Raw genomic sequence first — 72,089 nt, 5'->3', positions numbered from 1 at the left:
GTAACTTGCTTGTCCTCATCTTGCTTTGTCAACACACTACATACATCAACATTTTTCTAAGTGGTCCCTCATCAAGTTTTATCACCTTTGGGTCTCATTTGGTCTTACTTAGAGTCAAGGTCAACTTACCTCATCAAGAGAAACTATCATCTCTTTGGAAGCCACACCTACTCTACTACATACATACTTGGTCTTACACTTTGGACATTGCAAGTACACCTCAGATTCATTTACATTCCATCCAACTCTTGGTCTTCCATACTCTCTCTATTTTCATCTAGTCTCACACATCTTGGTCAAGACCTAGTTCATGGTTGAAACCTGTTCCCAAAAATCTAGGAGAGAAGCTAAAGAGGCTCAAGAGTCCACAAACATGAGTGGATATGAATACAACAACGATATCTTTTTCAATTCTAATCATACCACATTACCTGACATGGATGCCTATAGAAACATTCCAAATGTTGAGAACATGGACACTACAAACAACAATGATACACACAATGACATTATGAACAACATTTCAGTACATTCAGCAGAAGTGGAAGACTCCATTATGGATCCCTGTTTTAATCGATTGGTTGAGGAAATAATGAGGAGAGATAGACAATACTTCTTACAAGTGATGGCACAAAGTGGAGCCAAGATCCCTCATGATTTTGACATGTCTCAAATAATGGAAAATCAACCTTTGCAACAGCCTCAACTCAACATGGATCAAAGGAGGCCTAATAGTGGAGGCAATAGAGGACCAAATTTTGTGCCTGAATCACCATCATCTTTGTTTCAAAAACCTAAGGTCCTACATACACATGGTCAATCATACGATACTCACCTTTGCAGACCATTATGGAAGTCTTATGCAGAAAAATATACTCAATCACATACCAATGCTAAGGACCAACCATCAAAGCAATTGGATATCCAAAGGCATGATCAAAATTTGGACACAAGGAAACCCCACGTCAAATTTAGGGGCAACACATTAGAACAAACTCATGACATGCCTGTAGAGTATGGTATACAAGGACAAAATAGATATTCCATTTCTCATCATGACTCTATACCAAGTGGTCCTTATATGCAGCATCACTATAGCCCTCCTCCATATGAATGTGTATGATCAATACCATCCATATATGCAACATTCACCTCCTCCACCCAGTGGTTCAGGCATGGGATATGGTCCAAGAAGTCGGTCTCCACCTAAGAACAATTTGGAACAACAAATCAAGGACTTACAAAAGAAAATGGAGGACATAAATACACCAAAGCCAACTTACACAATGAGAGACATATGTCCCTATCCATTTGACAAGAGCATTCCAATGCCTCCATTTCCGACACATTTTGTGACGGCTAAGTTCGATAAGTACAGAGGAAAAGGGGATCCTAAGGCACATATAACACAGTTTTTTTACAGCTTGCATTGAGGTAGCAGCAGAAGAGACATATTTGATGAGAATATTCCAACAAAGCTTAGATGATCAAGCTATGGAATGGTTCTCCCATCTCCCACCTAGAATTAAGTCATGGGGTGACTTAGCAGAGGCATTTATCCAACATTTCTCATACAACATAGAGATAGACATATCAGTCACCACTTTGTGCAACACCAAGCAAAAGGATGGAGAATCTTTTTCATCATTTTTACAAAGATGGAGAAATCTAGCCAGCAGATGCTCTTGTGAAATTCCACAAAAACAAATGGTATAGATGTTCACCCAGAATGTCCATAGAGAAATTGGTTATGGCCTAAGAAAATCTTGCTTGTCCACTTTCAAGGATGTCATTGAAAAAGGCTTAGTAATAGAGAAGGTCCTAATTGAGCAAGGCATCATCAAAATATTCAAAGAAAACAAAGAGGACTATAAAGGAAAAGACAAGGCAAGATTTTGGAATAAAAACAAGAACACAGTCAATGATGGTGTTGTTGATGCCAATACAATACGACCCAAAATCGTTTTTTCGGGATCAAGCTCTACAAAAAATCAAGTGAATACTCAAACAACTTCCAAATCACGAAGGAAGTACACCCCATTGGGAGAATCACTAGAGTCAGTTTTCAAAAAGCTAGTGACAAACAAAATAATAACAATTTCAGATATGCCTCCATACAAGCCAAAGGTCAAACCAAATTGGTGGAATGACGATGAATACTGCGAATATCACAAAAGCAAAGGACATAAAACAAGAAATTGTCATCGACTGAAGAACATCATACAAGATCTCATTGATAGAGGTGACATTGAGATTGAGGGACACTCATCTAACCAAGAACATGAATGTTTAAAGAATCATTCCAAAAACATGACAAGGGAAAAGCTAAAGCTACAGATGAGCAGACCAACTATACCAGAGCATCCTATAACTATGATTCAATTGTCAATCACATTTCAATGGATAATTATGCCTCTACCATTATCATCAAGGACAAAACGTTTGAGAATTATACCCAAAGACCCAAGATTGTCCTAAAAGGCATTGGATCTTCTTTCGAACCTACCTCTGAATGTAATGTCACAACTCGTCGAGGTAAATTCACTTTTCAAGGTGCTCCAACTAAAAATACCGCTTCCTCATCAACCGAACGTGAGTACGATCTGGTAGAATAGTTAGGGAAGAAACCCGCGCTTATCTCCATCCTCGAGCTCTTACGCATATCCCCTGCACATAAAGCCATTCTTGACAAAACTTTGAGAGACACTTTTGTCCCTACTGATCTGAACGTGGACCAATTTCAAGCCATGGTGGGATACCTTTCCATTCCACACTCCCTTACATTCACATATGATGACGATGCCTCCACGAACCAACCACACAATGCACCTTTACACATTAAAGCCTTCCTACACAAACATCGAATAAAATGAGTCCTGATAGATGGAGGAGTTGATCTCAATATATGTACTTTGAACACTATTAAACAATTGGGATATTCTGAAAAGGCTATAAATACTACAAACAAAATTACCATCAAGACATATGATGACGAAGAGCGTTCATCCAAAGGCACAGTCACCTTGCCTCTCAAAGTTGGGCCAGTTACAAAAGATGTGGTTTGTTAAGTCCTAGACTTGGATCTCACATACAACATATTGCTAGGACGTCCATGGATTCATGAAATAAGCGCAGTCCCATCTACATATCATCGATGTATCAAATTTCCACACAATGGAGTTGAAGTGGTTGTCAAAGCTGATACAAATCCATTCATATATTGCAATAACTTGCAACATAGATCAAAAATAACAATACCAGTCAATCGAGAAGTTGTTCCATCTTCAACATATGTGGATCCAGAATAATTGAAAGCTTCTACATCAAAACAAACAAAGCTCAGAGAAAAGTTCAAGATTAAAGACCTGGGATGTGGTGAGTATATCTTTCATGTTGATTAACTCCCACTATCTCCTAAGACATTCAGTCGACAGGAACAACCTACAAATAATTTTCAATTCCAAGGAATTGGGTGTGAACCACTTGGTGCTGTGGCTGCTAAGTCTGAGTGCAAATCTCCTCCAGTGGTGCAAGTAACTCTTGGTATCAATAATCCTAGGAGTAGTTCTAGTGAAGAATCTATTGAGTGTATTGCCAACCCTCTTGAGAACTTACATAGCTTTACCATTTCATTCACTCATTCCATTTCCACTCTGCTCCCAGACTTGGATCAACAAGAATCACAAAAGCCCTTACTAATTGGGGATCAAAAATCAAGCTTTGAAAAGAAAAATCTAAAAGTCAAAAATAAAGAAAAGTCCTTTAGTCCAAATTAAAATCAAAAGCTAATGGACTCTGCAAAAATCAAGGTCAAGGATAAAAATCTTATGAAGAAAAAAGGGAAAGAGATGATCTCCCCTAATACCAAAATAACTGGGGGCAAAAGTTCTAAAATTTCAAGTCAAAAAGCATACTTGTTGATCCTAAGTCTCCATCATGCTATCCTACTTTCACTTCTTTTCACAATCATAAGCCTTCATAACTCATCCACTCGTTTCAAACATCCTTTCCCTTATGGGGATACATCATGGACCTTTAATGGAGCTTCCTTGAAGGACTTTGTTATCAGGGGTGCCCAAACTTCTTCAGGTGACACGCATACGGGCTTGTGTAGTCCACACACTGGTAATTCTATCTCAGTTCCTTTATCAAGGAAGACAGTCACTCGAGCTACACATCATTCAGTCAAGGAACAATGCAGCTATAATCATAAGATAAAGCCTCACACATTTGAGGTAGGTGACTTAGTTCTCAGAGAAAATCCTAAAAATCAGCAAGACAGAGAGAAGAAGGGCAAGTTCGAACCAAATTGGCTTGGTCCTTACATCATTATAGCAGCCTATGGATCTGGTGCATATCAACTTTTAACTCCAAATGGCAAACCTTTGGAGGATTCTATCAACAACATGCACCTTTGCAGGTTTTACACATAGCTCTTTAGAATATCCTAATAGCAAAAAAAAAAAAACCACAAACATAAAAAAATCATTACTTGGCGAAAACCTGGCAAACAGGCGCCTTATGACACAAAAAAAAATTAAAAAAATTAAAAAAATTGGAAAATAGAAAAACATTTCATCCAACGGTGAAAATCACTTCAGTGGCGCCCTGGGCAAGTACCATGGTGAAAACTGGGTCACCGACGCCATGTGTAGAGACATTGTTGTTCCCTCCTTCAGGATTCTCTTTCATCCTTTCACTTTGCACACACTCACAACCTATCCATCCATAATAAACTTACTCATTCCCATCATGGCTTGTTATTGGTCCACCTAAGATTGGTTAGCCATTCATAATAAACATTTCTTTTCACCCCTTTTCGTCCATAATAAATCAACTCTTATATGTGGCTAAGGCAAATCCTACGTCTAGTGATGGGCGTGGAACTAAGAGCATCACACATTATGAGAAGTATAGTTTCTTCCAGTTTTCTTCAGTCTATCCGCGCACAATCCACAATAAAGCAACACTTGCATCGCCAATCCGCAATAAAGTTCCGCCTTCTCCGCAATAAAGTATCAGTTTCATGGATTCAATCAGTTTCAAATGAGACACAACAGCAACAATGGGCTTCAACAAAATCAAATCTTTCAACATACTCAAACAACATTATGGTTCAATGTTATCTATCCTTTTTGTGAAAGTAAACATTGTGACCACAATCAAATAAGACTTATACAAGTGATAAGAGACACTAAACCTGAGGACTAGAGTGGATGTTGGTGTCGAGTCTTGGTTTTCTTTTGATTTTATCTTTTGGTGACATGTCTTTTAGCTTTTTCGGGATGTCTCTGACTAGAGATTTTATCTCCAGGATGTCTTTGACTAGAAAGGCGAGGATGGGGTATCGTCACCTATTTTTCTTTGCTGTTTGTGGATTGTCTCTTAGTAATGCTATGACTTGTCCAAGGATATGAGGAAACTGTGAGTCTAGTGTGAACTGGGGCATTCTTTGTTTGCGATTGTCTTATCTCCATGCAAACGAGTACAATGACCTTCTGGGTCAAACATATGCCTCAATTGTCATAACCTATTTTGCCACAATAAAGCTAAATGATGATAACGCACAAGAAGCTCATTCACTTTCATATCTTCTATCTTCCATCCCCCTTTCTTGATTGACTTTCATCATCCTTCCTGAGTCCGTGTAGCCTCCTATCACATGACTGAGTATAATGACACACTAAAAACATTTGCATTTCATGTAGTTGCACCTGCATTACCACATGCTAGCATATCATACATACATATAGATATCACAATTGCAATACATCCTGCACACAACACATGTTAGCACATTTTACATTTTCATCATGTAAATAGTTATTTGCATTATCATATTCATCTGCATTTCATACATTTACATTCACATATGCATAACTTATAAAACACAAAAGAACAAAAATATTGCATTTCATCAAGTACATAGACACATACATCATGAAACATATAAAAACATCACATAGGTACACATGCATATAGTTGTCGCAAGGATGAATCTCATATATATATATATATATAAGTGTCATGATACAATGATATCAAAATCATATGGCTACAATCACCCAAAGGTGTCATCATACAAAATAGTACAAAACTGATACATAGGGAGCCCTCTAAGGCTATGATGAACTCTCTCCCTTAGAGCCAGCTGGCCTCGACGGAGTCTGAGCCTTGGAAGGAACCACCCCAGGATCATCTCTCATGTCCCCTCTCTCTGGTGGTGGTGGAGGACCCATGACCCCACCGCTCAATGCCTGTTTCCTCCCCCATCCCACAGCCAATCCTCGTGTCGCCTTGTCCGGATAGAGGAACCCACTGATCACTCCTGCCAACACTGCTGGTAGGGCCAATCCGTTCTGTGCCATAGTGTCCCAAGTCACGTGTCCAGTCCTCATCTCTAGTCCTGGATCCTGAAACACTCGTCTTAGTGCATCCCTGTCTCCCTCTTGATCGTAAGGAACTAACTCCCCATTGATCGGTATCCGCAGTATCCTGTATACATTCTCTAAGGTGACTGTCATCTCGTCCATCGGCAAATGAAATGTGCAAGTCTCTGAGTGCCATCTCTCAGCTAATGCAGTCAGCAATCCCATGTTCGCTCAAAACTCAGACACATACAAAATATATCGCAAGACCATAGCCTGGACTGCTGCTCTCTCCTTGAGTGTCAGCTTTGCTCGCAAGCTATGAGTCGAAGGAAATCTCTCCCATGACTCCAACATCGGTAAGTCCTCCTGCAGTCAAGCAAATCAACTGTGTCAATCCTAGTAGTACTCCATGTTCATCACAAAGTGTTGCTCTTTTTTTTAGTACTCCCTATTCATCACAAAGTACTACTTTCTATCCTAGTGGCATTCTTTGTTCATCACAAAGTGCTACTCTTTTTTTACTACTCCATGTTCATCACAAAGTGTTGCTTTCTATCCTAGTAGCACTCCCTTTTCATCACAAAGTGTTGCTTTGATCCTATCCTTTAGGGCACCTACTTGAGTGTATCCTCTTGAGTAGCTTATCCAATTGACAACGTATGTTCTATCATAGAATTGTCAATTTTAGCCTTATCTAATTGACAACGTATGTTCTATCATAGAATTGTCAATTTCTTTGGTACTCCCTGTTCATCACAAAGTGCCTTGATCTATCCTATCCTAGGGCCTCTGCTTGAGTTTATCCTCTTGAGTAGTTTCCTAATTGGCAATGTATGTTCTATCATAGAATTGTCAATCCTAGCCCTATCTGCTATCCTAGTCTTTTCTAGAGGACCTGCTTGAGTGTATCCTCTCAGCAGCTTATCCAATCGACAACGTATGTTTATCACAAAACTGTCAATTCGACCTTGAAGACATAAACGCGCATTAATGACACAGACGCGCCTAGCCTACCCAGACGTGCCTTAATGTTTTCCTCCCGCTTGACATTTTTCTAGACATACCTAATGTACATTTATTACCCTACCTAGCATCCATTTATGACAACAATTAATGCAACAAAGTACAAGGAGGTTTTGTGGTACTCACCGACTCTCCTGCATCTGTTGGCCTCTGATATCGGCGAACGTGGTCGAATCCGTGCACCAATGCCATCGCTGCTGACTGCTCTCTGTTATCTCTGCACTTTGATCTCTTGGATGTGTGGATGACAATGAGGATGTGTTCCCTCGTAGTCTATCTTATAGACTACCCTAGCCCTAGTCTCCCGAGTCAGTCTTCTTTATCTCGTGACTCTGTCACTCTATCCTATCCGGTTAATCCATTCTAGCCTTTCTTTCTTATTGAGAGATTGTCTGCGATCTTTCCATACATTTTCATCCAATCTCTCGAGGGGGCATATCATTCCCATCTTGGGGCAACTTTGTATCAGTTCATTTTATCTTCTTTGAAACAACGCGACAAGCTGCATTGTCTCAAAAGAGGGGCAAAATGTAGACACCTAAAATTGTCATGTCTAATTAAATAAATATTTTTATTTATTTAATTATTTTAGCCTAATTCTTCTATTAATTAAATAAATCTTTATTTATTTAATTAATTCATTTATCCTCTTCTAGCCTTATTTCTGATTTAAATAAATACTTTTATTTATTTAATTGATCCCACTTCTTCTATTAATTAAATGAATCTTTATTTATTTAATTGATTCATTAACCTTTTCTATCCATGACACATGTCATTCATCTCTTAATTCCTACACTACCTACCCTCTCATTATTTTCTTATTTCTTCTGCCTACCCTCTAATCATAGCCGACCATTTATCTTTTACACCTCTCAATCTTATCCCTCCATTTTCTATAGTGTCTTCTATATAAGGAGATGTTTCCTTCATTATCAACCTGAATCAATCATTCTAATCAGCTAATCAAACCGACTACTCTAGCATTCGAACTTTCATATGCGATCAAGCCTACTTGCAACCACATTTCCGTTCTTTGTTGAGCTCTTGTGCACACATAAAATCTGAGAGCAATTATATCAAGCAAGATCAATGGAGATAGGAAGAATGGAGATCCAAACCCTATTGGACATGTGACGGTATAATCTTTGTGATTTTATTTGATTTGCATTGTCTTAGGTAATCTTCATATGTTATGGTGGATCTTTGTTGTTGTTAGGCTAGGGTTTTGTGGTTGAATTCTATTTAGTCTTTCAATGTTGTTGTTTCCACTTTTCACCATAAACAGTTACAACAAACTCAATTTGGCCAATGAAATGATTACAAAACTTTGGCAATGACCAATGGATAACAAGGGTATGTGCCTCATATTTTGTGCCATCACTGGTGAGTCAGGTACGTTGCATCTAGACATGCTGATGTGGAACTTCTTCGATTGGTAGAGGTAGTGACTGGGATGATGACTAGGATCTCACCTTTAACTTGCACTTTGTAGGCTTGATAGATCATCATGAAGGAATATTTCTTGATAGTCAACATTATCTAGCTTCAATGATGATGATGATGATGATCTTCTAACTTTGATTAACTCTTCTGAAATTGTCTTCTCGAATGCCTTGATCAAGGAAGTGCAAGGTATAAATCTTAGTTTTGAAGTATTGATGAACTTCTAATGTCACCATTGTCTCTCTCCTTCGGAATTCCTTCCCCTATGACTCCCTTCATGTTGTTGATGTTGTAGATCATGTCTTTGTGTAAGTGAATGCTTCTTGTGTGATCTACTTATTTATTTCTTCATCTACTGCAAAACAAACCATCAAGTATCAAATACACTTGATATAAAGGTTTAACAAGAGCATATAAAGACAATTCACCCTCATGAAGGGGCACTTGAAGTTGTTTTTCGCTCTTAGGGAGGAGCTCTTGAAGTTTATTCTGCCCCTTGATGTCCATGAAATCACCCTTAAATTGTCTTTGAACTCACTTTCATTCATTTATCTTCATTCTATGAGCTCGACTTTAAAGCTTTTATAACAAACTACTTTGGGAGAGGCCTCTTTAGGAATTTTGTTGTGAGAGTGGAGCACATGAAGTTTGCTCCTAAACCCCTGCTCATGAAGTTTGCCTTGACTTTGCTTCATATGAAGTGATATTTGAACTTATATCTTCCATCTTTTCAACTCAAAATGACTCTTTCCAATAATCAAATCTCTTCCAATGTAGTGGTCTTGTAGTCAATCTTGCAAATTCAGCCTCAATTAGGAACACGTGAAGTATAATTCACTCCATAACTTTTACACTTGAAATTTGCTCTTGAAGCTCAAAACATGAAGTTTGCTCCCCTCTGTCCATTCACAAAGTTCACTCTTGTATGCTAGAAGGTGAAGTTCACTCCCCTCCTTGAATCCATGAAGTTTGCATATGTTGTTGAGTTTTTGAAGTTCAATATAAAATTCGCTCATGCATGTTAATTCATGAAGTTGAGATCTTCTCATGTAGGTTTGAACATGAAGTTGAGATTCACTTATGTATGTTTGAAGATGAAGATTGCTCTAGATGGTGTGCACGTGAAGCTTGTTTCAATCACCTCGCTTATTAAGTTCACTCGTCTTTCTCAACTCATGAAGTTCGCTCCAAATCTTGAACTCTATGAAGTTTTCTCTTGAATGTTTGAACATGAACTAAGTGCTCTAAAATTTCCTTAACATGAAATTCGCTCCAAATCTCTCAAATATGAAGTTCGCTCCAATTTGTCAACTCATGAAGTTCGCTCCAAATCATGAACTCATGAAGTTCGCTCCAAATTGCCAAGTTATGAAGTTCGCTCCATTTTCCTAACTCATGAAGTTCATCTATGTTGTTGAGTTTGTGAAGTTCATTGCAAATTGAATCCATTCAAGTTAAGTGCTATCAAATATCCTTCGTTTCTCTTTCAATTTCACTCATGTAGGTTTGAAGGCATAGTTCGCTCATGTGTGCTCATTAATGAAGTTTGCTCCAAATCTTTCAAACATGAAGTTCGCTCGAAAAGTGCAAGTCATGAAGTTCGCTCCAAATGCTCAACTCATGAAGTTCGCTCCAAATTATGAAGTCATGAAGTTCATCTTTGTATGAAATTTGCTCTATTTCCTTGACTCACGAAGTTCGCTCCAATTTTCAAACTCATGAAGTTCACCTTTGTAGGTCAATTTGTGATGTTGAAATTCGTTCATGCAAGCTTAAATATGAAAGTTGCCTTAAGGGGCGTGCACATGAAATTTGTTGGAATGAAATTCCCTCCATTTCCTTGACACATGAAGTTCGCTCCAAATTTGCAAGTCATGAAGTTCGCTCCAAATGTGTAAGTCATGAAGTTCGCTCCAAAAGTGCAAGTCATGAAGTTCGCTCCAAATGTGCAAGTCATGAAGTGAATTTCAAACTAAAACAAACTTTTCTCTCAATCACTTCATTGCTACATCAATTCAATCCTTAGGGTTTTTAGGTCTCCTTTCACAAAAAAACATGTCAAATTTTCCTCATGAATGCAAAATTTGCTCCTATCATGGAGCTCAAAACCATGCTCACTATCTTCATTCAATCAATCCAAGGCTTTTCAAAGGAATTCGCTCCAAAGTGATGATAATGAAGTATGCTCTTGAGGTCATGCTCTAGAAGTGAAGGCCTTGACTCACCTTTGCTCTCTTTCAACATCGTGCAATGCTCATCATATAGTCTTAGGATGATTTTTCGCTCTATAGGAGAGGTATAAGAAGTTCACTCTACAAGGGATGCACATGAATTGAAGTTCACTCCTCAAGAAGAGTACTTGAAGTGACCCTCCAACTAGCAATCTTTCTTCACTCATGATTGACTCTCATGATATCTAAACTTTACAAACTTACTTACTTCACATTTCATAGAAGGCTATTCACTTGACTCTTGGCCCCCTGACCTTATATTCCTCTTTAAATGCAAAGGCTAATAGCTAAGGACATCAAACACTACCTAGAAAGCAAGAAAAAAGTGGGGGTCCCCATTTGCGATGGGGCGATGTGTGAATACCTCACAACACTAGACAACTACAAAAGTTCCTCCAGGTTCAAGCTTGATGTGGTTCCATGAAGGTTCAAGTTGTCCATAGTTTTCATGTATATTACTATTTGTATATTGTGTAATTTTCTTGTTGTCCATTATTTTCATGCATTTTACTGTTTGTACATGTTCAATAGTTCCACAGTTAACATGTATATAGGTATCGTGCTAGACTTTTTCATGTATTTTAGATTAGCAGATATAGATTTGACATTGTAATCTTATTATTTCTCTTCTCTAGAGACTCTCTTAAAAATTTTGCTTGTTTTTATTGTATTATAACTAATCCATGGGTGGCACTTGCCAAAGCCAATCATTCCATTTGTTTGAATGAGCGGGAAGTCTTTCTTTAACAATCATATTTTAAGAGGGCCAAGTGGTGTGTTAACACTGAACTACACCCACAGATTAAGCCTTCACAGGCATCTATCCACTTCTTTTATTTAAAGTTTGCGAAACCGATGAAAATGTGTACTAAATATCGGGAAAAAGTGGAGCATTTTTTAAGCCCCGAGTCACGTGGAGCGTACCTTAGATCTCCTTTACGTAGTAAAACTTTCAGCGGGGCCCGCCATAAAACCCCTCAATCTAATCTAATCAGGTCAAACATCGGTAACAGCCACGTCATCACCCAACGCAGATAAGCACTAATGTCAAGCGTTGGTCCGTCCGGATGGCGACAGGCAACCGGCGGAGAAACCCGTAAAAGCGTCCGTTGCCAGCCTGGTTCGGTAGAGAGGGACCCACCAGTACGCACCACGTGCACCAGCAGGTCAGCAAACCGTAGGGCCCACTGCCCACGTCATCAACACTCATTTTCCTCCTCCTGTTTTGCACCAAATCTAGCAACAACTCCCATTACGATCCTTTCTTATGCCGAAATAGATATGACCTTCAGATTTTAGGAATTTATGCTGTGGAAGTGCTCATTTTTTATCTTTTTAACCTCAGTAAACTGATGTAGTTATCAGTGCGTTGCGGGACAACAGAATCAACCGAGGGTAAATCGGTAGATCTAAAGTCACAGTAACATCATTTGGTCTGTAAATTTTTGTTTTTTTAAAACCCTCTGCACTTTCCGGTGCCGTAGTCCGGCAGGAGCGCCCGTGGGCCCGACTTTTCCGGTGAAGAATTTCTTCATTTCAGGCTTACAAATCAGAGCAAAGTCGCTTCTCTGCGCTGCTTAACCACGCAAAAGGAAAAAAATCTTTTGAGTACGTTGTTTGATTTTCATTTGCTTTGATTTTTTAGTTTGATTTGTTAGGATCTCTGAAACGTCTCTAAATTTGGCGGACTCCATGTCTTTGATTTGCAGAACAAAGCAAGAAAATGCAGGCTATAGCAGGAAGTAAGGCATTATTCGCTCCTCTGCAAGCGCGTAGGCGTGTTCAAGGATGCCGAGCCACGTTTAGCAGGTCGCTAAATTTGGAAGTGACGCAGAAGCCGGCTAAAGTTGGAGATTATGTGCTATCTTCTTCTTCTTCTTCTGTGACGGGACAACTGATGTCTGCGAACAGAATGGGCGCGGCCATTTTTACCGCAAAGCGCGGTTCTCGCTCAGTCCGGGCCAAAGCTTATGGTATGTGAAAAGATCGTGTTTTTTTTTCGTTTTTTTTGGCCCCGATCATTTAGATATTTTTGACAGAAAGTGTGTGGTTAGTTTGGGTAAAAGTTTGTGTGGTGATCGCTCAGATCTCATGTAAATTTCAAACACAGCTGGCGATCATGCTAACTATGCAGTGCATCTTGCCAAATTTGGAGGTTTAAGATGGCGTTGTATCTCTTCTAGTCTGTCGGCCATTTTAGTTTTACGTAAAATTTGGAGGTTTTTAGTTAAATATGCTAGAGCTTTTGTTTCTTTTCTACTTTGTGCTCCATTTTGGTAGGACGTAGATAAAGAGCGCGTTTCTTGTGTATTTCGGGTTCTCGTTTTAGTTATCTTTTTGGTGAAATCTGAAAACAGACTGGTGATTTTGGGTTTAGGATCGTGCCTTTGCTGTAAAATTTCTTCGAATTATGACTTTCATTACAGCATAAGTCAACGCATGCCTTGGAGCCACAACGCTCGAGAGTAGAACCTCTGGTGTGCACAATGTAAGATTTACATCGTGATCGGTGAACCACAATCACGTGGGCGCGATCTTTTACTTTTGCTTAAGAGCGTGACTCTTTGTTTTGGTTGGCTTAACCGCTTTTGATGGGAATAATGAAATCTCTGCATCATATATTTCAGTAAATTGTATATTCTCGCTGTCGATCAAAACTGGTCGTATGGAAGAGGCTAAGATTCCTATTCTTTCGTTTCAAATGGTTCCATGGATTATAAAATATAAGAAACTGTAAATTTAGATTCATAGGCTGAAATTACGAGCGACTTTGATTGGAAATAGGATTTTAGCTAGTGTTATAGACTGGGGGCTGAATTTTGCAGAACCTGGAGATATATTTTAGGAAGTTTTTATACCAAATGACGATTTGCTCAGGAGGAAACGATTACGCATCTTAGAAGGAACTTTTTGTTCCATTGCCACATGCTTGGAGTATGGATGCTGTAGTCAATGAAAGGGCAACTGGTTGTCCAAGTAGTTTGCTGTTTTAAGTAATGGTCCTTTATTTATTTACAAACAATCTTCTGTTACTTTGGCATTCATGATACTGTAGCAAGGTCCAAAAGATGTTTTGCACGGGATTGTTTATCTGCAAACATTTCCAAATTTTCTAAGCACCATCTGCTGAGAAAGTTTCTGATTGCCCTTTTCATGTGATCAAATAGGTTAGCTACTAGACCACAGTCAGAGGAAGCTAAAACAGTTCCGAGCTCTTTGAAGCTCACCAATTTAATTTAATATGATTAAATCATTAAGGGTTGTAATCTTTGCTGATGTGTACGATCCATATTGTATAAGCAATCTAAGATGTTTTCTTGGAAATCTGTATAATGCGGTTTTTATCCAGAAATTTCTTGTCTTCCACGGTTATGCACTGCAGAAGCTTAGGGTCTTTTATCTATGAAGGGTTGTAACCCTCACTGATGTTTAGGATCCATCTTGTATAAGCAATCTAAGATGCTTTCTTGGAAAGCTCTTATGCGGTTATCATTCAGAAATTTCTTGTCTTCCGCAGTCATGTACTGCACAAGCTTAGGGTTTTTAATTATATATGCAATAAGCAATCATCAAAGCACACAATGTGAATCTCAGTGTAGCAAATGAAGAATGCCAAGTATTTTCTGTATTTGCTGAATTGGCAAAATGGCATTGCCTAAGGAACACATATCTTGTGTTGATCCTATGGATTACTATATTAATTTCAGGAAAAACTCAACCGAAACAATATGTGATCCACAAACCAATATTATTGATTTCATATGGCAAATGGTGGAGATTAATATAGTTTGTTTTATTACCTTAAACAGAACGGTGTTTATATATTAGAAATCAAGTTTATATTGATACGTTGGTTCAGATTCAAAAACAACTATCCATTGTGCTAACTGCTAAGTGACCTTCTTTTACAGCATAGAACTTTCCAGAGACTTCAATATGATTGGAGTGAACCTGCATTGGTCCACATAGATGATTGCATCAATTTGTAGTCTAACAGTAAGATTGTGTACTGAGAACAACAATGACCCAGGCAGTTACGTTCCCATCTTAAATTTGTTTGTATGTTTATGGTTTGGTAGATGCAGCAAAGTAATATGATTTCCATGAATCCTTGACCTTGTAGCAGTAAGATGAGGTGGTTCTCAGCTAAAAGAGTAAATTCAGTAATGTGCAGAAGTTTGTAAAGTTTAATGAGAGGGTGGTCTCCTCCTATCTAATTATTGCGGCTTGTATACCTAGTTTGAAAGAGTTGTGTTCTACACAATTATCTTGTGTAGAGAAAGAACAATAAGCAAGTAAAGAAAAATTAACATAGTCAATGTCATAATGCAATTTCATATCAAAAATTACGAATGGGAAGTTATATGATTATATCACTCCTTAAATGCTGAAGGAAGGTTGAGGATACAAAAAATCCAAAAGGACCAAAACTGGAAACAGTATAAGCCAGAAAAGAAAAACTGAATATCATTAAAGACTAAAATCATAAGGTTTCACAGAATACATTGCAAAAGGAAAGGTGTGCCTCTACTAAAATGCTTTAGGAAGTTTGAGGATGTAAAAAAATGCAACAAAGACAATATCTCAAACACAGAATCTGTTTTCTTACAATGACAAGCACATATAACTAACTGCACTTGAAGTAAAATATGACTCAGAGATGATTTTCTTCACAAGAATCTCTTTTGAGCATTTCAGTTTTGAGACTCTTTATAGACTCAAAAATTTTGGACCGAGTGCCAGGAGTTAGATCAGGATCCTTGTTCCAGATGTGCCTACAATGTTCCCCTGTTGCCTTAACTTTTTGTGGGGGAAGATGAGGAAGATATTGAGAAGCCAAAGTGCAATAAATTATACAAGAATCCTTACCTAACTTATGGCATTTGGTCTGAAAATTCAGAGTCTTAAGAATCTCCTAATAGTAGTATTGAGTTTGAAAAAAAGTTATATTTGAGGATATGATCATGTCGTAGCCATTTTGTGTTTTTGGCGTGTAGTAATTATATTCAGTATGTGCTTTCTTCCAAGCCCATACTGAAATGCAAAAGCTCTTTCATTTTCTGGTATCACTAGGTGTATATGCAATTTTGGCTCTGATAGATGCTACCTCTGTTCAGGGTACTGGAATCATTTTGATTTATTATAGGCTTTTGCTTTTGGCTTGTGTTAATTGGAATTCAAGTTGATTTTCCAGTTATGTAAAATAATTGAATTCCAGTAGAGCTATATTTAATTAACAAAGTAGGTTGTTTGTAAACTCACAAACATTACCTGGCACAAGGTATCTGGGCTTTGTCAGGTAAATATGCCTTGCTAGCCCTGTTCTTCTCATGTTTTAGTTGAACATATGTTTATGCTAAGCTCAGAGGCATGGACACAGATCTTTATTAATTTCTCTAAAATCTGATTCCCGCTGAATTTTTTTTCTGTTACCCTGCTGGGCTAACAAGCAGTTAGCTTTATTTTCTCCTAGAAACAAAGTTCAGTATTGTCTTGCTGGTTTTTCCACAAAAACAGGGAAGGTGGTTACATAAAATGAGATGCATGAATCCCCTAAAAATGAAGAATATTTTCGGCTGCAACCCATGATGAGCTGTATGTAATGATATGATGATACTCTAGTTAGTCACCCTTTGAGAGAGCGAATAGACCTATACACTAATTTGAGGACACTTCATTACTGTTGCAAATGGCACTATAATCAATACACTTAATACTCGTATGCAACCAATAATACACCACATAAATTTTTAAAATGTGGTTATGCACAATAAGAGATGCATTGAGCCTTGCAGAGTACATGTCCCCACTCTAGAATATTTGCGCTTGAAGCTCTTTGGATTATGATTTTTTCTTGTAGGTGTCATGTTACTGAGACTCAGTTTGGCTTCGCTAAGATTCTTTAGTCTGAGCTGAGACCATGGCCACCGAGTGTACATGGCCTGGGGAACTGCACTCATCAGAGACTTGATGACACTTGGTGAGTCATTCAAGAGACCCATTTATTAAAGAAAACATCTTGCGTGAAGTTAGAAAATAATATGGCAATTGAGTTTGTGGTAATTTTTTGTTGTCCTGAGAAAAAAGGAAGTATAGTAATATAGGGATAATTCCATGGGAATGACATAATAACATGTTGACTTAAGCTACCATCTAGATTTTTTGAATCTGCAATGGAAGATGCCAAGAAATTGTAGAGTGTGTGGTCTGCACAAAAGAATAATTTTTATCTGTACAACATGTATTCCATTTCAAGAGTAAGTTTAACGGAGTACATGAAACACAACTTTTAACTTTTTAAGAATTGACACTCTGGAATGTAATAAAAATCATAGACACATAGCACTTGTCTAGTAACTCGGCTTTTGTGGCCTAAATTGGACCTTCTAAAGTTTTTAGTAGTTCTAACAATGTCTTCAAATACCTGATCTTTGAAGGTGCAGTATTCCTGTCAAAAATTCTCCAGATATTGATTAGTTTGCTGAGTTGGAGGTGTAGATGCTTTTCTATTGCCAGATTAGCAAATCTTTCAGCATGTTAAGCATGTGATTCTCAAGCCTGATCCTAAAATCTGATATATGTGCTGCTTTACTACAAAGCGATCCTAGGCATTTCTGTAAAAATTCCGGTGAGGCACTTTTGTAAAGATTTTAGTGTCCATGAGGTGCCACATGTTCAAATGACATGTAACAAATTGACATATATCTTGGTGCTGTGAGTTATGGCAGGGGATTATTCTTTAGTTTCATTTCCTCACTTATTCCATTAATTCATTGTGTTTGATATTTTTCTGGACTCTTTATTTTACACTTATCAGAGCTGCATTGATATATATCTAACCAGAACACAAAGCATAGAAGAAAGTTATAGATAAAATGAAATATTCTTGTCGAACATGACAATTTTTAATATAAACAACTATCATTGGGATTGTAATGATTGGATATTAGAAAATTGCTAATTTATGTTACCTACAATTATTCTCTCAGAGCTTGTGGGTGTGTCCTGTATTCTTCCATGAAATTAGCTGAAGTAAGCTTAGACAGGAAATTTGGTAGCATGTTATATGTAAGCATTTTTGCTTGTCTGGATCAAGGTCTATATACGGATCATTTTCTCAATTAGTTTCTCACTTTAAATGATTACATGTGATCATGCAGATGAGTAGTAAGTTTTAATATGCCTAGCAAGAAGATTAGGCCAGTGAGAAAGTAACTAGATTATGGTTATGGAATCATGTCCAATAAGCAATGCAAAGATCTTAGTGTGGATATCTATTTTAACTTTAGAATTAACTGACTTTCTTTTAATTGTTTCAAAGGTAAAAGAAAGAGAGAGAGTTTTTAAGGAGCCTGTAAAGGTAGCAGTATCATATCTAGTATCATAGCTACAAGGTTTCATTTCTTTGTGCATTGGCATACAATTCCTTTTTCTGCAGATGGAATTGTTTGATTATAATTGAGATCAAGCTTAGGTTATGAAGTTTTGTAAATATTTTACAAGTAATATTTACAATGTGATTCAAATCATGATTTATCCTTCTCAGAGTTCTTTAATTTCTCTCTTTCCACAAGCTTCAACATATGTAAGCAGGTGTGAGTAGAATTTCTTCTAGATTCCTTGGCAAAGTCTTGAATATCTCTTTCCACAAGTTTCAACATTTGTGAACAGGCAGGACAACCATAATTTTATTATGAACAAAGGGTTGGTAAGGTGCATTGGACAAATGAGTAAGCATGTTGAACGTTCTATTGTATTGAACATGATCAATTTTCAGCCTTGGATACAAATTGTGGCATTCAGTACTAGAGGACATGAAAAGATTATGTAGATCTTCTGAAGATAATTATCACAATTGGGTATTAGGAGGGAAGAGACCAAAAACATTTTTGCAAAATGTGCAGTGTAAGAAACTTACATAGCACATTGTGTAGCCAATTGTGAAAAAATAGATGTTTTGGGCTTCGCTTATCTTTGCCTAAACCTTATTCCTTGTCAAATTCTCTTATTGGCTCAACTTAGTATAACTTTGTATAACAGAATAATTGTCGGAACTAGATCTTGCACATTTTATGGCGTTTGGTCTGATAATATGTTCTTCAAGTTGTAAATTCTGCAATAAGAGTTAGTTTGTATAATTTAAAATTAAATTTGTCTGAATGCCCTTCCATATCTAATCTTTTTATAACATCTCAACACGGTGGTCCTTGACTCCTCAGTATTCCAGCAATTATGAACTTTCCTGTATCCTTAATCTACAAAATATGTTTAAGTGCAAGCATTTGCTACATTCCTTTATTCTCAATTGTTACCTTCTGATTCCACACGCCCTCCCAAAATTTGGCTGATTACTCTCATTTTATTTCTTGGAAAGGCATGATATATGATTTTGTGAATAGTGTAGTTCCTGTGGGCAGGTTCTGCACTTAAAATGTTGAGGCAGTTTTTTCAACATACCAAAAGTGACATTTAATGTGGAAATCTAGGTGGTGACTCTAGTTAACAAATAAGGTTGACATCTAAGTTGTATTCGAATTTGAAAAATAAAAACTAAAAAATCCATTGTAATTTCGCTTCTAGTATCGTTTTAAATTTCTCAGGTTAATAGTAATACAGCACTGAAAAGCAGGATTTAACATATGGTAATTAAAGTCATTCCTTGTGTTGTTTACTCTAAATGAGACATTGATGAAAACAGTTAATTCTTGAAAGAAATTGATGATATGTTTGCCTCACCTAGGGAATTAAGATTCAGCACTACATGCTCTCTATTGTTGAATATCTTTGTTTCAGATTGTGTATTTTGCTTATTGTCGATTTTGATTGATGATGTTTATTTATTTAGTATTTTCTTTGTAGGCATATAGAAATCTTTTTGGTGATCCCAAATAGTAAATTCTAATAATTAACATAATTCATTATGGAGCAATGCAGATGGAGATTTGGAGTCAACAGCTTCAGGAAAGGTTACGAGTTCATCTTCAGGAACTGTTTTACCATTTGTTGGTATTGCATGTTTGGGAGCCATTCTATTTGGTTACCATCTTGGGTATGTTGTGACTATGATGCAAAAATAAAAAATGCACAAGTTTATATATGCAGCTATATCTAAACTGGAATTATGAGAATATTTTTCAAATGCTTTAATTCTTTGGCATTGTGTGGAAGAAGTTGGATGTTTTATTAAAACAGAGCGATTAATTGTTCTAACACACTATTTACAAAAGATATATTATCCTGAAATTCAGGAAAAATATAAATGTCAGCTTTTCTGATGTTAGTTTCTTGTGGATTACAGTGTAGTTAATGGAGCACTTGAATATCTTGCAAAAGATCTTGGATTTGCCGAAAATACTGTTTTACAAGGTACGCGTGTGTCCATGTTTCTTCATTCCAGTTCTTCAACATTGAATACATAATTGTGAAGTGTGATCTGAAACTGTCTGTGAATATTTTAATGAAAAAAACAATTATATGTCCAAATTTAATTATGCACACTTTTGAATATCAGGAGTGGAGAATCATATTAATCTGACTGTTTGTAAGTGTAATTTTCTAGGTTGGGTGGTCAGCACAACACTTGCAGGTGCTACTGTTGGATCGTTTACAGGAGGTGCATTGGCTGATCAATTTGGCCGAAAGAAAACATTTCAACTTGATGCAATACCTCTCATAGTTGGTGCTTTTTTAAGGTTTGCCATAGTTTTGTTGTTACTTTTTGTTTACTTTTAGTTTGTTAATGATCTTCTTTGAATTTCAAAGGTGAGAAATGGATGTCCTTGTTGACATGAACTAAAATACATGTTATTCAGTGCCACAGCTCAAAATGTACAGGCGATGATTATTGGTCGTTTGCTTGTTGGAGTCGGTATTGGCATCTCCTCCTCGTTGGTCCCACTTTATATTTCAGAGGTATGGTTTATCAAAAAATGAGATTTATATAGATTGTTGGATGTTGCAAAATCTTTCCCAGCCAATGACTGCATGGTTTACACCATCTATTATTTGATAAACTTTTTGTAGATATCACCTACTGAGATCCGTGGTGCACTTGGATCTGTTAATCAACTTTTCATCTGTGTTGGTATATTGCTTGCTTTAGTGGCTGGATTACCCTTGGCTGGAAACCCAATATGGTACTCGTCTTATTTTTTGCATAAATATATTATTTTACATTTTTTGTTTGTGCTTTTAAAGGGATTCAATATTTATATAAATTTCATTGGTTTGTGTTGAAACTCAGGTGGCGGACTATGTTCACTGTTGCTACTGTGCCAGCAGTACTTATGGCTCTGGGAATGATATTTGCCCCTGAAAGTCCTCGCTGGCTCTTCAAGGTCTGATGTTTCTTGGAGGATCTTTTAATACTTCAATTCTATTTTTGATGAGCTTTTTCTGAAAATTAGTCTACAACCATTGTTTTTTCAACTTCACAGCAAGGCAAAATAGCTCAGGCTGAAGCTGCAATCAAGACCCTTTGGGGCAAAGGAAAGGTTGAAGAAGTAATGGCTGACTTGAGAGCAGGTAGCTCAGGTTCTGTAGAAGAGGATGCTGGGTGGTTTGACCTCTTTAGTAAACGCTATTGGAAAGGTATAGGTTCATATACTAGCCTGCATATATTTTGAGACAACTCTGTATTAAATCTAGGATTTGGAGTAAAAACTGAAATAAAGATATTGCTTTGGCTGTGTTATTTTGTTTCCCACTATGTTCTGTGAAGCAACAATATTTGATTCTTTGATAAGGAAATTGCCAGACTAGTTTTTCTGCAACCCCGAATTCTGAAGTTAAACAACTGTCTGATTAATCTGATTTTTTACATTTTTGGACTTCAGTGGTGAGTGTTGGAGCAGCACTCTTCTTGTTTCAGCAATTGGCTGGTATAAATGCAGTTGTCTACTATTCAACAGCAGTGTTTCGGAGTGCCGGTATTGCCTCGGATGTTGCTGCTAGTGCTCTTGTGGGTGCTTCAAATGTCCTCGGTTAGTTTGGACCTCCAAAGCCCAGCTTTGCTTAATGAAATCTCTATGATTTCTGTGAAATATAATGCATCAAGATTCTGATTTTGAATTGAACTACACTTTGAATGTTTCAGGCACAGCTGTTGCCTCTTCCTTAATGGACAAGCAGGGAAGAAAGAGCTTGCTTATGACAAGTTTTACGGGAATGGTAAGTCTTATGCCATATCATGTTTTAAAATTTTTTCTATGCTGAATTTATTTGTCATGACACATTTAATGTCATGTTCCCCTTTTTCCTTCTACTTATGAGAATTCCTCCTGTTAAATTTTATGCAGAGAGAAGCAAGCAAAACTGTAAATATGATATTTCTAGTATCTTCTCCATCTTATTGAAACATTTCAAAAAAGAAACTCGTTAGTGAACAATCTTAAACTGTTATAACAAACAACCAAGAAGTAGGGAACTATTCTGATTTTTATGTGAGTTGTTGATCCATGAGTGAGTTGAATATATTAAGGCCCATCAGGGCAGCTTCTGTGGCATTACAGTTTTTTTTTTGAAATTAGTATATTTTATGAATATACGATCTATCTTCTTTATATCTTTATAGTCTCGACTCTCGGCAAACCATTTGTCTCGGTAGTTGAGGTCCACTGTATGAAAAGTTGTTACCTAGCTTTCATGCTATTGCCATCTCTTTTTCTTGGCAATGGTTTCTAGATGAGAGTTTTGCGGAATGGGTCTGCCACATGTGCCACACACAATGTGATGATATGCACTTGACTGTTGAGGAATTTCAACCCTGGAAATTCCAGTAAAACATAATACTCTGCCAATGTGCAGTATTTGCAATTTGCAAAAGAATTGCTCAACTTTGCTTAATGGGCCATTGTAGTTGAAAATTTTTGTGGGCTTATATGTTATTAATAGTTTACTGAAAAACTCGGTAACTTAGTAAAGAGTTAAGCCACTTTAGTACTTTAGAGTTACCCCACTTTTTAGATGTTTTAAGCATTTCATGTTTTAAAACTTTTAACGACCTAGGGCTTTGGTTATCCTATTTTTACTCCTTGTACTATTTTTCCTCTTTGATTCCTAATCACCTAGTTTTTATCATCTGTTTCTTTCTTTTTCCTGGTCTAAAACATATATTATGCTTGAAGGTGTATGATACTCTTCCTTTTGTGAGCTAATTTTTGAGTACTCTATGATCAGGATCTGAGATTGATACTCCGGTTTTCTTGCTCCTTATTCCATTTTACTGACCTTTTGTATGGAATATGTTTGGTCACTTTGTTGTTAATTTGACTCCATTGTTTATTTAGGGATAACTTTGTCTTGTGGGAACTCAAGATTATAGAGTGTAGTTAAATTTGTGAAATCTGTAAACCCTTAGTGAATCATTGATAATCATCTTTACTGATAGACCATATCTCTATTATAATTGGAAATCTGTCCTAAACTACTAAATTTTAACTACCATCTAGTGAAAATCAACTTATGTAAATTGAAGATCATATGTTCATACCCACCATCAGTCACTCTTAAAGTACAATAGTGATAGAAAGAAGAATACCAAACAATTATAGAGATGTGCTTACACACTCTCAATGAACGTTGATTTGTTGTGAAGAAAACATTTCTTTAGATATTAAAAACACAACATATCAACAAGGTAATGCGTTATTGTTGTTTGCAATAGAGTATCATGATGCATATATCATGTGATGGAGTACAGAACCTTCTCTGCTTAGATTTGCTCTATAAATGGCTACTTTCTGCACTCACAATTGTATAAATGTAATCAACTTAAATTTTCTACTTTTGGGAATGTATCAAGCTGATTTTTTTTTATTCTGAATGTTTTAAATTTAAATGTTTAGACTCTCATGAAGATGCATTGGTTTATGAGACCACATAGCTTTGGAAAGCGTTCCAAAAAAGAGGAAGAGGTGATTCCAGGAATGGACTGATATTTCATGTATTCAGGGTGTAATTGAATATATTTTATTCGGATTTTTGGTTGATGTCTGGGCCAGGGTGTCTAGATGCTACATATTGATTTGTAGCGCAATCCAACATAATGTGACTGAATTATAACCAGTAGACAGTCTTCTGATAACTTGCATATTTGGGTGGCTAAACAAACAAATGTTGGCTGTTTTGTGGTGAGCATCTGGACTAGGATATTGTTGACGTGTATTTTGTACACTATCAAACACAGAATAAAATACCCACGGTTACCTTATCCTCCCTTGAATAAAGCCTCTGATTGCTGAAGATGTCGCGAAAAAGGATCAATCAGGATGACTCCAAGGTTCTTTGATGTAGGGTCTCTACGTGTGGATAAGCACTAGTGGTCGTTGTGAATGCTGTTTCATCAAGGGGCCTTACGTTTTCCGAGCTGCAGGAACAGAATTTCCTAAAACTAACAAGTTCTCAAAAAAGATCAAAAGATAGGGTTTGCAAGAGATGAACTCTAATCTAATCCTAAGAATGACTCAATGTAGGCTGGACTTGGTAAGATTCTACCAATTTCAATATTGCCAAGGAATAACAACTCTATTGAAATTGATGCGATCTTCTAAGGTGACTAATGATTTTTCAATTCATCAAGAATCATAGACACTACCATGAAGGTACATATCAATAGTTCAATAATGATTGAAGGTTTAAGCAATCCAAATATTTCTAGTTGACCACAGAAGGCGTTCTTACAATCAGTAAGAAGCTAGTGGTTTGGAATGTGAATCTCACCAAAGATCAAGCTCAACACTTAGTCCTTCAAACTTAAATACTATTTCGATTGAGAGTGATTCAAGAAAGTAAACAACCATGAAGATAGCCACAAGAATTGCAATAAAACACCATAACTTCAATATTTTATTGATCTCAAAGCCAAAATAGACAACAATTGCTTGAAATTCCTTCTTCAATGGTCAATCTTGCTACAAAATAACTCTCTTCTCTCTAAAATCTGATTTCTAATCTCTCATCTAATATCTAATATCTCATTTTTAATTTCTAATCTGAAAATGAGTGAGGGTATATATAGCATCCTCAATTACAATGAACGGCCCAGATCAAAAGAAGATCAATGGTTGAGATTTTGACACCTAAACCCTAATTAGGGTTTGCTACAAAAAGTTCCCCTTTTATTGAACAATATTAAATGCATAGCTAAATATTTAATTGGCACAAAAATCTAGGAAACATAGACCAATGATAATTAAGGTGCCACATCATCTACAACAACCTCTCTTCTAGAACCTTATTCCCTTTCCAATGCTCTTTCTTAGCATATGCAATGAATCTGGACACAATTCCTTCAATCTCAGCAATAGGAATCTCGGAAAGATTCCTCATTCACTCCTCCAAGTGGATAACCTGATCAAAGGCCTTGAGAAGAGCCGCATCCCATCCAGGTTCGAGTTCTTTGATCTTCTCAATCAAGAGCATAATAGCGAACATTTGATCCCGTTGTTCATTTGTGATGACATTCTCATCTTTGCAAAAGATGACCTTGACCCTTTCTTCCAACTCTTGAAGGTCCACATCTGTCTCAACTTCGATCCTCCTGCCAAGAATGGTACATAACACCTCAAACACCTTGTCTTGAATTGGATGGATGACGCCTTCAACTTGATTGCATTTGGTGCTGATGTCCTCGAAAAGAACCTCCTTCATCTGGAGTAGAGTTGACCACTAGAGTAAACTATGAGCTCCTCCATCCATTATCTTTTCTTGTGCTAAGATCTTCCTTGGTGTTTGCCTAATTACTTGTAGAACAGGAATGATAACATCTCTAGTGTGGGCAAAAGCGGCTACTGTTATCATTAGGTTGTGGAAGATCTCAAAGACCTGGATAGCTCGGTGAATTGTCTGCATCATTCTTGTTGCAAATTCAATAGCAACTGTGTGGGATTTGTCAATCCAAGAGCTCATAAGTTGAACCAAGCTCTTGACTCTCTTTGCCTCGCCAACTGATTCAAGGGGAAGTGCTTGCACAGGAGACACTGCTGGATCCTGACGTCCTAAGGGCTGATTGATATGGCTAAAGTAGCCTCTCCAAGCACCTCTCTCTCTCTCAAGCTTTCTATTCTTTTCCATTTCTTCCTTAAGCTTTAAGTGCCTCAAATGAATCGGTTGCCTCATCCAGTGCCTGCTCAGCGGTGAGTGGACCAAGTTCAAATGTTTCTACATCATACTCCTCTGCAAGGGTTTCACCTTCATACTTGTCCATTGCTGGTGTAGCTATCTGTAACTTCCTGGACCCTGTCTCATCTCTGATCATCTTGGACATCTTGGTGGCCTTCTTCTTCTCTGTTACTTCCTGAGAATTTCCTACAAGGCTCTCTAAGTCAATCACATTATCTTCATCCTCGATCACAATCACCCTTGTTAATCTCTCCTTCAGCCAATCTGTAATAGCGGATCTTGTCTCTCTGACTTGTATTTCTTTAGGCAATGGTTCTTCTTCTCGGAGAGGAGATGTCGCTTCATCATCATTCTTGTCTTCATGTAGCTCATTGAGTTGGGGAGATCGACTTGATGAATGTTGAGGTGCCTTCCCTCTTTTAGGTCTATCATTCTGTACTATTGACTCCATAGATTCATCCACCTCAGGCATCGTCATCTCTTGTCCTTCAACTTGACTCGTCCTTTTCTCATGTCGAGATGATGTACCTGATGAGCGATCTCGATTAGCCTCTTGCTTCTTCTTGGAGGGTTCCCTTTTCTCAGGTCTTTCTTTCCTCTTCGTGCCTCTAGGATGAGAATTGTCTTCACTTGCGCTTGCTCCTCCTTCTTCTGGTCTTTCCTCCAAAGTATAAGTCATTGGTATGTTTTGTTCTCTTAACTTTTGATGTTGCACATCCACCCATCTGCGAGTACATGACAAAACTGGAGCCATCAAAGCTCTCAAGTCTGTAATCTCAGGCTCGTTCCAATCTATCTTCACTGCCTTGTCTTCTCTATCATAGGATGACTGGAGATGTCTGCCACTGTCCTGAGCTTGATCGGCCACTGTGTAAACTTTGCACTTCCTGATGAAATCTAAAGGCAATCTGGAATGCATCTTTCTTTTCACTTCTAAATCACTTGAGAGATTCATCCAAAAGTTTTCTACCTGAAATTCGTGCTTGTACTTCCTACCATATGCCTCTTCTATATACCCATAAGGATCAAAATTCTCCCTTGAGGCAAAGAACGTGAATGAATATGAGGCCAACTCCCTCTCTGCATCATCCAAGGCTAGAGCATTAGGACATACCTCAATTGAATTCCCCAATATGATGGGCACGGGAGCTCCATTTCTATGCCGGTGTCTGAATGCCTTAGCATAGTCTGCCAACTGCCTAGTGACCTCGAGTAGCACTAACTTGTCTGTCGGATACCTTGGCAACATATGGGGGGTGAAGGACATCCATGAACTCTGATATATGTAAACTTTTGAAACTGGATGAACCAAGCACCGTACCTCTTTATAAGTTCTTGTGCATCTTGAGATAGTCGGTTGTGAATCCCGCCTTGCAATATCCTGGTGATGTTCATCGTGAAGGTATCATTGACTAACTTGTAGTCACTTCCTGGTGGATGATGCAAATGAACATAAGAATCACAAACTCTGACTTCCCCGGGTCCTCTTCCGATCACTCCTCTGTGAGGTAGTCCTGCATATTCGAAACTCCTGATCAAGGCATATATGATATATGAGCTCATGTGAAATGACTTGGTAGCCTTTAGTCTTCTCAACTGCACATCCAAGCAATGGCTAATAATTCTAGCCCAATGAATTGTTCCTTTTCCTTGAACTATCACTTGGATGAAGTAGAACATCCACTTCTCAAAATAGAAGGCCTGAGGAGCCCCTGTAACTCGATTGAGCAAAGTTATCAAATCTCTGTACTCCTCCTGGAAGTCGATCCTATGTGGTGTGTTGGGAATCTTGCTCAGGCGAGGACGACTTTTGAGTAACCAACTCTTATTGATGATGTTCAAGCAAGAGTCTGGATCATCTTCATACATGGACCTGGCTCCTTCTAGGCTCTTGTAAATCATATCTTTATGCTCTGGAAGATGGAGAGCCTCACTTATAGCCTCCTCTGAAAGGTAAGCCAAAGTGTTCCCTTCCTTGGACACGATCGATCTTGATTGTGGGTCATAATGGCGAGCACACTCGATCATCAGCTCATGGCACTGGACTGCTGGAGGGAAACCGGCCGCCTTGATGATGCCACTTTCAATTATTCTCCTTGCGACGGGTGATGGCTTGCCAATGTAAGGGACCTCTCGAAACTTCTTGACACTGAAGTTTCCCAAGTTGGTATCTCCAATATTGCTCCACTTTGACACGATCTTGGTTTCCAATTCTTCATTCCTCTGATCTTCTTTCATGAGAGCTGGACGACTAGTGGATGCTCTTGCCTTTGGGGTCGCCATCTTGACACCTACACAACATTTCATAATGAGTAATATATTTTGCAACGTAGAAATATAGAGTAAAAAGGAAGATTTAAGATTTTAATTAGGAAACTTTATGATAAATCTTTGAGTTATCATTTCCTAATTAACCACGCAATTTTCAAAAACTTGAAGTTCAAAACTTAAAACTTCAACGTTGGGACTAGGATGATCTCGCCATACCTCCACTTGAGAATTAATTCTAAAAAATGATGCAAAAATGAGGTGAATTTTGGTTAGGTGAAATGTAGATTGGAATCCTGCCTTTAGCAAAATGTGCCCCCTTTAGTCTTTACAAGTCTCAACTCCACCACCTTTGGTCTTCAACACTTAAGGAAAATTCGCTCCAAATAGGCCAGCTTTCGCACTTCCTTCCTTGCCTCTCCAAATCGCACTTGAAACAATGAGTGAATGATTTGAATAATGAAAAACACACCCCAAATATATAGAGCGCTCACCATTTCACCTCCCCATAGGCCGACTTGGCAAAATAGGCCAAAAATAAATAAAATTAAAAAAAGGAAGAGGCCGACTTAATAAAATAATAAAAATGATACCTCAAGCGCTCTCTTTTTTAATTTTAATTTAATAAAAAATTAATTTTAAATGCCTTAATAATAAAAAAATCGATTTTTTGGAGGCTCAAAATTAATTATTAAATATCAATGCGCTTTTATTAAATGCCAATTTAATTAATTTTCCTTTTTCAAAAATCTCGAAGTTGGCAAATTTGGCATTTCATGTGATTTGGAGGATATCAACGTTGGGATATTGCAAAATAAAGAATGCACATGTTAAGCGCTCTGGTCCCTTGGAGAGGGACGGGAGCACTTTTTCATTTTTAGGCTAGGATTCTCAATTTTTGAAGTCAAACCTTTGTTCACCATGTTTTAGAGGATCCTTACCATCTTACACAACTTTGCCTTAGCATAATCTCGAAGGGAATTTGTTGTTTTCATAAAAAGTGGGACGGTCCTTGAGTGAGGGACGGGAGCACTTTTGAGTCCATTGCATGAATTCTTGATCATATTAATCTTCAATTTACCCTCAAGGCGTAGAATATCACATTTCACACCATCTTGAGCCTTGGTAATAAAAATATCATTTCAAAATGCAAGGTAAATGGTCATATTTGGAAAAAGTGGCACGGTCCTTCAGTGAGGGACGGGAGCACTTTTGCCAGTTGTCGTCAAAATTTGCAACTCTCGCATCTCAATTCAACTTCAAGGCATTTTAAACACTTTTTCAAACTTGGGCCTTGGTCTCAATTTGTCCAAAATTGGTGAGAAAGGGAAGATAACATATTAAGTGGCATGGTCCTTCAGTGAGGGACGGGAGCACTTTGAAAAAGTGGCATGGTCCTTCAGTGAGGGACGGGAGCACTTTTGCAATTACAAGCTTATTTTTCCTTTGCTAGCCTTCGAAATTATCTTCAATGGATGAATCTTGCCTTCTCTCATTCATTTCAATCACGCAACTTGCCTTGCCTTTGCAAGAAATTTGTATTTTTAGAAAAGTGGGATGGTCCTTCAGTGAGGGACGGGAGCACTTTGTCTTGGTCCCTTGGTGAGGGATGGGAGCACTTTTTGTCATTTTGGCATACTTTTTGCTCTTTAAACCTCTCAATTGCGTCCAAGGCATAAAACATCATTCGTCTTTCCCATCCAAGTCAAGTTTTATCATAAAATATCGAACAATGAAGAGAAACTTGAAAAAGTGGCACGGTCCTTCAGTGAGGGACGGGAGCACTTTTTGTCATTTGGGTTGATTTACTCCTTTGTAGACTGCTTAAATTATATTCAATGGACAAAACATGCTTCCCTAAACCTCTTCAAATCATAAAATCACCTTAACCTTGCAAAGATAGTGCAAATTTGAAAAAAGTGGCACGGTCCTTCAGTGAGGGACGGGAGCATTTTTTACCTTCTAAGCCAAATTGTCTCACTTTTCACCTCGAAATTTCTTTGCTAGGGAAGATTTCATCTTACTTCATGCTATGAATAGAAGTTAATGTCCAATAAAGGTCTAAAATTATGCATATAAAGAAAAGTGCTCTGGTCCTTTAGTGAGGGACGGGAGCACTTTTTACCTTCTAGGCAAAAACTTCATCATTTCTTTGTTTTCAATCAAGTCTGGATGCTTTATCATGTTCATTTCGTCCTTCACCATGTCTTTGATGTCTCAATTTAACCAAACAAGGCCAGGAATGTCTCAAATAAGTCTTTTCGCCTTGGTCCTTTAGTGAGGGACGGGAGCACTTTGCCTTGGTCCCTTGGAGAAGGACGAGACCACTTTTTCCTTCAACCTTCAAAATTCACCATTTTTGTGCCTTCAAAATCTTCAAAAGTATCAAGTCATGTCCAATTATCATTCTGGAAGACCTTGCACAAAACAAAATAGAAAAGTCAGTGACAAATATGCATAAAATAACATTTGTGTTCTGGTCCCTTGGTGAGGGACGGGAGCACTTTCGTCCTTTCTGGCTAAAATATTCAAAATTTAGGTCTCCAATCATTTCACAAGGTAGAGTTAGGTCATCTTCAAGGCCAGGAATCAGTTAGCAAGCTCTCGCAAAATCAGAATTTGCACTTAGAATGAAATTCGCCCTGGGCCTCTAGTGAAGGACAGGAGCACTTTCTCTGTTTCAGGCATCATCTTGCCTCCAAAATTTGATCAAAATTTACCTAGGCAAGAATGTACAATTTCATCTTCAAAATGCTAACACTTAGACAAAATTTGAATTTTCCCTCAAAAAACCCTGACTAGACCTAACCTGAGACATATCTGACCTTCCTGACAGACTCACCTTATTTCAAAAAATCTCAATCTTCGGGAGGATGCTTAATAACTTTCAAAATTTGATTGGACTTAGCCTGAAAAGCATTCGGAAGAAACCCTTAAGGTTTAGCCCTAGCCCAGACAACTCACTCACTCACTCAAAACCCTAAAAACAGAGAGAAGAACAGGCAAAACAAAAGCGAAAAAGAGGGTGTCCCCATTTTAATGGGGCGATGTGTGAAATGGTCACAACAGATATCTATCAAATTTTAGCTTAATCTGACATCATGTGACTGCTGTTGCTGAAATGCAGCTTGTACTTATTTCACAATAATGTTCTGACGATTCTTGCTACCTATTGCTTGTTGAATCTAAGTCGTGATCATCCTTTTTCTGGTATAAAGTTTGAACTATGGCTCCATGGTTGGAATAGGGAGATTGGTGGGACCTTGATTTGGGGGCAGTGGCTTGCAGAGTTCTCGGGGACAACGCCCCTCATGGGGTCTGGGGACAGTGCCTCTCACAGTGTCCTTGTAGTGCTATAGAGCTTCTGCCACCAACAAGACAACATAGACTTTCCTGTTACACACTATCTTCATTATTTTATCACTGTATTTCTCCAACACCAAGTCGTCACTTTTTTTAACCAAATCTTCATCCTTTAGAGAATTAACAGCCAATTTGAAGAATTTGCCATGTCTAAACAACGAGGGATATGTAATGCCCCAAGGTTTTTCCCAAGACATTAATGGTGTTAATTAATGGATGAACAATGTTCTTGCAATACAATTGTGACACAAACGTGCCATAATGAACACCTGCACACTAGAGATGTTGCGACACAATGCAACAACAGATGTAGAGCACAATGTCAATGCACAAATGGAAGTCATATATAATGTTGCATGTTGACCTCATCGTGTTGACGTGTATTTTGTACACTATCAAACACAGAATAAAATACCTAAAGGTACCTTATCCTCTCTTGAGTAAAGCCTCCGAATGCTGAAGATGTCGCGAAAAGGATCAATCGGGATGACTTCAAGGTTCTTGTATGTAGGGTCTCTACGTGTGGATAAGCTCTCTGTGGTATGATGTGATTTGCTGGAATCACAAGGGGACTTACATTTGATGCCTGAACTTCTGATTTGCTTTGAATATTGCTGGAACACAGGCTCTTACTAGCTTTGACTTGAAAAAAGGAAAAAAGATGAGGGCGAGGAAAAGATCTAATCCTAACACTAAGAATGTAAGAGCAATGAATGATCTTTGATGAAATTCTAACTAAGTCTTGTTTTGACATCCCAGGACCATCTCCACAAGGTTAGTGCGATCTTCGAAGGAAAGCTTTAAGATGTTCAAATCATCATTGCAGGCATAGACACCATCAGGTTGATGCATATCGATGAAGAAGCGACAATTGAAGTTAAGCTCAAGTTGAATGATTCTAGTTGACTACGCAAGGCAAGTCTGCAATCAACAAACTGCTAGTAGTATGGATATACGAATTTCACCATCAATCAAGCACATTTCTTCCACTCATCTAATAACATGAAATCAAATATGAGAAGTATAAAGACCATGCAAATTGTCTAATCGACCCATAAATTTCACCATTTCTTCAATGAAGTTACAAGTCTTTTACAACAACATCTTGGCAACAATCTTTGCCTTCTCTCTCTACTCTACTTTAATTGCTATTCTATCAACTAGCTAATCATCTTCTAACTACTTTCTATCTATCTTCTAACTGCTTCCAACCATATTCTAACTCTCTAATGCCTTTACAAAATGAAATGCCAGGGCTTATATAGTGCCTTCAATACAATTCGATGGCTTAGATCAATTCGAGATCAATGGCCAAGATTCAACAATGAAAACCCTAATTAGGGTTTGTTACAACCATTACATAACATTTAATGCTTGACCAATGATAAAATTGTATTGCTTGGACACATGTCCTCTCTAGAAAATTCCACCAATGGATAGCTGGGGTAGGTACATCGGAGTTTGTGCCACCTTCCATGAGTTAGGTACATTGAATCTGGAAATGCTGAGGTGGACCACACTGACTGGAGAAGTGATGACTAGGATGCCACCTCGTCTGACACTTGTAACTTGGTAGATATTCAACTTGATGTTGTTGAGAAGCTAGCTTTAATTAATTCATCTGGTACTATCTGCTTCTTCAACGAACCCTTGTTCTAACTTCTTGTGTCCTTGATGTGCAGGATGATTGTTGTACCTCGCCTTGGAATACTAGATTGGAGAAGTCGTCCTTGATGACGTTAGTCCAAAGAAGGTCGTCCTTGTCGATGCTAGGCTGGAGGAGGTCGCCCTTGTCCTTGCTCGATCATCCTTGATGAGAACCTGCTGACTTGTAGATCCTCCGGGCTTTGGAGTTGCCATCTTGATACCTCCTCTTGAGTTTTAAACTCTAAGAAATGATGTAAAAATAGATGAATTTTGCTAGGCAAAGTGTAGATCAAAGCTCTCCCTTGGATAAAATGCACCTCCTTTAGCTTGGAAAAGAACTCCACCTTCCTCTTCAAAAATCTGGAAATTCGCCTTCAAATGTCTTCAAAAATCTAGAAATTATCCTCCAAACTAGCAAGAAATACGCCTCTCCAATAGCTTTCAAGATGAATTTCGCCCTCCACTAGCTTCTTCCACACTTAGTAGAAATTCACTCCGCTCCTCTGGATTTCGCTCCTCAAATTGCTCTCCAATTTCGCACTTGAAAGGATGATTGAATGATTTGAATTGTGAAACAACACCTCCAATATATAGAGCGCTCACCTTCCACTTACCCATGAGGCCGACCTTGCAAATAAAGGCAAAAAAATAAATAAAATTAAAAAAAAAGAAGAGGTCGACTTGATAAAATGAATAAAAATAATACCTCAAGCGCTTCATCTTTTAATTTTAATTTAATAAAAATTAATTTTAAATGCCTTTATAATTAAAATTTCGATTTTCTAAGGCTCAAAATTAATTTATTAAATGCCATGCGCCTTTACTAAATGCCAATTTAATTAAAATTTTTAAAATATTTCGAAGCTTTTTAGCGAACTTGGCATCTAGTGCGATTTGCTAAAATAAGGCAAAAAATAATGAATGTTGATAACTTCGCTCTGGTCCCTTGGAGAGGGATAGGAGCGCTCCTGCATTTTTGTCCTCCATCCTTCATTTTTTTACGTTCAAAACCTCATCCTTGACGTTCAAAATGGCATTTTATCTGGAACTTTAAGTTCAATTCATGTGATCTTTGGAAGGAGCTTGCCTTAAGGCATTTTCGCCCTGGTCCCTTGGTGAGGGACAGGAGCGCTTTTGAAAAAGTGGGACGGTCCTTCAGTGAGGGACGGGAGCACTTTTTCATTTTTAAGCCAATTCGTCCTTTGCTAGTCTTCCAAATTATCTTCAATGGATGAATCTTGCCCTCTTTCATTCATTTCAATCACGCAACTTGCCTTGCCTTTGCAAGAAATTTGGATTTTTAGAAAAGTGGGACGGTCCTTTAGTGAGGGACGGGAGCACTTTTGGAAAAGTGGGACGGTCCTTCAGTGAGGGACGGGAGCACTTTTGACATCTTGGCATACCCTTTTGTTCTTTAAATCTCTCAATTGCGTCCAAGGCATAAAACATCCTTCGTCCTTCCCATCCAAGTCAAGTTTTGCCATAAAATATCAAACAAATAGGAGAAACTTGAAAAAGTGGCACGGTCCTTCAGTGAGGGACAGGAGCACTTTTTGTCATTTGGGTTGATTTACTCCTTTGTAGACTGCTTAAATTATATTCAATGGACAAAACATGCCCTCCTTGATCTCTTCCAATCATAAAATTGTCTTGATCCTGCAAGAACAGTGCAAATTTGAAAATCAAGCTTCAGTCCTTCAGTGAGGGACAAGAGCGAATTTTGTCCTCAAGGTCAAATCACTACAATTTTCATCTCAAATTTCCTTTGCTAGGGAAGATTTCACCTTACTTCATGCTATGAATAAAAGTTAATGTCCAAAAAAGGTCTAAAATTGTGCATATAAAGAAAAGCGCTTTGGTCCTTCAGTGAGGGACAGGAACGAATTTGACCTTCTAGGCAAAAACTTCATCATTTCATTGTCAAGTTTGGATGCTCTATCATGCTCATTTCGTCCTTCATCATGCCTTTGATGTTTCAATTTGACCAAATAAGGCCAAGAATGACTCAAATAAGTCTTTTCGCCCTGGTCCCTTGGTGAGGGACAGGAGCGCTTTGCCTTGGTCCCTTGGAGAGGGACAGGAGCGAAATTTGCTCTGGATCCTCAATGAAGGACAGGAGCGAAAGTTGACTTTTTGAACTCTCTATCAGGATAATTTTTATGGAATATAACATTTAAGTATAAGAGACTTTCAGGATGTTTGAGAGTGGTTTCAGACCTCCAGGAGTTATATTGCAAAATCTAGTTTTTTGAGGTTTTTCAGTTTCCAGACTTAGTCAAATTCAGGATCAGGACATTCCAGACTTAGCCAAATTTCAGGATCAGGACTTCACTCAAGCCGGACTTGCTATCCTATTGATCTCCCCAACAACACTCAAAATGCAAAGGCCAACTAACAAAACCCTAAAAGACCTAGAAAACAAACCCTAAAAAGCAAAAAAAGCAAGGGTCTCCATTTGCAATGGGGCGATGTGTGAAAACGTCACAACACATCGCAATGACTATATTAGAGGATAGAGTTTCCTCTAACCATGGTAAAAGGGTACAAGGCCACTAACACCATCTCTTGCAGATGGGCCTCCATTTCCATTCCACAATACAAATCAATAACATTCACACATCTCAAATGATGTGGAAATGCCATCTAAACCACAAGGAAAGTCTAACTAGGAGGTTTGAGGCGCAACTCACAACACAGAATGAAGCATTCCTAACTGACAAAAGACACAAAATACTATCAAACCAGGATGATAGGTCTCAGGGCAGCCTTTGGGAACAACTTTCTTTTAGGAAAATTTTCCATAAACAATTGACAACTACCTTCTGTCCTAGGATTGCCCTATATTGGTCAAAATAGCCCCATTAATGGTTCTGCAATTGCCCATAGCTATCTCAAGGTTGAGCCCTGGTAAAACTAGTGATTTTTGGGCTGTTATACAGTATGACTTCTTGAGGTCAAAATTGACACAAAGGATGACAAAGGATCCTCAACAATGGCCACATCCAAGCTGACATTGAGGGCTATATTTCAACCCCCAAAAGAATAAATTCAACTCACAAGACTCAAAGCTAATCCTAGCCGACAGGTTTAGACACAACATGTCGTAGCATCCTCAATTTAAGAGCTGCTATAAAACAGTTTTGAACCAATGATTTTTATCGTGCTTAGGATTCAATTTGACAAGTCTGAAAACCATGGAAATCATATATTCATTTCTAACCATATCATATTACTATTCATAAGACAGTGCGCCTCTTCATCCCATACAACATAGGCATACATGGACAATGTTAACTCTTATCCATAGAGCTGAAAGTTCAACATCTTGTTCATGTATGCTTAGATTGTAACTTATCTTAGTGGCAAACATATAGCATAACATAAGCAACAAGTGTCATTTCAACTTCTAATGCAAACTATGCCTGCACATTTTAGAATTAGGACTTTTCACATCATAATAAATCCCTCATAAGTTGAAATGCAAAAGAAACTCAAATGAAGACATATACATAATACGATGTAACGATCCACACCCTAGGTATGGATGGTTCAATTCCTAGAGGATAAATTTCAATAATATACAATTAATCACTTAAATCAGGGATCACAAGATCCTACTTTATATCTTTTTCATGAGACCAAAAATGGAAAGCTAAAAGTATTTAAATGCCACGAGCTCAACATGCCATCCAATCAGCATCTCCAAGATTCCATCTAGTCCCAATGGTGATCCCCACCCAACCATGTAGGACCTTGAGGCCCACCCCTTTGAACTGGAAGGTCATTGACTAGGCAGTCCACTAACATACATGCAAAACAGAATGGCTGAAGACTCATGCATACCAATCACATCTCATACACAAGGCATCCAATAAGCAACAACATACATGCAAAACAAAATAGCTGAAGAATAATGCATACCAATCACATCTCATACGAGAGGTGTCCAATAAGCACACACATTTCAATCATGACATTAACCAGTGATATACAATGGGAATGGTGATAACCACCAATTGCAAACAATGGAAAGGACAATAACCACCAATTGCAAACAAAGGAAATAGCAATAATTATCAATTACAATAAAGAAATGGCGATATTCACAAGTCCTCACATAGGTTTTAAGTGAACAAGCTGGATACAAAGATTTGATGAAATCAAGGAAGAGACTACTAGGTATAGGAAGGCAGAGTTTTATCATGATGGTGTTGAGAAGTATGCCCCCATCTACAATGGGAGATCCTCAACAAAATTCCAACAATCATGCAAAGATTGCAATAATTCCCTTCACTATCATGCCACGAATCCAAAATAGGAATTTGGCATTAGAAGTGGATCATATTTGAATTATGTTTGTTTTCGCTTGATCCTCGTTCAGTTTTATATTTTTAGATTTATCCTGTCATCTATCACATCCATTGATTTTTATTTCAGTTTGGGAGGGCGGTGAGAGTTCACTTTACTTGTAACTTTGGTGTTCATTCCTAACTTCAAAAGACTGAAAGTGATCTAATCAGTCATGGTATGGAAAACAAGGCAGAACCGACAATATGTGTTGCCAAATCAAATGCAAACTCTTTTGTATGGGAGGACCATTCATCCTAACAATCATCAAATATGGTCTAGATTTTAAATTTGACATTTTCAAAAAATATTAAGAATCATACAAACTTGAAATCCACCATTGATGAACCTTAGATTTTCTCATATTTTAAAATGTGAAATTACTAAAGCAAAAGATATTGTTTAGAATGCAATAATAGGAGATCATTCTTTTAGGGAATTTTTGTAATATTTCCAATGAAAAATGCATTTTCCAATAATAATAAAATTTTTGAGCTTCAAATTTGCACAACAAACTAATTTATAAATTCTATTATAAATCTATCCTTATGCAAATAAAGCCATATACAATCCACCACATTTGGAGCATGGCAAAACATGAAATGCATTTAAACAATTGCATATCTATATCAAAAAAGAAAATGCCTTTAATCTAGCAATCTCTCAACAATGGAGGTTGCTTCTTTGAAAGCGATGCACAACAAATCCTTTGAAATCCTTGTCAAGATCAAATCCAAGCTCAAAAACCACAAGCAAATTTATCTAAGCAATTCTTTTGAAAACAAGGATTCACACAATGGAGGAGAGAAAATGAATAAAAATTAAGTGTTTGGAAATACCCTTTTCTATTCCTTTTGTTTCAAACCCCTAAACCCCAAGTAACCCTTGTTGAGAAGTTAGTTAGCTGAATGAATTTTTTGGATCAAAGTCGGGCATTGAAAGACCATTTATATTGAATCACGTTGGAAGGAAACCTGCCTTTATTAGTTAGTTATTTAGTTTATTCTTATTGTTAGTAGGCACATGAAACTTTCATAATTTTATCACTATGTTTTCTCTAACACCAAACTCTCCTTAATTCTAACCAAATCTTCATTCTTTTGAGAACTAACAGTGAAGTTGAAGAATTCGTTTGGTCTAAATGTGAGGGATATATAATATTCATAGCCTTTTTTTAGCATTTAGGGTGTGGGTGGGGCCCATAAGGCTATTAGGGTTAGAGTTGGTACAAATTTCATAAAATGCCTTTATTTAAAAATCTTTTTGTTTTTTAAAGTACCAGATGTGGGTAATGGCTGCAGGTTTCTAGGATGTTTGAGGAATGTGGTTAAGTTTCATGAGGGTCGTAGGGCTGTCTTAGCATCCCCTTGATGTCCACGCAGGGGGAGATGCACTGGAAATGCTCTCTCTTAGGGAGATGTTCCAGGGAGCTCTCCTCCCTGATAGTGGTGGTGGGGGCATGACAGAGGAATGTTTTTCTAGTGTCGTGTTGTCTTGGGGATGGCCTTATCCCTAGAAATGCCATTTTTTGGTCTGAATTGAAGAGGATGGTTCCAAAAATGTGATACAGGTTCATCAGATCTATTGGTCTCTCATTATACTTTATCATTGTAAAACAGTCAAGGGAACATTTCCAATCAGTAATTCAAATGATCTGTTTGCCCTGTTTCCTTCTCAAACTTGTTTACTTGTTATTTTTTCATACAACAGTCTATTTGATATCAGTTTGTGAGTGGAAATTTTATGTATAACTGTTCATCAATTGCAGAACAATCTAGGAACTACATGATCTATAAATATGACTAGTTTTTTACTAACAATTATCTCGTACATAATTTCCTAGTGGGTTTAGAGGTCTACTACTATGTGAGACATGCTACAATGCCAATTGGAGCACTGTTTATTCTCTTTAGGTTCCTATTATTTCCTAGTGGATGGAGACATATGCCGCTACATGAAAAGGTTTAGTCATTCACAAATGCCAATTTGAGCACTGTTTTTTTCTCTTGAGATTCCTGCTATTGACTAGCTAAACTGTACAAGGTGACTTGAAGCAATATTTATACATTTTTAGTACTTTGACAGTTGCATACTCACATGATAGATGGATACATCAGTTTCATTTGCTCACAAAGGACACATAAGTCATTGCTTCAATTTGGCCAACTTCTTGTGGGGCATTTTTATGCACACACATATATGAACTTGAAACTCCTGCTTGTTATTTGCCAGTATAACTACTTTACTAGAGTTGCAAGAGTTTTATTTATATTGTCTTGACCCATTAACTTACAGTAACGAGTCACAAAACATCCTTGGCAACATTAGCAGAGTGTTGCTGTGGTACAAAGGTGCTCAAGGCTGAATAACAAGTTCTCATAGAGTTGCTACTGATCTCGTAAGTTCTTTTACGAGTATCTTTTTGAAGTGGATTTTTAGAGAGAGTTGAGCTGAGGAATAGGTTGCAGAAATGTTGGATAAAACATGTGAATGGTACTTCAGGAATGTGATGTATACTTTTTGTGTAGGGCATATTAGTGAAGAGAGTTATCATTGTGGGTGACTCATTTGCAGAACATATTGGAGTGGTTTATTGAATTTGTGGGCTTGTTAGTGGTGATCAGGGTGACATTAATCCTTGGAAATGACTCTAGGACCCAATGTGGTCTGCTTATTGAAGTTTGACTTTATGTGTTTGGGCTTGGAAAATTACATCGTTCTCCCAAAAAATCTATTTTTTAGCAAGGATTATAACACTAATATCAAGCGAGACAACTGCAGACGTGACTTCGTTGATGAGATTTCACGCGTGATCAACAAATGAAAGACTTTGTGGATATTTTATTTGTTGATCCATTCTTGCAAATTTTCACTTTAACTCGACATGCAAAACGAAAGCAATGTCCTTAAACTTGATCGATATAATGATTAGTTTATCTTTCTCTACTGGATTATAGCATAAAGACTCTTTTCTAGAATAGAGAATTCAAGGAGAATTTGTAGTCCTTAAACATGATCAATAATAATAATGATAAGTTTATCTTCCTCCTCTTGAATATTTCAGAAACATTCTGTTTTAGAACAGAGCATTCAAGGAGAATTTGAGGGTGATCTTGGTTTCATTGTCAAATTGAATGGTTAAGAATTTTTTTTAACTACAAGTAATAATTTAAGGCTGGACTAAGTGAGCCTCTCTGGGAAATAATGTGGACCCCAACGATGTCCATGGTCGATAATCCCTCTAAAAATATATAGGAGACTGTTATTACATGTCCTTAAGAATGTTGTGGATCGTAGATGTAGAGATATAATCCTCTCTCACCGTTAAGGAAAACAATCTTGTTGTGCCTAATCCAGAAAAAGGAGGGTGATGGAGCAACTTTGCTAGCTGCTCACTGTCACAAATCTTTTACTACCTGTGTGGGTAGCATCCAAAGGATCCTTAACATATCTAACTTATGGAATAGTTGAGAACAAGCTAATCATTTTGGTATTCCTCACAATTCCCTGCAAAGTCATCTGAATAAGGAACTAGGCAAACTTCTAGAATCTTTAGACAAATGAGATATTATCTCTCTAATCTCAGCAGATGGGATGCATGACATCGAAGTTCTCTGCCTCCATATCCTAGAATCTTTATACAAACAATATTTACTCTCTGTAATCTATAGCAGATGGGACACATGACATTGAAGTTCTCTGCCTTAATATCCTAGACAGAGAAGGCAACACATTCTATCATCTTGTGAAATATGCAGTTCAGCTTTTATCCAGAAATCATGAGAATGTGCCCATTGCCCTCAATCGATCAATGAGAATGCTCTGTAGTCTAAATTCTAAATTGTCTAAGAGGAATTTTGGGACCTTGAGCACAATGAAGCTGAATATACATTTAATTATATACCAAAAGTCATGTAAGGTCATGTAGTAGTCTACACGATGAATGATAGTGCTAACAATAATCTACAAGTAATAATCAACACAAAAGGTCATGTAAGGTCGGAGAAGCTGTGGGAGAGTTTCAAATGACCAGAATATATTGCAGATACATATCTTCCCTGATGACATCATTAGTGCTTCCCTTATTTGGAATCAGATGAAGAGGAGTATTTACAGATCATCTGAAGGGATGGAGAGGGTCTGGAATGTTGGCTAGTTAAAATTCTATGATATTTTCTACCAAGATGATGGTAAGAACTGATTCTAAACAATGAAGAAATATACAATCTCAAGAACTTTTACCCTATTGATCATCCCTCCTAAACCATTCTTTTATAGGCTATTCATATATTGGTGACTTTAAGACCGTTCAAATCTCATTTTCTGGCTTGCTCATATCTAATGACTGAATGTTGCAAGTATTGGTGCAGTAACCATTGCTGTTGATTCTTAGCACAAAGATTAGCATTTGCACAAGCTGGTGTCACCCATCTTGTAATAGTGCATTGGAGTGCATCTGCGGTTAGCACAACCATTATTAATTGAGAATTTCAGATAGTTACCTGGAAACAAGGACGAGGATGGTTATGAGAGCTTTGAAAATACAGGATACAGGTTTTAGGTAACACCAATGTACAAAAGTTTACGTAAGTTTCACACAACTGAAAAAAGTTACAATCTTTATAAATGAAAATTTGAAAATCGGAAGATTTTATAAACATTGAACAATACATGCACAAAGTACAAACGATAGTGAATTGCACCACGCGAAGGGACAGAACACATCAAAATACAATCTGAGTCAAGATTTCTGAAATAAAGATCAACTACAAAATTCTTAGCCTTCCATCAGCTTTGTGAAGAATTAACTCATGCCACTGTGTAATTGTTCATATACCTTAGTGCCCCTGTGGTGCCACACTGACTAAAAACACACTTAAACTGTAACATATAAAAGATGTACTAATTTTTTCTGTAAAATAATACACATAAATGGCATTCACACTTCGGTAACACTAAAAAATTATATGTGAATACATGCATATATCAACAACTCGGCGATTTTGTAAACAAAATTGTAATGAGCCAAAACTTGATATCTGAGCTTTGCTAACCTAAAGCTTGCATGAACTCCTTTCAATTTGCAAGACCTAAAAACCTAAAAATCAATGATTTGTTTGTCCAAAAGGGGCACCGCATAGAAAAGTTATTTTATTGTGAACATTAACTGAAGTTGCCGAATCGGGTACGGGAACATTACTTGGATAAATCCATTTCGACAAGAATCCTTGTGAAGGTGAAATGAGAGTGGCGCTCAAATTCACATGGAACTACAACTTTTCCAAAGGAATTTACAATGAAAGATAAGCTAGAGGTGCTGCAAAATTACAGAGGCAGGTTAGGCAATCTAACCCAAATTGGAGTGACCAAAAAGGTCTCTGTAAGTGGATTATACTTTGGTACCATGGTTTTAAACACTAATATGCCCTACTTTAAAGACCACAGCCCTTTCCAGATTAGCGTTTCTCTATCCTATACTGATTTGCAAATCACAATGAAGAAAACCCTTTGCTCAAGGACTAATGAAGAGCTCCCTTGCCAACAAGGGTGAAGTTTTTGAACCCTAATTATTCAGATCAACCCCAGAAGTTATGATTGCTCCTTATGATTATCTCTATCTTTAGAACATCCTCTCAGAATTCCAAAATTTTAATTGGCTTTTCTTGCGTCCCATCAATGGAAGGAGATCTCTGATTCTGTGACCAAGGCTCTGTCAGGAGGATCCACAGATTCTGATTAAGAGGACTGCGAGCTTGTGGGGCACAAATTCCCTTCAGTGCCAATTCCAGCAGACAAATCAGGGACATGGCAGCAATCTTCTTTTTAATTGCCCACCTAAGGTTCTGCCACTTTCTAATGAGTTGCTAGAGAATTAGGACAGCTGGACAACCCTGCTGCAAAATCAATGAAAATCAGAATGCTGTCAGGGGCACCTAATTTCATCAACAGAGCCATGGGAAACCAACTTTTAGGATTTCAGAAGAATTGCAGAGAATGGACAGAAAAGAAACAGTGCTAGGGTTTCAGTTGAGAGGAACAAGAATCCACAGGAGAAGAAAAACTTTATTTGTGCTCGACTCTCCAACCTCCTCTCCATTTGCAGCTGAGAATGGAGGAGGAAGGCTGATGCCAACAGCCCTTGGTGAAGTGAGATTGCTCTCATCAATTTTGTGAGTTGCACAATTCACACTCAAAAGCTCCACTAGCAAAAGAAGTTTGCATTTTTTTTTTCAATAAAATCTATTAAATGTCTATCAGTATTATTATAATAATTTTTTATTTTGATTTTGAATATTGAAATGTAAATTTTTATATTTCAATATTTTTTATGTTCTCGCCTAATACCAGCATGAACTTTGTGACTTTGTCTGATTATACAGGTTTTAATACAAGTTGTAGTAGTCCTTCTACAAAATGGAAATATGATATTCCTTACCTAACTCACTTTCCCAACCCTATGAAAACACTAAGAGGAGGGAAGAAGCCATTCTCCTCAGAGTTAGAAATCGTATATACTTATCAACATGGAGTTTAAAATTAGCATCTTCTTTTTTCCCCTTCTATTCAAAACAGAAATGAAGTAAAATAAATAAGAAGGATAAAAAAAACAATTACGCCCCAAAACCAGCTGTTCAGTTTTGAATTTAACCAATGTTCCACGGAAACGCGTTTCCCTCTCCCCAGGCCCAAGTCCCATCTCTGAAACCCGTCCCCGAAGCCCATCCCCGCGTCCCCCCGTCTCCCCGTCCCCAACGGCTGTGGAACACTGAATTTAACTTTACTAGTCAATTTTCTATCTGAATGTTGACTAGAACTATTAAATAACAATAAGCATGGTGGAGACTACAAATAAGATACATAAAATAGGTGAGTTTTCAGAACTACATTAAGAAATAGTGGGAGGATTGGTGTTTGTGTAAGTAGCTAATGAAATAGTAGGTGTAGGAATAGAGACAGCTATGGTTCAGGATGCTGCTCTTTGGCTGTAAAGGCTAGAAATCCACACAGAATTGGAAAAGTTGAGGACTGTAAATCTAGCAACATCTACCTGCAATTTTAGATGTTAAATCTCATCTACAAATCTTGTTCTTTACTACTTCTCGTTTGAATGATGTTTATTGCCTAAGATTATTTTTTAGTTTGTTCAAAGTTGTGGATGATATGTTAAATTTTACCCAGAGTTTCAAGCTTGGACTTAAATCAGCATTCAGCAGCTTCCCTTAAATATATGAAGAGATATATGACCTAAAAGAGGATCAAAGGTGAATCAAAGTAATCAGAGGTTAAAACAATAAATACTGGTCCAGATTTTCAATCTGCAGCATATGGATTTCTGAATTCCATGATTGTGCTTATTTAATTCTGCCCCCCCATGTCTGCATTTGTAATGGGCTATAGCCTATGATATTTTCTGGAAGGGACAAGCCAATTTGCCTTATTCTAAGCCTAGGTTGGTAGTGGGATTGAAGTAAAATTATGTACGATTTTGATTTTTTTTGGTAGCGCCACAATGGAAAAAGCAGACAGAACAGTGCCCTCTTGCATTCTCCATCAAACAGAAAGGCTTGTCTGAAAGAATTAGTCATGTTTATAATTTATGAATGTGCATCATGTGTTGAACATTGATAATTACTGAAGTATGGCATACAATCACAAGTTAGGAAATGAATATACTCTTTTTATGATATTGCTATCCAGATATAATGTAACATTTTTTTCGTCCAGGCTGCTTCAATGTTGTTGCTTTCTTTGTCACTCTCTTGGAAAGTTTTATCACCATACTCCGGAACTCTCGCTGTACTTGGGACAGTCTTGTGAGTATATAGGTTTTCTGTTAATAGCAATACAAAATTTTTGTATTTCTTGAAACTATATATTCAAGAATGATCACACTTATTGCAAGATTTGTTCTGAACATGCCGTTGCTTACAGGTATGTCTTATCATTTTCATTGGGAGCTGGCCCTGTTCCAGCTCTACTTCTCCCAGAGATATTTGCATCACGTATTCGTGCAAAGGCTGTTGCCTTGTCTCTTGGAATGCATTGGGTAGGATATTGCACTTATCTCATTGCATAAAATGAAGTTGAAGTGCCTGTTTGTAATATCATTTGAAAGATTGGCCAACTATTTTAACTGCTTGTTTGCTATTTCAGGTGTCAAACTTCATTATAGGTCTCTATTTCCTGAGCGTGGTTAACAAATTCGGAATAAGTAAAGTTTATTTAGGATTTGCCTCTGTCTGTCTCCTGGCTGTTATCTATGTCATGAATAATGTGGTGGAAACTAAGGGCCGCTCCCTGGAGGAAATTGAGCGTGCTTTCTCTGCTGCAGCATAGACAATTTATGGTAGGAAGAGTGGTACTCTTGTTAAGTTTGGTGGAAGATGGAGATGGTTGCAATGTTTAACCTTGCCCGCAGATTGAATAATTTTAACAGGTGGAGGTGGTCATCTTGTAGAGGGATCAAATCTCTTTAGGAGGTTTGATTTGCAAGAATCACTGATGTAGTTAGGATTGCACCGAGTTTCAGGAATAAGGTATTTTCTTCCAAGCGTACCCATGCATTTGGTGGAAACATGACTGTGATACAGTTCATATGCGGGAACCCTTGTTGGATCTAAAATCCATCCTTGTGCAAGAGTATTCAGATTACATGGGGCAACGGTGGCTCTCAGATGGTAATTTGTATCAACTTTAAGTGACATAAAACCATGCTTTTGTAAAGATTATGAACTTTAATATTTGCAAAATTGAACGTTGAATGCAAAATGTTGTTGAATAGATATTTTTCCGGAGATACATTATAGCAAGGAACTCGTTAAAGTATTTAGATTTCTGGATTTAAGGTACTCTTTGTTGCAAACAGCCAAAAAATTGAATGCACGGTCTTAACAACTTTAACAAACTAATAATATGTAGGGTTTTTCATCACCATGTTGCATTCAAGGTATTAGGAAAAATAGTGACGCCATAAGAAGGTTTTTAAATAATCCGATGCCACAGCCCATTGTTGTTTATTTACACTCAGAAAGCAGACTTTGGGGTGCACGATCCCACTATCCAGTATGAAACATTGCCTCAGGTTTTGTATCTTGCTTTGTGGGTCCTGTCTGGCTTATTTACCGTACGCCGCAAACTAACTGGCCAACCAATTGCCTTTCCATCAGGCAAACAGTGGCCATATTCCCGGCACGTGGGATTTAATCCAACCATCCTTTTGCGGCATATAATATCCGTACGATTGGATTGGGTTTTATGTACTTTTTGCCTGACAATCCCGTTTTTGAGTGATGACTGTGTAATATTAGATACATGTCTTATGACATCGATGGGGGCATCTTACTGGTGGAATCTTTAATATAATTGAGCATATAATAAAATGCAAAACGTTAGGACACCACCAAGATAGATAGTTCACCATACCATGATTTTTATATCAAATGGGTGATTGTCAAAAATAAATTAATAATTTTTTTTTAATATAATTGTAGTATTGGTATTTGTTGGTTATCTATCAATTATTTCTAATATTGTAATAATAGTATGAACCATAACATAACAATTTAGGGGAAGTTGAATAATAGTTTGATGAATACATTTTTTTGCATGTTAAAAAATATTAATATATTTAGTATAGTTGAAGTTGAGGTGGTTTCTTAGAATAAATATTTGTTAAATATTGATGAACAAATTAGTTGTTAGTAAAGATATTTGTAGATAAATTTATTAATATAATTGTAGTATTGGTATTTGTTGGTTATCTATCAATTATTTGTAATATTGTAATAATAGTATTTGTTGGTTAGTCAATAGATGAACCATAACATAACAAAATAGGATAAGTTGAATAATAGTTTGATATAATACATTTTTGCATGTTAAAAAATATTATTATATTTAGTATAGTTGAAGATGAGGTGGTTTCTTAGAACAAATATTTGTTAAATATTGATGAACAGACGAGTTGTTAGTAAAGATACTTATAAATTGGTTGGTTGATTTTCATATTGATATTGATATTAAGACCTCGGTAATTTAGTGAAAATTAAATTTATCTTTTATAATAAATATTATTATTAATTTGTTAATTGATTAATATTTGATAACTTTATTAAAAATAAAACCTTACCTTATTGTTTTAAAATATTAGTACATTCTAAAACATTACCATAAAGTAACCTTAAACCTCCTTAAAATTGAATTTTCTTCCATTTAATCAGAAATAAAAGATTGAGATATTTGCTTAAATTGTTATTCTACTCTTAGATAATGAGATTAGAATTCCTTGTGAATAAATGAAGTCTAAGACATAATTTGATGTTGTAAGAGCTAAAAGTTAAGCTAATTAGATTGATGGTAATTTGTTTTTAAAATATTTCTAGTTATGAAAATTATATTTTAATATTACAAAATATAAATATTTATTCAAGTAAAAAATAATGTTTGTGTATTTATATTATTAATTATAATTAAAAAAAATACTAGTAAGATATTAAGTTATTGTGAAATTAAATAAAAAATTTAAAAATATTATAAGAATAAAAAAAGCATAATAATTATAAAAGACTATCTATAATTTTTTTTTCGTCATTAAATTGAAGCTAAGGGGCTACTCCTTTAGTATTTATCATAAGAAAATATTACAAATAGAGGTTTTGTTCATTACATAATAATACACTTGCTTGGTAAGCCCATCTCAGATTTGGATTGTTTTTTTGGATCGGTAATATTTGTGATTTTATTAATTTATAATAGAAAGTATACAATAATTGCCAAAAAAGTCTAACAGTCCCAAACCACCCTCCCGAAAAACCACCCTTACAAACCATCTTCAAAAACCACCTTGTATCCTTACCAGTACCCAGTCAAAACTCCATGAACAAAGCTAACCAGAAGATGAGCTTGGGTCCGATCGCCTTCGTTTGCTCGCTCGATCTTGTCTATCCACACTCGTACCAGCATCGTCAAGGGCTGTGGCCTCCTCAATGGCACTTTGTAGCTCCTCTTCGACCTCCATCATGTTCACAAACAACTTCAAGGCCTCCCACCCAATTTGTGCCTCTGCCTTGAATCGAGCATACCATCTGCTATTCCGCCCCCTCAAAAAAGGAATGTATTTCTATCTTGACAAGCGATGAAAATTCACAATGCCAACACATGTCGAAGCCCCTACCAGGGACCGCCCATTCAAAGATGGATTGCAAGTTTAAGTTGTAAACTTTTGGAATAATTGCTTCCGCCACCTTTTTTATCGGTTCTAAAGACTGCTCCAATTCCATCCCCCATGCAATAATTAGGGAGCAAGCATCCATATTCGTTTTGTAGCGATGTTCTACAAAACCAATGTCCTCCCCCATTAATCTTTGGATGCATTTCACCAGCATTTCATCTTTGTACAAAAACACCCCATTCAACCTTCTTGTTGTAAAAGGCCCAAGAAACAGACAAAGCTGCTTCTTGGTCTGGAGTGTGAAGTTGGCCTCCATCCCTATCAAACTGTCGCACTCTCGACCACCTCAAACCAGAATACTCTACCAACCTTCAGAAAACAGGGGAAAGAACATTCAAAACTCTGCACCAACTGGAAAGAAAACAATAAAGGCAACCTTGGAAGAATTCGTAGACTGTCGCCTTTCAATTTGAAATGATAGCACATCTTTTCCAATGCATTAATAAAAGCCTGCATTAAAGGTTCGTACATCTCTAGGAATGAAAGCATTGCAAACCAATCACTTTCGCACATTTCCCTTAATACAGCCTCCGTTTCATAAATGAAAAATCAAACCATGGTAGTGGTACATCTCCTTGTCACTAAAAAATTTGGCCCAAACAACCAACTAGGTGTCCCAGTGTGTCTCTTCATCAGCGGCCCCCCACCACTTAGTTACAAAATGATCCAGCTCACACACCACATTTGATAGGTAATCCACCACCCCATTACCAGCCCGCCTAATGTGTGAAATTCGGAAGTCTTGAAAGGATCTTAATTTTGAACAAATGATGGATCAAACTTACTGATACGCCAACACGGAGAAGATCCTTTAACATTTGCCTCCACAATTACTTGAGAATCACCTTCCAAATGGACCTTCAGAGCCTTCAAATTACTCGCTAGTTTGATCGCAAGTAAAGTTGCTTGCGCTTCCGCTTCATTGTTTCTTCCATCTTGTAGATGTTGGGCTCCTTTAAACAAAATATGACCATCTTCGTTACAAGCAACACACTCTGCACCTGAAATGCCCGGATTGCCTCTCAACGCTCAAAATTAATTTTGATCCACCCTTGCTCTGGTTTAGTCCATACATCGCCCGAGCCCCTCTTAGCGCTAAGATTAACCTTATCCTGCCCATGAACGAGCCCTCAAATTTGGATATTATCTTCTATTCTATACTACGATTTGCACAAGGGTAGAACAAAACGAAAGCTATTAATTTCTTATGCATCAACCTATAATTGGGGTTGCAATAGAAATAAACTTTTCTTCAAGGTTTTCCCTTTGATTTAGAAAGGGAGGATTTCTTCCTCTTTACTTCTACTCACTCTTGATTAGTTTGGGAAGAGGAGATGGACCTATTCATTCCTTGACACTCATTAAAACTTGCAGCCATCAAAGTGACTTGTGAATTTGGAGAGAACTTAGTCTCAGTAGACTTTGTGGGTGATTTCAATTGTGAGATTGAGGAGTCCACAAAAATACCATCTTTTAAATTATCTGTAAGTCTTCCCCAATAGATGAATCACGTGGACCAATAGAAGGGGGTGGGATTAACTTTGATTTGTCATTTGAGGAAGCTTGGGGAGAAGCCCTTTCATTTTGTGAGTTGGGTGGAATAACATAGTGTTGGGCCTTTGCCCTAATCCACCAAGTGGGCTTGCCACTTGAAGCAATAATACCTCAATCATGAGCTTGGAGATTTTGACATTGTGTAGTATAGTGGCTTGTTGAAACACATTTATTGCACATGAAAGAAATTTTTTCATAGTCAACATGTTGCTTCTAGTAGTGATTACCCAACTTTAACAATATTTTTGTAGGTAAGCCTTTGAATAGGTTCATTTTCACACATAAACATGCACATGTGGAGCTTTGATAATTGATAGTTTTCTTTGAGGTGTAGCGATACTTATCTAAGCCATTACTTATGGCTTGCAAACAATCTAATTCTTAGATTTGCAATGAGAGATAAGAAAGCCACACCCAAAGGTAAGTAGAGGAGAAGGTCTATGTGTGTAGAATAGAAGAAGGAAACTAAAGTTTCATGCATACAAAATCTCCTTGGAAAACCTAGGGCCCATTCTCTAACACCAAAAACTTATCTTCAAGAGAATCAAATTAAAAAATGAAGAATCCCTTGGTGTAGGGGTAGATGCAGGTTTCTTTTGTGTTTTTTTAATTTTTAGACATTACGAGTGAAGGTCACTTAACTTTGGCCATATTTTTGTGAATCTGCATATTAAGGCATGATCATGCAAATAGATATCTAAAAATGATTAATGCATTTTCATTTTGTCATGTCATCATCTTTTCATTAATTCTTCTATCCATATTAATTAATTTTGATTATTTAATTAAGTTAATATTTTATCTATTCATTAAATAATTTTTAATTATTTAATTAACTCGCCATTGTTTTTATTCATAATTAATTAAATATTTTTATTTAATTAATTTTACTATTTTTATTTAATTAATTTTACTATTTTTATTTAATTAATTTTACTATTTTTCTTTTAATATTAATTAAATAATTGTATTATTTAATTAATTTTCCTCTCATAATTTAATAGTTTTTAAATAGCTGGATAGGCTAGGACCTATATTAATAATAGAGCTAGAGGTGTCTATATACAGTTACTTCCTTCAAAAGGCTGAAATATATCTAGTTTCAAAGTGCAAACAACAAAAAATCACTAACTGTCTATATACCTGCTCTGGCCAGGGATACAAAATTTGGACTTAGAGACCTTCACCCTATCAACATTGCACTACTATCTACCTGCTACACAACACACAGTAATAAAACACCATAGTAATAAACGAGAAAACAAAAAACCTTGAGGGAAGAGGCACCATTATTCACTGTCTGAGGGGCTTGAAATGCTCTCATAAACCCTTTGAGAAGCAAGGGCTTGTGTTAAAAATTGGACAGTCTCTACCGCAGTCCAAATGAGCCTCCCCAGCCACAATTTCCTCCACCAACCTCATGTCATTTGGTATCCACATCTCCCCTCGTCCCAGACCCTAGTCATTAACTTCTACAACAACCCCATTATCATCCACCCCAATATCACGCTTACCTTGCAGGCCTTCCCCACTTACATACTTTCCCAAACTCATAATTTAATAGTTATCTAATAATTCATCTCAAAATTAAAACTAATTCAAATAATTTATATAATTTTCCACATCAAGTCCTCTATGCATTTACACCCTTTCTATCCTTCCACCTCATTAATCCATGTGCATTATAGATCCCACCCTCTCAAATTTTCTTCTCTTTTGATCTTTGTCATTTAAATTCCTACCATTGATTAAGTGTTATGTGAGACATATAAATAAGACCTTCATTCATTCATTCCCCCCTAACATTTTATGAGATCAATAACACTACTATCATTTTTAGCATTATCGCTATCAAGCAAGCAAACAAGCATCTATCAAACATCCATCATAAAACATCATTCTACCATTGTGCTATCAGGATTATGCTATTTTGAAGAGCTACCCATATATTAAGAATTCAAACAAATCTCAAGATATAATAGAGCCCCTAAGATCTTTGTATTGGTATTATTGTTTATCTGTATAAATCTTAGGCTTCATTTAATGTTTATGTAAACTATGAATTTAGATCTTACATTGAATTATTTTCATCTTATTTAAATTCACATTCTCAACATTGAACCACCAAGACTTACGAAAAATAAACACGAAAAAATATTTAGACAAATAGTCTTTGTGCCCCTTGTCCAATCCCTAATCTCCAAGTTGCAACCCCTGGTTGTAGTTAATCAAGCAATCATTAATCCTGCATTGATGAGAAGCCCCTAGTGTTGATGATAAGGGTTGGAGTTTGACGTGAGAAGCACTGTGAAGAGCAAAGAAGCATTATCCCGAGTGGGCAGAGCAGTTGGAAAGAGCAGATAACCCAACCAAAACCTTAGTGCCACTAGGAGGAGATTATTCCCGCCTGGAAGAGCATTTGTGCAGTGGGGTGACCCATCGTTGGCAGAGGAGAGAGAACCTGTTCCATTATTATAATATTATATTGAGATAATTACAAAGTTAACTAATTGCATAATGGAGATAGACATAATTGATTGATAGTTAAACTAGAGTGAGTGGTAGTTGAGAGGAGGATACTCATTTTGGATGTTGATAACATGTTCTCTATCTAATCTACCTCTGTGTTGGAGGCCTCATGGTATACATGGGCAATTTTATAGTCTTCCAAATTCTTGATATATTCCCAACATAAATAATGGGTGTTCCCTAGTCACTAACTCATGTTTTCTTTTGTTTTCATCCTAGTTGTACTTATTGTTATCTACAAGTCTCCTTCAATGACTAGCCTCTTGAAACCTTTTTGAGAGTTGAAAACCAAGTAAAAGAGCTTGAGCCTTAGCCACATTGACCATTCCCACAAACAGTTTATAGGAGGCCACTAAAGCATCATTATGGTCTCTAATGGTGAAGCCGATTCCAAAAATCCTTGTATTGCTCTTAGCTTACCCATTGAAATTCATCTTAACTAACAACGCTAGAAAGGATCCATCTCACATCCACCCTAAGATTGTGAGTCAAATACTTCTGAACCTTCCCATAAGATAAAATGTTTTATTAACAATATAGTTTAGGGAATGTTTTAATTTACCATAGCATTTTATTCTATGGGTTCTTTTATAATTTATTTGAGGGAGTATCTTATTTTTTAAGATTAAAAAAGGAGCCTTATTTTTTATAAAAATTCCTCATTAATAAAGATATATTGTGTGAGACCACAAAAAGATACCATCAATGTTGATCAACAATTGAATTGACTTGCAGCTCCAAACGTCTTAGATTAGTATTTCTTCCTCATTAAGAGAGGTGAATCAAGTGGTGGTGTTAGTAGAGGTGTCCCCTCTTTGTTCATCTTGGTTTGATGACTTTGATAATGTTGTCTTGTACAATTGTCCTAAGGAGGAAGATAGGTCTTCCTAAATTAGTTTTGAATTTTCATAATTGGGCTAAGGGTGTGTGAATCTCTAGGATGGGGTCAAGCATCATGTAGGATATGAACCTTTGTTGGTTGTACTACTAAGTTAGTTTTTTTGTAATTGTTTTCTACCATATGTGAGCTATCTCTATCTTTCTAACCTATAGTTGTACTATTTTGGTATTTTTCTTTATGTTGGAAAGAGACAAAAATATTCTAAATTCCCTTTTTATATGTCAGGAACAATTGAGGCAACTTGAAAAACTTACCAAAAATGATGTTTTCAAGGAAAATGATAACACAAATTGTGAGATTCCAAACACGAAGAAGATATATAGTGTGGAACCAATTTTGAAATATTTTCCTCTAATAATTGAAGAAACTCTTTCGTGGTGTTAAATTTAGGCTTCATTAGTAGAGGATAATATGTTTTGGAGTCTTGAGTAGTAGCCATAAGATGGAGCTTTAGACATGAGTAAGATGAGGCATCAATTGTATCACATGAAACATGTAAAAAATTCCCAAAGTAGATGAAACAAACACTTAAAGATTTAGACTTGATGAAGTCGAGAAGATACACACTAGAAGTGCATAAAAAGTTAGATATCATGGAATTCAATTAAGAGATTTGAGATAAGGTAGAAAAGCTAACCTTTAGATAGTATCCCAATGAATAAATCAACATCACAATTGATTAAATTCAACTTCCTATAAATAAGACAAACAAGTGGACGAGTGGAGGAAAGCAATGGAAAATGAATATGAAACTTTTATGAAGAATGAATCTTAGAATTTGGTGGATCCTCCATTCAATTGTAAGCCTATCGGTTGTAAGTGGGTTTGTCAAACTGAGTACAAAACATATGACTTACTTGATAACATAAAACAAGGTTTGTTGTGGTGGGAATTCTTTAAAAGAAAGCATAGATTGTGAAAAACAGTTGCAGCTACGATAAAGTGGGTTACCATTCATGCTTTGTTGGCCCTATTAGCATAAAACATGTGAAGAGTTAATCAAATGGATTGAAAACCATTTTCTTGAATAATGATCAAAAGGAAAACATGTACATGAATGAACCAAAAGGATTTATGGTAAAAGTTAAAAGAAATTGTATGTAGACTTGTAAAATTATTTTGTCAATTGAAGCAAGCCCTAGTAGTATGGTATGGAAAATTTATTGAGCGCCTCTTGAAGATGAGTTTTAAGCACTTTGAGATTGATGATATCTTTTTGCTATGATATTTGTATTCTCGGTTGCATATGTAAATGACTTATAAATATGAAAAAAAACCAAATAAAGGGTTTTAAATGATTGATGCCTTCAATACTATTAAAGTACCTAAATGTATGTTCATCATAGAAAAAATATATTGGTGAAATGTTGAGAAAATTTGAAAATATCAAAGTGCAAACCTATTAGTACTCCGATGGAGCAAAATTTGAAAATAAAATTAGATATTGTTTAAAATTTTGTAGATACAAATAAGTATAGACATTTTTTTGGAAGTATGATCAATGTAACAAAATGAACACACGTTTTTTTTTATACATTCATGCAACAACCAAGGGAAAATCATTGGGCAGCAAAAAAAAGAGTTCTTTGATATCAGAAGGGAACTTTTTTTTCTTCTCAGTAACATGGATTTTTTAGCCTAGTCCAATCACCAGGTGAGGCCACAAACTAGGGAGCCTCATCCCCAAATCCATATATGAGGTATAAACACCTCTATGCATTAGTCCTATCATCTTGTCTATCTCCATAATTATCACACCTTATCGCTCCAATCATCCTTATCACTCCAAGGACCTTATCTCTCCATCCAAACTCCTTATTGTTGGCAATATGCTGGATTTGGTTAAGTGTTGTCATTGATGGCAACACTGAATATGAAAAACATCCAAATGCTAAGGAATGCCAACAAACTCGAAAACCACAAAAGATCTAGCAGTTTTCACACGAATACCTTCTCCCCCTTTGACATCAATGACAAAGGATGGATACTAAACCAAGAGTACCGGACCAAACAACTGACTACTCCCCTTGAGTAGTAGCACCATCTTCATCAACCCAGATCAAAAAAGTATGTCTGATGATCTCACCGGATCTCTGCATCTCTAAGTCTCTTCTTGGAGGGTTGGTAACCCCCAACTGTTAGACACAATGTGCCACTGAGAGTGGGGGTGAATCAACGGTTTACAAACTTTTCCCTTTAACTATCCTAAGTGTGTATATCGGTTATCAGATTTAACAAAAAGAAGACTTACCGGTTAGATGGGAGATTGTCACAAATGCAAACACACATGATAGGGACATCACATAACACCAGTATATACGAGGAAAACCCAAGATGGGAAAAACCTCGATGAGAAATGTTGCCAGAGTCTACTGCTCCAATCCAGCCTCACAATGGAAATCTTATTACAATATTTAGGGCACCAACCCAAGGAGCACCAACACCTGATTTAGGGAACCAACCCAAGGAGCTACAACCCCTACATCAAGATCCAACTCAATGGTCTACTATGAGTATATTCAATTACAAAAGTAATAGTCTTGTTACAAATAAATTTTGTAACTCTTTTGCAAATCTCTCTACCAATTCCTCTATCTAATTCACTGTCGGTTCTTTGCTCACCTTCTTATTGTAGCAACCTTATCTGCTGGTGCAACCCACTCTCCGCTGCACTCTGCTTTCTACTACACCCTTGCCGGTTCTCCCTCTTCTCCTTCTCTGCTAGTTCTACTCTCTGTCGATTCTCTCTTCTCTCTGCTACACTGCTTTTCTCCACCACTGATCTTGATAACTTAGTCATATATCTAGCATTTGAAACCTGCCAGTTCTCAGCTTGCCTTCTCTGCAGTCTTCTGCAACTCTTCTTTGTCGGTATGGTCACTACCGATTTTCTCCTCTATCAGACTCAATGGCTGATTGTTGGTTGCCTCACTATTGTCGGTTGAACCCTTCAACCTAGTTCTCTCTTTCTCACCCTCAGTCTCTTCTTAGATTGTCTTTTTATTACTTGACTGATTTCACCTCTCACATGCAACAATTCACTCTCATTTAATAGCCTCTTCATCGATTTTGACTTGCATATTTGTAAACAGGTTTTCCCGCCAAAACCAATTCAAATTTTCAGGCGGTTAGGGTTTCTTCATCGACCTCGATGCAAACCAAATCCAATCAGATCTCCTTTCAGAGATCAACCTCCTGCAATGGATCAATCAAATCCACCAATCGCGCGACTTCCAATACACGTTTGCTAAGTTTAGCAAACACGACTCCTTGGGTCTGCACTTATTAGACACCTATGAAGTGATCATGCAGATAATTTCACCTTCCCTGATCAACACCTGGACACTCGACCTCGATCATGAAGTCATCCAATCAGATCTCTGTCCTCTGATCAGTATCAAGTCGCACTCTTCTACTCCTCGACCCGTGAAACACGCTATCGACATAAATGTCGACCTGTCACCATCTACCTCGTCGACACATCACACTGACCTATGCATGCTTTCCACTTCACCTCCACGTGGCTCCTTTGTCAGCATCCACCTTTGCTAGGTCGGTTATGTTGGTCCAGACAAGACCATCGACCAACCACTCACACGGGTTATCTACCAGTTCATAGTCTCTGCCGGTTATACTCTAACTGGTTTGCTTTCAACCTTGGACTTTGATTTTCTTCTGGTGGAACACTCAACCAGTCAGCACACTTGCTAACCAACCTTATGCACATCTTCATTAGATGGGAGTCTTCTGCATCTGCACTTTGTCCGTATTACCCGTGGACATACTTACCGGTAAACACCTTGGTGACACTATGTCATCAACCTTCAATTGCCTCCATCTGAGGCATCTACATTCCGGTTGCACTCTTTGTCTATAGATGATCGACCTTGCCTTCTTCATCATCAGTCTAGACATCATCTCAACCGGTTTGTCAAGGTAATAAACCCATCACTTCTTTACTCTTCTTTTTTTGTCCTGGTAGCACAACATGCCAACTCTTTCGGATCCGTTGCACATCTTTGATTTCATGCACCCGAGGCTTCCTTTTGTTTCACTGGTAGATCCGGTGTGAGCCATCAATCACCTGCCTTTAACTCTTCTCTCTTATCTCGATGGACTATGATGCATTTCATGCATAATAGGAGATAAGCTCCACTTACCAGTGGGAGTGGATCTTTGTCATCTGCATCCTGCCATGCACCAATGTGACTTCCCTGTTTGAGTAGCATATCTTCAGACAGACACATGTGATCCAGTTTGGGCACTCTTACTGTCAGTATTCTCTTCAAATGGTGACTGCATCTTTATCTGGTGGGAGTCCCGTTGTTCTTCATCGACACAACATACCGGTGGCCTGCACATACCTCTCTTTCAGTGTTGATGTGATTTAGATAACATAGTCTCTCTTCATCACAATCAACCAACCAACATCTTTCTCTCGTACAGATGTCATCATTTACCGGTTGTTATATCATATCGGTCTCCTGTCCATATCTTCAAAACATGTCAAACACTAACTTGTGTACCGATGACTCCAATGTCATTGTACTGAATGACATTCTCTCCTTTACTGGTGACCTGCAATACTAGGTGACATCAAAGACATCACATCCGGTATGCATCAATGACAGTGTTGCACATACATCTCTTATACCGCTAGCTATCCTATACCGGTTTACACAATGACAACACAATGCCAACAATCTCCCCCTTTGGCATTGATGTCAACACATGTAGTATTCGACATACTACATATTCTCTCTCCCCCTTTGTGTGATCCATGGATTCTTATACATGTAGTATGCAGTATACTACAAAATATCTCCCCCCCTTTGACAACAATGGAAAAGGGCACTATCAGGGTTTCTCTCCTCCTTGTGTCTACTGGGCACTGAGATGGATTTTTATTCCCTTTTTCTCTACCAGATGCATCTTCTCCTTTAACCTTCATACATTGCATGGTCTCAAATCACAACATTTGAGATGGAGGGCTCAACCATCAACTCGCAGCAACTTCTCAGCAACCAAGTGTTTATGCAAATTCAAAAACATATGCATATGCAAGACTGAAACCAATTTAAGGCCCATGTGTCAGTTAATACAACATACCCATCGGTCAACCTGGATCATCACCCTTCTAGTATAAATTGATCTTAAGAATCAAATGTGATTGTACTATGTGTGCTACCAATTGAGAAAGTAGATATCCTTAATCATGAAATTCTCTCGGGTCTTCCTACAACAATTTCCATCACTATAGTTGATGTAGCCAGTACATCCATAAGTTCAAGCATGTTGGTTCAACATCATAAGCACTTGAACTCCCCCTGAGTAATACATCCCAGGTTCTTATTGCCCATTAGGTTCAATAACTGGGGCTCTAATCTTCACCATATACCAGTTGAGATGTGCATATGTGATCAATCTAATAATCTCTTAGTTCCACAAATTTCATCACAGCTTATGACATGATCCTGGAAGTACACAATGCCACACAATATCATCATCAAGCCATAAATCAAACCGCTTAGCCCAAAACATGCAACTCTACATGATCAACAACCCAACCAACATATGTCATTCAGGTCTTCATTAGCACCACCTGAGACATAAACTTCTCATTCCATGCTACCAGAGTTATTGCAATGATCCTGTACCTCATTGTCTTACATAACCTGCAAGTACCTGTAGCATTCATACAAGTAACATTCTGAACATGTTAGTTTCTTGTACCGGTCCATCATCACTACTAGAGCATCTTCTTGTAACTCCTGACATCTTGTGCCAATTCGCATCTGATTCCAATTGTAAATTTTTCCAACCACTGACACATGCAGTAGTGATCCATCTTTCATTTGTAGATGTGTAGCCAAGGCAACCACTACACACACTTATCTTCTCATTTTCTTCTTTCTAACCGGTAGCAGCTTGTTCTTCCATGTGTCCTATTCAACTGAGGGGGTGAATGATAAGGTCAAGGTACTACTCCCCCTAAGGTCCTACATCTCCTTTAAGGCTTAGGAGATATTACCTATGCATTGAATGCACAATACCGGTCCAAGGTCCTACTCTCCTCTTTCTTCCTCCATACCTGCATGACTTCACATTTGTTCCCATTTTCAGTCTTGGGAGCAGGTGTTACCTTCTTTTGTTGATGGGTCCTTGCATTTTTGGAATTTGCCACATAACCGGAAGCAGTACTATAGTAGCACACAACATCCATGCCAATCTCATGATTGGGGAACCTTCTAACATACCGGTTAGACCATCTTCTTCTGGTCAGGTTGTTGTGACTGACAACCAAAACCGGTGGACCTCTTGATCCTGCAGGGACATTTCTCCTTTGGTTCCATGCAGGTCTCTAACTTCCATATGCTCTAATCCATTTCCATGTAGAGCATAGCTGCTATACCGACTTCCATATGACTGTAGGTCCTTCTTCTTGCATTTAGACTCTCTATGGCCAATTCTATTGCAGTTATAACAAACACTGTTTGTATAACTGAGAGAGGAGATATGCATGTTTCTACTCCTTGATACATTTTTCTCACATGCATGATATCTATGAGATCCTATATTATTCCTTCTAGATCCCCTTCTACATTCTTCTGCCCTATGGCCATATCCATTATATGCAAATCAATAACCAGAGAAGGAAGGTTTATAACTTACAAACTTATTCTGCCATGCATGGGGAGATCTTACCGGTTTTGCATCTCCATTTATACTTCTCTGGGGATGGACCCTAGCTTGTCCATTCTTTGCATTTCTTCCATCTGGTCCCTTCTTCTTCCACACTTGCTTTGTCTTGTGGGCAGTAGCATTTCTTTGTCTTCTATCAGTAGGAGGTATCCTTTGATTTCTTCTCATATTCTTGCTTCCAATGAAGCTATCTTCTCCCATCTTCCCTTTTCCTTTGGGATTTGGATTGTTTCTCCTTCTTGCAGTACTGGTCTTCATCCTTGTCGACATGTCTTCACTAGTGGTTAGATCAACCTTCTTCCGAGGAGCATTTCTAACCGTGAAGGTTTATCCCTTGTTATCTCCATTAGAGGAGACAAACACAATGTCATTGTGGGGGACATTCTTGCTGGTGGAGAATTCACCAACACCACTTCCTAATCCTTCGGTGTTCTTGGCATGCTTTTTATTTTTCAACATTTTGTCCAAGGCATCACTTCTGCCATCAAACCGGATTATCACCTTGAGCTCGTTCTGACATTTCTCAAGGTAATTTTGGAGAATCTTCATTTTTCCAATCAGCTGGTGATACTCTTTATCATTTTCCTCTAGCTCAGATGCTAGATCTTTACACTGACACTCCTTGGTGTCTTCTTGTTGAGTCTTGAACTCTGAGATGCATTTCTCAGATTCTTCAAGGCATTTGATCAACCTAGTTCTTCTCCACAACTACAACATTCTTGAATAACTTGTATTTATTCCCCACTCTACTAATCTCCTCAAGTGCAGTTATAAGTTTTCCTTCTAGATCTACCTCAACTTCATCATCATCATCATCTTCTTCTTCTCCTTCACTATCACTTCCAAACAAATCTTGTCGGTAGGAGTGATCTGCATGATCATTATCAGATGTGTGCCTCTCATCTTCTGATTCTTGAGCCATGAAGAGATGGGTTCCTTCTTCATCATTATTGTGACTGCTAACAATCTGCCTTCATCATTTGCAGATACACGAGTTGCATTTCTCATCTTGTCTTCACAAACCGGTTTTGCAGTAGTAGGCTCATTTACTTAGAGCTTCTTCAATCTATCCCTAAGCTCTTTGTCAATCTGCATTCGTTGACCTGTGAGGAGACATCATCAAATAACCCATAGAGTATAGCCTTCATTGCCACATCATTACACTGGTTTCTTCTTTCTGCATCATAATCAATGGGAGGAATGACTTTACTAGGGTAGCCATTTACAACAGACACCCACACATCATACCCTAAAGAGGATAAGTAGACTTCCATTCTACAACTCCAAATGGAATAGTTTGAACCATCAAATAATGGAGCTGGGTTTCACACTAAACAAACCATTGTGTCCTTAAGCCAGAATCTACCCAAGCTAGAGAAAGCTTGTCTAACTGGGAACCTGATGGACATGAAAAACACTGAGAGGGGGGGTGAAACAGTGACACCAAATTTAACACTACTTCAAACACTAACTGGTAGATGAACTTAACCGAGCATTTAAACAAAATACATGCTATCCAAATGATATAACAACATCCACAAAAAGTAAAGCATCCACCATAACACAAGTGTTTATATGTGGAAAACCCAAATAGGTAAAAACCACGGTGAGATGAAACTCACAAGTTAACTATCTGCAGTAATAGATAATTGACCGGTTAAGGTCTACAAAGTGCTATGATAGGAGCGAATCCAAACTAATGGACCACCTTGTTAGAGGATCTGTACAATGAAGCTTGCTAGAGCTTACCCAATTAGGGGATTTGATTCTGTTGTAATGATTAGAAAACCACAAGAATGGTTTGATATGTTTTGAGTAGCACAATACTTGCTCGATCAGATCCTTCTAAGTATATTCGACACAACTCTTCATCTTAACACTTATCGCTCTTCAACAAAAGCTTTTACTCTTGATGCATATCAGTATATGCATAACATCATAACCATACTCATTCTCTATATCCTTTAAATGATTCACTAAGATGTCTTAAAATAGACATTCAAATCTTATGTTGGCCTAAGGAAATCAAAACACAATTTCCTAGGTGCAGTGTCTCTAGACAAGTGATCAAAACTCATCACAAAAATGACTGCCAAGAAATCGGTGCTAGTAACTCATCACAAAATCAGATACCAGTTAGAACAATCAATACCAGTTGGAATAAAACATGTGAACCATTGTCCTGGAATATTCCGCTTGATCTCCATCATCATCTTTATCTTCATTTTGATGCCGACTTAGTGTAGCCACAGGTTGTCTCTTATGCACATATCGGTTTGCACAAAGTACCGGTTAGAAATAAACCTTAAACATATCGGTTGGTAGTGTAAACCAATTGAAGTTACACCGGTAGTCAATGTAATCATATGTGTGTGTGAGAGTGTTTCATCAATGACAAAATGTGATGAATACATTACAATCATCATCAAGCTAACAATCTCCCCCTTTGGCATTGATGGCAACACTTAGAAAATTTTAGAGTAATACAATACCGCTAAGTGTGCATACACAACAAATTTACACATTTACTAATACTCCCCCTTAATGCATGCACAAATACAAAATTTTAAAAAACACACATACATATTTCTACTCCCCCTTTGACAACAATGCCAAAATGAAAAAGTAAAATATATACATATATATAGAAAATCTGTATCAAAGTGTTCAACATATATTAACAACTTAAAAAATTTCATGCATTGGCTAATCTCATAAACATATCATTGAAGTTCTGCTTCATCTGTGATAAAGCATTTTCCCACGATTCCAGTATGTTAGCAGTATACTCAAATGTAGACATCAGCTGGGAATGTAATTCTTCCATTGAGTCTAGCGTGTAGGTTTCAGGAGTAGCATGAATAGCTTCTGCATTGGAGTAGGCTCTCTGAAGAATGTTGACCTATGATATGAGCAGACTCTTGAGCTCTTTTAGAGATCAGAGTCTCTTAGCCTTCTCATTATCATTCTTGTCCAATCTGTCATGCAAATCATCTACAGACCGGTTAAAGACATGAATGGAGTCCTGGAGTGGGACATATGCCTTTCATATCCTTTCCATTTCTTGCTCGGTTTCAACTTGACTCTTAGAAATGTCAGAATAAAAGAAAGAAACATTGGAGGTAAAGGCAAGATACTTTCCTACAGATTCAATAGCTTTTCTCAACAAACTTCCATTATGAGATAGAGCCATTTTGCCACTTTCAATGTTCTTTGTCATTTTATCTCCATATTTCTTCTTGTGGCTCTTCTCAGCAGACATTTGAGCAACATATTCAAGTGTCTTGATTTGATTAGATGCATCTGCAACTAACTGACCAAGTTTTCTAATGGGTGTAGGAAGATGTGCAACAACTATTTCCGGTAGTAAACCAAACAAAAATTATACTGCATTCTGGATTGTCTCTGCTTCAATCCTTTGCTCTTTTAGTCTCTTCTTATGCGCTCTAGATTGCATAACATTAGCAATCTTCAACATTTTTGATGCGCTCAAAGTGTTCATATCAATGGGTCCTAGAATACTTAAAGAATCATCATCATCATCATCTTCAAGTAGTTTCTGCTTCGCCTGTTCAGGAGGTACACTCTTAATGATAGCTCTCTCTGTATTCCGCTCTATTGTCTTGTCAGGTAACTGAGTGACAAATTTCTCAGTAGACTCCTTTTGAGTATTTTCAATGACCGGTGGAGATTGGTGTTTCTCCAGTCGTTCTATTGCCAGTTCATTGTCCACTTTTAGTTGAATAGCCAGTTGATCAACTAATGTAACCTGTACTTCAGTAGTTGTAGGAGGCTCCATATCTGGTGCAGTGTTATCTCCAGATAGATCCATTGTGTTCTGAACATATTCATCAACAAGAATAATGGAATCATCCTTCTTCTTGACTGGATAGACTATGTCAGGTTGAACAATCTCCTCTTCATCCATTTCCAATAGAGGAACATCATTTGTAGTATTATCCTTATTTCTAGAGTGGATGAGTTCTTCTCTTTGTTTGATTACACAAGCTATCTGATGTGTCTCAGACTATATAACTTCCCTTTTTGCATTAAGAAGCTTCAATCTTCTCATTTTAAAATCAAAATGTACTTTTTATTGCTCAACTAAAGCACTAATTCCATCTAAGGATAAATTGGGAAAATATTGTACAAATATTTCATCAATAATTTTCTTTTCCAATTGAATAGCTTCCTCCCATTTATCTAAAAGAGTATTATACAAAGAGATTGAAATATCCTTTTCCAAGTCATGTGGAAATCTATTGTAATGGCCCAAATAAGTGATTACCAGTTGCATGACTTGCTTATGCTCATCTTCAGTGAAAGAATCAAAATATTCTTTGACATTGTCAAACATATTCCTTCCTAGTGTCTTCATTGTTCTCTCAAAAACCGTGTCAAGTTTTTAGGTAGCTATATCAATAGGTGTAGTTGCCTTTGGCACTACCTTTACCTTCTTGGATGTTTTTCCAGTTGCTTTTTCCTTCTTTGGTTCTTCTTCAGAATCTATTCCCTCAGACTCTGGTTGCAAAATCAATTTTCGATTTCTCTTCTTTGGTGCACTCTCCTTCTTTACATATACTTTAGGTGCCGGTTCCTTTTTGGTTAGGACACTCTGAGTCAACCTTTTGGTCTTTATCATAGGAAATGTTTCATCAGACTTGTTTTTCTTTCTTCACATTAGCTACAAGTACAATACCAGTTTCTGTTGGTACAACTTGGACTGCCACAATGTCCAATTTTGCCTGTTGTTTATCTTTAGGCGATGCTAACAGGGTATTAGCATAGCCAACCAGTAAATCATGATTAACCTCATAGCTCATATCTTCGATCTCTTCCTCTCTGGGCTCAATTGCTTGCATCAAGCAAAAGTCAGTGGTAACAGTGAAGACTATGTCTTTTGCAAAGTGTTTTACCACATCTTCAGGTAATCTCATTCTCATGCTCATCTTTTTCTGAAATTCATTAAAATACTTATTCAAGGCAGATGAAAAGGTATTCTTCACAACCTTAATGTTGTTCTTGATTTGTGCATTGACCGATAGGTCTTTTGACATTTCAATTTCTCCAATTCCTGGTAGGAAATTTTGGAAATAGAAAAATAACCCAACTAATAGCTGACCATATTTGAACTTTTGAGTGTTGTCCTTCTTAATAGATTGCAAATTTTGAAATAATTGCCCCTGATGGCTTCATAGAGATCATAATATGCATTATCAACAATCATTCTATGTGATGTATGAATTGCTACATATGGAACACTATTAAGTCTACTGGAGTAAAATACCTGGTAGCCTATCACCATTGCTGCTAGTTTCACTGCAAGGTCTTTAATATTGTTGATAGAAAAAGCATGCCCATCAGATGTAGAACCGGCTAATTTGAAGACAATATCCTTTGAAATTCGTCTTAGCACATGAATTTCACCGATTGAGAAATAACCAATTACAGCCTGCATAGCTTCCTTGGTTATTGTGTGTCCTTTCTAAATACACGTTGTCTCCGTGAACTCGACTCAAAATGATTCTGATGTGTTCTTCCTCAAAATCTTCAAGAAATTTGGCGGCATTATGAAAACCTTTTTCAAAAACCCTAGCATATTTTGTTTCAATCTTTCCATTCTTATCACAGAGTGATTTCAACTATGTATAAATGTTTAGAGTTCCCAAATCTTCTATCTTGCAGTCTATATAACTGGACAATTCACATTTGACCACAACTTCGCTCGGGACTTGCGAAATACATTATAAGACATAATTTGGTCTGCCTTTAGAGCTTCCTCAGGCTCAACAGTGATCATCAACCTGTCTACAGACTTAGAAGTAGATGTCATTCTAGATAAGCAAGTTTCGAAGTGGTATACTCAAAGAAATACCTTGTTTCTTTCACGTTGCTCCGTTTCCCAGTTGAAATGTCCAAATGCACACTAGTTCGCCTCTCTGCAACTTTCGATTCAACTTAATTTCTCTAATCACAAAACAATTCACCAATTGACAACAAGACAATCTTGTTTGGCTCTGCAATCACTTCAAATTTCTTTCTCAAAAGAGTTAGGGTAAAAAAGACAAAGTAAAACTTTCTTTTATCCTTTTTACCAACTGCAATAAATTCTTGCACTTTAGGGTTACAAACCCTAATTTCACTACTCAAGTGAAAAACCGGTTGATAACATGTCAACAAAAAGTCACCAAAATTCATGATTAAAATTTTTTTCCTACCCATTTTACAAGGGGTCCAAAGATGTTTTACCGTTAAGCTCCCCTTAGCCATGTTAAAACAGGCTTAAGTCACCAGTGCTAGGTTCTCTTCACTAGGTGAAGGAACAGTTTCTTCTCCAGGCGAGTCATCACTTTTCTCCTTCCAAATCCAATTCATATCCTCTTTGGTTTCCTCAACATCAACTTTCTGCTTTCCTTTTTGATCCTTGAAAAAGTTGACCGGTTTGCTATTTCTTGATCTACAAAATTTTGCTAAGTGCCCCGGTTTGTTGCAGTGGTAACAGACCATACCAGATGATCTCCAAGGTCCTGCATTTCCTCTTCCTGTTCTTCTTCTGTAGTTCATATGACCAAAGTTATTACAGAAGGTGCAAAATGATAAATCAATGATGACCAGTTAGTACTAAACTGGTACTGAGAGGGGGGAGGGGGAGGTGAATCAATACTTATAAAAATAGTTTCTCTTGAACCGGTTAGACTGAGAACCCTGCACTTTGATTGGCAAGAAATAAGATCGGTCTAAACCAGATTACTACCAATTAATCATAGAGAAAGACATAAACCGGTAAATCAACTTTCCACACAATCTAACATCTTATTTCCACTTCACCCATATGCATACACTAGTAATACTTTAACAGGAATGTAAATACTTATAGGTTCAACATGCTTTACCGCTTAACAGAGAATAACAAAACATCATATGAAAAGCATCACACATAACACACGTATTTTTCACGTGGAAACCCAACTGGGAAAAACCACGGTGGGGATGAATACCCACAAGCTGTTCTTTGAACCCTTTTGAAGTCCACTCTGTTAGGAGCCTAGTCTAGTTAAAGACTTTACAATAGGTTCTGTTAGGAACCGATCCTGCTAGGGATCACCCGGTTAAGGGATGGCTAACATACCCGGTTAAGGGTTAAACCCGGTTAAAGGTTACCTTGTTAGAGGATTTTTAGAACTCAATGATTTTGAGTCACCCTGTTAAAGGATTTATAGCAAGCCGGTTAAAGCTACCCTGTTAAGGGATTTTCCAACTGTTGAAGTGGTTAGAGGTCAACAGGTATTACAATGATATGATAACAACACTCAATGCCAATGCAAATCCGCTTCAGTTCCTTCCTTCTGCACTCACACTTTGCAAGTATCTATTCTCATATCTGGTCTGGCAAGAATCACGTATCTTTGCACTTAGATACACACACAACATTTGCCAACAAAACCAACATGAAAAACAACATCGACCTTATAGAAAACAAATAGGTCGGTAGCAAAAACCCTAAACCCTAAACATTTAAATTAAGCAATTCAGTCGGTTCAATCCTGACCATTGAACACTTTGCTTTGAATACAACGGTTTTGAACAGATCTCAAGACGTTCTCCATCATTCATTCTTCACCGCATCTTGGAGGCAATAACCCATCACACATTCTCCATTGTTTGCAGGGACTTCACACATTCCCGAGGTAGATAGGATCAATCTCCTTCATGCAAGATCCTTCACATGCACAAAGCTGACGTGGCAACATAATCTATTCTTCATTACAATGGTAGCACAACATACAATGTCATCGGCTGAATCACATAGGCATAGAACACTTCAACCAGAAACCCTGAAGCTAAGACTACCAACCGGTAGTCATACCATATGAAACCTTGATACAAAACATTCCATATACCAGTTCACATTCCAACATACCGGTTCTCTTGGACAAACATACCGCTTCACTTGTTCACATATACCGGTTCACATTTTCACATATACCGGTTCACTTGGACAAACATACCGCTTCACTTTTTCACATATACTGGTTCTCTTGCAAGTTCTTACTTCAATATACCGGTTCACTCTTCATCATATTGACATCAATGACAACATACTCTGCACATATGCCAACAATATCCCCCTTTGGCATTGATGGTAATATACAAAGATATCTCTGAGCTTTACATCTTCTCCCCCAATATTGCAGATATCTTCTCCGCTTCACATCTTCTCCCCCTTTGACAACAATGCCAAAGTCAAGGCAAAAACAACTATGATCTACTATGCTGCTCCCACTAAGGAGTAGCATCCTTCAACACACCAATCCTGAGAAAAATATATCAATGTAAGTCCTGACTGATGTGGAGCACACACCTTTAGTTCACCTCTTGAAGGGGTGGCACCCCTAATTCACCTCTCAAATAGGTAAAAGTAGCCTTTGGTAGAGGCTTGGTGAATATGTCTGCTAACTTCTCCTTACTGGAAACATGTTCCAGTACAACTTCTTTGTTCTAAACCTTTTCCCTTAAGAAATGATACTTAAGCTCAAAGTGCTTGGTTCTAGAATGTGAAACTAGATTCTTGGAGATGTTAATCGCACTTGTGTTTTCGCAAAATATACTTACCAGTTCAGATACAGGGACTTTGAAGCCATTTAATACATGCTTCATCCAAATTGTCTGGGTCCAGTTCATAAATGCTGCAACATACTCCGCTTCTGTTGTAGACTGAGAGATACAACTCTATTTCTTACTCATCCATGAGACTAGTCTTCTACCAAGAAAGAATGCACCACCGGTTGTGTTCTTCCGGTCATCCACATTACCAACCCAGTCAGCATTTGTAAACACTTTCAGGTTGAAATCATTACTGTATGGATACCATAATCGATAGTCAATAGATCCCTTTAGATATCTCAGAATCCGCTTGACTGCTACCAAGTGGGATTCTCTTGCGCTTTTCTGGAACCGTGCAACAATGCCCACTGCATGTGTAATGTCCGGTCTGCTATGTACTACATAGTGAAATTTACCAATCATTGATTGGTATTCCTTCTCATTTACTAACCTTGAGTCATCCTCTTTCGATAATTTACAACCAGTCACCATCGGTGTACCAACCGGTTTGCTGTCTTCCATGCCAAAGGTCTTCAACACCTCTTTGACATATTTGGACTGAGTGATAAAGATTCCATCTTTCATTTGTTGAATATGTAGTCCAATGAAGAACTTAATCTCCCCTATAAGTGATATCTCAAACTCCTTTTTCATCTCATCTACAAAATCATGACTCATCTTGTCATCTCCTCCAAAGATTATGTCATCAACAAATACCTCACAGATCAGAATCTGATCTCCTTTTGACTTTAGGTAGATATTACTATCCTCACTTGTTCTCTCAAATCCAATCTTCATAAGATGGGAGTGAAATAATTCATACATGGTGTAGGAGCACCCTTCCAATCTCTTCCTCCTTTGTTTGTTGGTGTTATGCTTCTTTTGAAGCCATTGCATATGTAATAAGAGCCATGAGCTCATTTGTTCTTGACTAGGTCCTAGTTTTAGGTCCTTAGTGTTTTTGGTTGTGATTTCTTGTGCAGGAGAGGTTGAGTGTGCCTTGGATGTGTGTTAGGCCTTATTGGCATGTTTCTATCCTTAGGTTAGCCCAAAATAGGCCTAGGAGTCAAGAAAAGCAACAATGGCAAAGTTGCTCAAAAGATGCAAAAGTTGCATGACAACTTTTAAAAGTTATCAAGCAACTTTTCCACCCAAAAGGTCAAAGACCCTTATTGAGTGTGGAGAGCCATAATTTTGGCACACCGACCGAGGAGAGGGTAGTATAAGTATTTGCAAACCCTAAATTAATGGGTTGGATATCAGACATTGTACAACCCAAGCAAAGTGACCTGACTGAGACTACAATTTTGTTGCCAGTTGGCACAAATGGAGTAAAGAAAGAGTGTTAAAGGACTGATTTGCGAGAAAAAATGTGTGTGGTGTCTTATATGGTGTAAATAATTTCATTTTGAGCATATAGATTAGGTTTTTATCTGGCAAGTGTGGTGTGTTTGTAAATCTTTATAAACTGTCTTTTCTCTGTCCAGTTTTGGACTAGTTTGAATAAATGGGCTCATAACTCCATTCCCCATTGTGGAATCACCATGAAACCATGGGGAATTAGAGTACAGAACCTGTACTATAGTTCAATGCAAGTAGGGCCCTTGAAAATGCAGGGAGGCCATCAAAAGACCCAATCCTAGGCGAGACTGAATAGTGCCCGACTAGGAAGGGTTAAATTGCAGAGGTCTTGGAGAGCAAGGTTGGTCAGAGGAGAGTGCACCCTTTGGAGGAGTTGTAGAGGGGTGAGTGAAGCATCATTGGTGTGAAGGATGAGCTTCCACCAATCCAAACAAGGTGGCAAGAGAAGCAAACTCACACTGTGTCCCTGGCAGGCCTAAAAACCCTCACAAAACCCTTAAAAACCCCAAAATCCGCCCTAGGCACTGTACGACCACTTGGAGGTCCAAAACAAGAGAAATACTTTAGCCCTTGCCAAATGAATGGTATTCCATTTTGGGAGTTTGGGTAGTTTGTGCATCGTTTGTGAGAGGGAGCCCTAAAGGACCAGGTAGGAGGCCTAATTGGTCAAAATCCTTGTAGCCCTATTTTGTAGGCAAAAACACAAAACAGTGAAATCGGTAAGGGGTTGAAAGCTTGAAATCTCTTGGGGGCACATGGATGGGTGGAAAAACCTTGTTAAAGACCTAACCTATCCTTGCTAAGACCTTGGAAGGTGTGGAACAAACCTAGCCCTTATTAGCCATAGTAAGGGGTTTTGAGTCTCATGAGTAGGTGAGACCTTAGGAGCAGCATTGCAATTCATTGGTGGGTGGATTGGGAAAGGTCAGGGGATTCCTCAAGCAAGGGAAGTCCTAGAGACCCTAGGGTGTGAAGAGAACACCAGGTGATCCAAGGGGAGGATCCAAGAGCATAGACTAGGCTAGTCTATCCCAAACCCCAACCCATCAGATTGGTATCAGAGCCAGTTAAAGATTTGTTGGACTGTGTATGTCTCTATATACTGGTGAATCAGTAGGGGAGAGAAGAATGGTCACTAATGCAGAGCTGGCTAGGGAGGTAGAAGAACAGAAGGAGAAGAATAGACTCCTTGAAGAAGCTATGAGTGAGATAAGGGATAAACTGCAGGAAGTGGTGGATCAGAGGACACAAGGACCTTGGCGAGAAGACACCAAGGGTAAAGGAAAGAAAACTATAGACCTAGATGACATTATACCTGAACCAGATCCCTTGTTTAATGAAGAACCTTTTGTGAAGGCTATTAAGGCTTTGAATACCAAAGCTTTTGAAGG

At 37.5% G+C, this 72,089-nt stretch overlaps 1 protein-coding gene across 1 annotated transcript; it reads left to right on the top strand.

Moving 5' to 3' along the window:
• Positions 1–12,317: 12,317 nt before the first annotated feature.
• LOC131071341 (plastidic glucose transporter 4) lies at positions 12,318–46,597 on the top strand. The gene is made up of 14 exons (XM_058007137.2): positions 12,318–12,679; positions 12,781–13,044; positions 20,006–20,120; positions 20,370–20,437; positions 20,631–20,763; positions 20,884–20,983; positions 21,095–21,207; positions 21,315–21,408; positions 21,508–21,661; positions 21,907–22,053; positions 22,167–22,240; positions 45,542–45,630; positions 45,749–45,863; positions 45,971–46,597. The coding sequence occupies exons 2-14, from the start codon at positions 12,795–12,797 to the stop codon at positions 46,151–46,153; spliced, it is 1,635 nt and encodes a 544-aa protein (XP_057863120.1). The 5' UTR covers positions 12,318–12,679; positions 12,781–12,794; the 3' UTR covers positions 46,154–46,597.
• The last annotated feature ends 25,492 nt before the right edge of the window (positions 46,598–72,089 follow it).

The sequence above is a fragment of the Cryptomeria japonica genome, chromosome 2 (assembly GCF_030272615.1).
Source record: "Cryptomeria japonica chromosome 2, Sugi_1.0, whole genome shotgun sequence".
Lineage (NCBI taxonomy): Eukaryota > Viridiplantae > Streptophyta > Pinopsida > Cupressales > Cupressaceae > Cryptomeria > Cryptomeria japonica.
The sequence above is the reverse complement of the archived record's forward strand: the minus strand, read 5'-3'. Positions and strand labels throughout refer to the sequence as shown.

Excerpts from the sequence above, each read along its gene's own strand:
- LOC131071341 (XM_058007137.2), top strand. The coding sequence starts at position 12,795 with ATGCAGGCTATAGCAGGAAGTAAGGCATTATTCGCTCCTCTGCAAGCG. Across the intron at positions 21,409-21,507 it reads GTCCTCGCTGGCTCTTCAAG|CAAGGCAAAATAGCTCAGGC; the intron begins GTCTGATGTTTC and ends TCAACTTCACAG. Across the intron at positions 22,241-45,541 it reads TGACAAGTTTTACGGGAATG|GCTGCTTCAATGTTGTTGCT; the intron begins GTAAGTCTTATG and ends TTTTTCGTCCAG.